Here is a 60,948-nt window from a genome sequence, read left to right as displayed (position 1 = left end):
GAACACAAAGAAAATTGACTAAGCCTCTCCCCAGATATAGAAACAAAACAATTGCTCAGAGAGCAGATCCTTCAATGAACTGTTTTGCAAGCTGGACAGGGGCTCCAATGATGGGGTGAGATGCTTTTGGTGAAGTAGTTACCTTCTGGTTAGCTACAAATACTCATGTAGTTCCTATAAATCTTCAACCACTGATGGTAAATGATGACTGTCAACTCGACAGTATAGAGTCTAGAATCAACAAGCAGATGTGACTATAGGCATGTCTGCTTTGGTTGAATTACTTAGATTAGGTTAATTGAGAGGATTAGACCCTTCTTAAATGAATTTTCTTTTAGCCAGGAGTCTCAGATTCTGTAAAAAGAAAGTTAGCTGAGCATACCCATTTACCCTCTCTGTTACCCTACTGTGGACGCAATGTGACCAGCTGTCTCCAGGGTCTGCTCCCAGGACTTCCCTGACATGATGGGCTAAACATTCCAATTGTCAGGTACTCATCCCTTTATAGCCCACAAGGAAGAAACATTTTTTTAATAAACATCATAACAAATACCTTAACAAATTTACCATAGTCTGATTTTCCAATATTTTAGGGGAAACATCTTACTCTTTAGCAAAAGGGCAGAAATAACTCAACTTCATGACTACTAGACATAGGATAAGCAAATGTGCTTTAACCATTAGACTATTGAAATCTACATATTTGAAAACCTTACTTCACATCTCATCAAATATAGTGGCTGACTACTTAAGGATCCCAATGTTTGTATATGCTAATAGTCCTTGGATAGTTACACATCAGTATCCAGGAGGGAGTGTTCCAGAGCTCCATCAAATATTCAAGTCTGGGAAAACTCAAACATTTTGTACATGATTGTATAGTATCTGCATGTACTCCATATATATCCCCCTATATACTATTAATTTTTATAGTTCTAGAGATTGGACCTAAGGTCTTGTACATACTAGCTTTCCACCACCAAGCTACAGCTCTAATTTCCTTCTTTGCCTGTGTTATTTTGAGACAGTTTCACTAATTTGTATGCGATATATCTGTATGCGATATATCTGTATGCGACATATATGTATGCGATATATATGTATGCGATATATATGTATGCGATATATATATATGTATGCGATATATATGTATGCGATATATATGTATGCGATATATATGTATGTGATATATATGTATGTGATATATATGTATGTGATATATATGTATGTGATATATGTATATGTATATGTATGTGTGTGTGTGTGTGTGTGTATATATATATATATATATATAAAGTATGCCCTTGTAAGTCAAGTTTCCAAGGGAGTCCAGAGAGGATGTTGGATGCTCTAAAGTAGGAGTTACAACTGATTGTGAGTCACCTGAAGTAGATGCTGGGAATGTAGTTTCTCTGCAAGAGCACTGCAAGTGATCGAAACTACTGAACCATCTCTCTAGCCCCAATCCCATATAGATTAAAATCCCATATAGATTAAAATCATCCTTAGATTTGTAACAATTTGTAATACAATGTAAATCTAAACTACTATAAGTAGTTGTTACATTGTTTAAGGAATCTTGACATGAAAGGAAGCCTTCATTATGGACACAATTTTTTAAAAATGTTTTCTGGCCAAGCCATGTTGGTGGTAGTGGTGGAGGTGGTGGTGGTGGTAGTGTGCCTTCAATCCCAGCATTTGGGAGGAAGAAGCAGGCAGATCTCTGATTTTGATGACAGCCTAGTGTACACTGAGAATGCTATGGCTACAGAGAAGAACCCTGTCTGGAGAAATAAAACCAGAAACAGGAACAACATTTCTGGTGAAACTATAGGTTGAATTTCTTGGAGCCTTGGTAGCTGATTTTGAAAGTGCTGGAACTGTGGGAGGAGCAACTGTGCTATCCAATGCCTGAATTTTATAACCTCTGTCTTCAGTGAGTTTTTTTAGCCAAAACTGAAAAAAAATTCTTTATAAGCCTTACGCAGTGTGACACAATCAGCGTTATTTGAGTCCCTAGCGGGGGTGTTTATTTGCTTTGTACACAGCAGGCAGTTCAAAATAAAAGGTTTGTTGTAATGCTATTGATGGGTAGGACATACAGATTTTCTCAACGTCTAAGTTTACAGTTGGGACAGATTCCTGTAACAAAAGGTAGAGTAATAAAAGAAAAACCTGTTCAGTTACAGGTACAGTGCACAGTTTGAGAGAAAGGCAGTTGCAATTCAGGGCTGTTGTGTAAGAACCTGCCTTAGATGGTGTTTCAGCAAAAAACAATAAATTTTAGAGATGTGACAAAGGACAGAAGCTCCAGGCTTCAACAGTTGAGTAATGGACATTTTGTTCCTATGTTGTCACATGCGGTTTGAGTTCCCTGAGAAGACGGTTCAAGAAGTAGGATTGCTGCCACCCTCATTTTGGACGTAAGAGTATTTGTCTCAACACGCCCTCAGGGCCCCTTGACTTGAGAAGGGACACCAACTCTTTGGTAAGAAGGAGAGCTCAACTAAAGCACCCAAGAGTAAAATCATTGGCATCTAGAAAGTAAACCATTCTCAACAAATGTTACTATTGTTTATCCTATGGGGAGAAAAGGTGTCTGTGAAGCGGAAGTGTTGGTGTGGGAGGTTTAGCCTTCTGCAGCTCAGCCACAGAAGTCAGCACAATCAAGTACTCCAGCTCCCTGCCCCAACCTCCCCAGTCAGTTACTGCCAGATGGAGCCAGCATCCAATTGGATAGTGTTGTCTCGGTCTGTTATTCATTCTTTTACTTGGAAATCAAACTTGAGGGGACACTCTGCTCTGTTCAATAATCTTTACTGTGAACTCCAGTAGGCTTTCTACTTGACTTATGTTAAATGTTTTGAGCACCCAATTTGATGACACTCTGCTGTCTATCTGCCTATCTGTCTGTCTACCTATGTATGTATGTATGTATGTATGTATGTATGTATGTATGTGCATATGATCTATCTATCTATCTATCTATCCATCCATTTATCTCTTATCATTTGCTGTTTATTCTTCCTATTTGGCTTGCTGCATAGTTAATCTTTCAAAACCAAAAAATATATTAATGCAGATCATTCTCTAGATTATAGTAAGCAAGAAGGCAAAGTATGCGAAAATAAATTCATAGAAATAAAATCTACTGACAGAGTCATCCATCACTGCTCTTTTTGGTGTGATAACAGGCATTACCTCTCTTGTACAAAACAAATCTTATATCCCCTTTGAAGAGAGTAAAGTGTGGAAAAGAAAGCAAGAAGGTTTCTTTCAAGGAGTAGCTGTTCTGCTTTGGGAGGGGCAGAGACTTCCTCTGCACTTTGATTGTTTTGAAATCAACAATCCTTATGTTTTGGGGAAAGTATTTTAGTTTCTATCATATGATTCATAAGAGAGGTAATATTTTGAAATGTGAATTCACCAGGAGAAATGTAGAGAATCTTCGGGTAAGAGGGACTTTGAGATGCAAGGCAAAACAATTTTATGCTAAAATTAAATTGTATTAAAAGACCATGAGAGTTGTAAGAATAAAGCCATGGTATCCAATGCAGACAAGGGACAAGAAGGATGAGGAAGGCGTCTGGATTTGCCTTAAGAAGCACAGAATGGCGCAGACATCAATCTCTGAAGCCAACATCTCTTCACGGATTCCATTCTGCCATTTCAAATATGTAATCTGTGTTCTCATCTGCAAAGGGAGATAATAATGACACTTACAGAGTTATTATAAGGTTTTGGTGATTTTTTTCCCCAGGTGAAGTGCTTTAAAGTGTTATCTGGCATATACTTACCACTGTTAGTGGCCACTGTTAGTGTAAGAAATAATTCAGTGTGGTCCATTTCCAGTATGAGGTGCACTTAGATATCATCAGAGAATCACAGAAAAGCAGGAGGCACTAGTCACTATTTTACCTAGCTGGCAGTTGCCACCTGCATTTCTACTTCATCTAGGGTGGAAAAGTCACAAATGGACAACTGTACGATTAATTTCACATAGCAGAAAAGGAGGGATTTTAGATAGGCCCCAAGATTTAGATAAGGGTTTGTGTCTTGAACCAGTAAGAGGGAATTTGGAGAGAGACACTATGAGACACCAGGCAGATGAATCCTTCCTGAAGATCTCAGACAGGAAAGAATTGATTCTTGTTCACCTGGTGTCCTTCATCTCCCCCGGCATATATACCCATTCTACTTCCTCTTCCATTGAATTTCCTGGGCTCTGAGGGGTGGGATTTCAGGCAGACGAAAAGAACATGTGTTCCAATGTCTCTCTGTCTCTTTGTCATCTGTCTGTCTTTCTGTCTCTTTCTCTCTCCCTCTACTTCTCCCTCTCTCTTAAAAACTGGCTGTGGGTTTCTATATTTGTTCCCATCTGTGGCTGTGGAGGAAGCTTCTCTACTGAAGGCTGAGTAAGGCACTGGTCAATGAGTATAGTAAAATGTCATTAGGACTCAGTTTACTGTTATTTTTTAAAAAAATTTTCAGACCAGTAGTATTTGATTTTACCCTAGGTCTCTGGGATATCTAGGCTCTGGCTTTTGGTCACTTACCCAGTGTCGGATATGGGATCCATCTCATTGAGTGGACTGCAACTCAAATCAGTTATTGGTTGTTTACTCCAAATAAGCTCCATGTCACCACTGTCCTAGTATATTTTATGGGCAGAACAGATTGTAGATTAAAGGCTTCACTTTGCTGGGTTGGTGTTTACATTTCTCTTTTAGTAGCTTGCAGAGGCCCTTCCTATTACCAAAGACACTAGGAGATGGGAGTGAAGGGTCTATGTAGGGATCAGCTTGGCCTGTCTGTTCAGTGAGTTGTATGGGTGTTGTCTTCAGCAATGAGGACTTGCTATCCATTTGAAGAGAACAACCATATCTTGCCAACATCTTGGGTTATTTGGGGATTTCCGTTGGATCCCTTTGGCCAACAGCTCAGTTGGATATAATCCAGGCTATGTTTCAAAAGTTTCATTTGATAACAAAAGATGACCAGCTGGGATTCCATTTCTCTCATTATTTGGAGGCTTCATTAGGCTCGCCTTCTTATATTTTAGGATGATTCAATTGTACTAGGTTTCAATACCAGCCTTCAAATGCCCCTTAATTCCAGCTGTCTCTCCCATATACCTTCCCTCAACCCTATCTCCCCTCCCTACCCGATCTTCCCATTTGTGTCCTGACCTGCCCCAGTCTACTGGTAAAATCCTATTTCCTGCTCTCGGGGATATCCATGTGTCACCCTAGTCCCTTTCTCTATACCTCACCTCTTTGTGACTATGGATTATAGCTGGTTATCATTTGATTAATACCTAATATACAGATGTAAGTGAATGTATACCATATTTATCTTTCCAGGTTACCTCACTTACGATGGATGAAATTTTCTGGTTCCATCCACTTGCCTGCAAATTTCATAATGCCATTTTTTAAACAGCTGAGTAATACTCCATTGTGTAAATATATTACATTTTCTTTATCCATTCATCTGTTGGGGAAAATCTAGGTTGTTTCCATTGTCTAGATATTATGTATAGAGCACAAAGGAACATGGTTGAGCAAGTGTCTGTGCAGTAGGATGGAGCATCCTTTGGATATATGCCCAAGAGTAGTAAAACTGAGTCTTGAGTTGGATTGATATCCAACCTTCTGAGGAGTCAGTACCTGATCCTTAATGCTATGTTATCAAACACTATAATAGCTTTATCCTGGCAGTCATACTCTTTAATCATAATGGACATGCCATCTACTCAGAGAAAATTATCTGACTTATTAAGGGTTTCAGCAAAGACAGGATTTTATTAATCCCTTGAAAGTCACCTTTTGTCATTAAACATATTTTTAAATCAATATTTACCAGACATTGCACTGGTACTGGAGAATATGGAGATTAATGAAACAAGAATGATTTCCATTTCCATGAAAGTCACACTGTGTGATAGAAACTATCCAAATAATTGTCTATGTGAAAATAAAGTGAAACTAACATGTATAATGTAAGAATAAGAGACAGAATATTGGTGGGAGCTCAGTGAGTCTTTTTGAAGGAAGTCATCATTGTGATGTACCTGTAAAAGAGAGTGGGCAGTTTGGTGAAGTGAGTTGCTAACAGTATTGTAGGGATGACAGAGTCTATGCCAAGAGCTGATGCTGGGTTACAAATGATAAGTTTAATAAATGAGAGTGACACACAGCCAGAATGAAAACACTATAAAATGAGATTGGCAATATACTAAGCATTTCACTAGGTATGCTAGACATTTTGTCCTTTGGGTCTAAAGTAGTAAGAATTCATTGACGTGTGCAAACAACTGAATGGATATGTGTTTAAAAAATACCATTCCAACCAAAGTGAGGACAACTATTGGAACGAAGTTAAAGATAAGACTCAGGCATACCAGTTAGGTGGCCACTAGTCTCTAGAAAGAATATTGGGGTAATGACAGAAAAGGAGCTATTGACATACTTAAAAGAATAGAGAAAACAAATAGGCAAGTGGGGGAAGATAATATCTATGATGTCCATGTTGCTTCTGGTTTTCATAATTGATTAGATGGGATTAGCATTAAAATTAAAGGGCACTGGAGGAGGACCAGATTTTAGAAAGGAAGATGGAGTACTAGATGGCAGAGATGAAGCCTAAGGTCCTCTAGGGTAGTCAGAAAGGGAGGCCACATAGGCATGTGGAAATGCGGGTCTGTGTGGTTAGAGTTAATTGTCAACTTGATAGAATCTAAAATTACCTGAGAGATGCCTCTAGGGATGCCTGTGGGGGTGTCTTGATTACAGTAATTGAGGTGGGAAGACCCTGCTACTGTGGGTGGCACCACTCCCTGACTGCGATCCTGAACTATGTAAATGGTGGAGGGGAAATGGAAATAGCCATTCCTTCATTTGTTCTCTGCTTCTTTATAGATGATGCGATGTGACCAACAGCATCAAGCCTTGGCTGCTCCTTGCACTCTGAGCTAGAATAAACCCTTTCTCCTTTAGGTTTATTTCAAAGGAGTCTTGTATCTCAGCAACAGGACAAGGAATGAAAGACATCTGGAATTGAAACACATGGCTGAGAGTTTTTGTTGCTGATAATCATGGTATTAGTTTTGTTTTGGAAACAAATTTAACAATATTTTAAAACCTGGTTCTGCCATGTGGGAGCGTTAGCCATTTTGACCTTAGTTCTCAACTAGCCTAAGGACCCCTGCTTTACTCTTTCTGTTTTCTGAAACTTGACAGGATACATCCTGTGATTTTACCCTATTTTGTTACCAATAGATACAAATCCTAAGCAAGAGCTGTTGGCGCCACGTGTGATAACTCACACCCATAATTCCAATAGTCAGGAGCCCAAGGCAGGCAGATTATTCACCTTTGAGGGCAGCCAGGGCTACATAGTGAGTTCTAGGCTAGTCCAAGTTACAGGGTGGGTGAGACCCTTTCTCTAGGTTATCTAAATGTTTTTACATTTAGCAGCCCCAGGTATCCTATCTTATTTTTCTTGGTGTATGTGTGTTTCTCCTCTCTGCTATGTGCTTTTGAGGCAACACACCTGCAAGATGGAATTGGATAGCTAAAAATATAATTGAAAAAAATAAAGAAGAAATAACGCATTTTCAAGGCACCAAATGTTTTAAGTTTTACTGCGAAACAACTGAGAGAAGAAGACTGTAAGCCAACCATATGCTTTTAGCACTCTTTAGGAAAGCTAGTCAGTTCCTGTTGAGGATGATGTGCCCGCCCCACACAAAGCTGTGACTTTTCTCATTCGAAGTGTGCAGCTCCACGCCTGTCCTTTCCTGTGTACTATCTTAAATGTCTCTTCAACTCACACCTCGATCAGTATGAGACTTTGTGTATCCCAAACTCCAACTTTCTTCTCTTCCCACGTTTTTTTTTCTCTATTTTCACAAGAAATTAAGTACGTCAACGATAGTGCATTCTATAGTTCTTGTGGACTCCTTTAGTGGCCACATTATGTCACGCAAAGTGGCTTGCTTTAAAAATCTGGAGGATAAAGGTAAATACACGACTCGTCAACTAAGAGCACTTACTACTCTTCCAGAGGACCTGGTTTTAGTTGCCAGCATCCTCATTAGGCACCTCACAACCTCCTGTAGCTCCAGCTTTAGGGGATTTGACATCATCTTTTAGGTTTCATGGACACACACACACACACACACACACACACACACACACAGAGTCTCCCTCCCTTATCAAAATGATAATAATAAATCTTGGTAAAATTAAATTTGCAGTTGATAGTCCTTTAATGGGTTGTGTCTTGTGACCTCCAGTCTTCCCTCTGTGCTCTCCTTGGGTCACTAATCTCTGCAGAGCCTCTCTGGCTGCTGGCTTCCCAGCTCACTCACTGTTCCCACAGCTCTCTCTCTCTCTCTCTCTCTCTCTCTCTCTCTCTCTCTCTCTCTAATCTTTAATCTTTTCTTACAATCCAGTCTTTTCCCCGTCCTGGTCCTCCCTCTGACTGTTCCTCATCCCATACCTCCTCCTCCAACTCCAAAAGGATGTTCCCCCCACCACACACCCCCACTCCATCAGGCCTCCCCACTCCCTGGAGCCTCAAGTCTCTTGAGGGTTGGGTGCATCTTCACTCACTGAGACCAGACTAGGGAGTCCTCTGCTGTATATGTGTCTAGTGAACGTTGCCTGGATGGTGGCTCAGTGTCTGCAGAACAATGTAATATTTATCCAGTTCTTTACATTTTTTATATCTCACTTTCTCTCCAGGAGCCAGATGCCTGTCCTCTAGGGTAATGAGAGACTATGACTGTTTTTACTCTGGATTATTTATAACTGCCCCCCGCCCTGTTATTTCTAAGCAGAAAAAATTTGGGCCGTTTTCTCTATTCCTCAGTGGCATCCCAGGGAAGAACACATAAATGGACTAAGATTTGTTTGCCGGAGAGGAGATTTCCTAAAGTAAAAACTAGGGATGGATGGAGATGGAGCTGATATGAATTATGAAAGCTAGAAAATTATGAAAGGTGGAAGCAATTGGCTGGCAGGCTATGAATAAACAGTTTGACATTGTTTTATTGCATAAAATTAAGTCCTTGAAAAGCATATGTGAGAAGAGAAGGACACCAGTAACTATGGTTTTTTTTGCAAGGAGAAAAACAGTGTGCTAATTATGTGTGTCAGTGCCTTAGTAAGTCTTATGGTTTATATGCACATTACAGGGGTCGTTCTGATGGGCCACGGTATACCAAAGAACATGTATGACGAGGCAGTGCAAGCATTCCAGAGAGATCTCCCTGTCATAACTATGCCACATTGACAGAAGTCAGCAATCCATGAGTATCAATTCCTTCATAAGGACACAACCATTTGTCATAGATCACGTTTCTCAAATGCCATTAACACATAACTTTGAGTGATACCCTGGTGCTTGACTACTAGAATATATATGTGAGAAATATCTCTTCACTAGTGTTGCCGGTGTGTAGCCAGTCATAGATACTTGGTGGGTTCTTCTTTTCCCACTCTTTATTCCTCCCCACCCCCCCCACCACCCATTCCATCCCCTACCACTAGATAGGAGAAAGGATAGAGGAGAGATAGAGGAGAGTGTGTGAGGTTTTGATGAAGAACATGGCGCTCTTTGCCATTGTCTGAAGAGACTGCCTAAGGTTAAGGTAAAGAAATTTATATTAATTGCATCAACAAAAGAAGTCTCAAAAAAGGCCAACAGAGACTTTGTTCTCAGGTTAAGTCTGATGAAGAGCATTTTGAACAAACATAGTGTAAGACCACCAAAAACCGAGGGCGCCCCAGCACCCCACGCCTCGGAAGGCGACACCCAAATCACTCGCGAGAAACAGTCTCAATGCAATAGCAAGAGGGTTTTTTTATTCCAGAATTCTGGGTTCTACAGTCGTACACTGCTCAGGGGTAGAGGACTGTGAACCCCGAGTGCAGAATTGCGAGAGCTTTTATAAGTTTACAACAAAGCCCGCAAATCACAAACCAATCATTCCTTAGCATCGAGAGCCCACGATGTGCGAGCCAATCGATTTGTACCACTCCATAGTTTTTAGGCCAATCAGTTTAAATAATCAAAGCCTGAGCTCCGTGGACCAATTAGTTTCCTATTTTCTTGGAGGTCTCTAGCTGTGTGAACTCCTGAATGGGGGTAATGGCTAAACAGTTTACAGAAGCAAGATAAGCAGATAATTAGCTCATTTCCAGTTACCTTACAGGGCCAGGATCACCTATTCAAGGCCTCTTTGCCTAGCTCTTAACAAAGGGTGGGCTCTGGGATGTGACCTTTCACCTAATTTCTAACAAAAAGCACAAAGATCGGGCTCTGGAATATGAAGTGTTTGGGGCTCCTTAGAAGGCTGGAGTTAGAGCTTCTTTAGAGGGAGATAGCATTTTAAACTTCTGACTTCTTGGGGTCATCAGAGAGTTAGGCTGTATTTTCTATCTTTCAATAGCAAGCTGAGAAAGGAAAAATACAAAATATATAGTTTGAGTATTAAAGGGATACCAGGAAGTGAAATGGAGCTGAATTCAAAGATATTAAATTGAATTAAGGGATAGTAACCTTGGGGCAAGATTTTACCCATCAAAATTTAGGTCCAGGCATGGTAGTACAAGCCTTTAATCCCAGGGGGCAAAGATAAGTAGATCTCTGAATTCAAGGGAAGTTTTATAAATGACAACATTTAATCGGGGCTGACATACAGGTTCAGAGGTTCAGTCCATTGTCATCCAGGTAGAAACATGGCAGCATCCAGGCAGGCATGGTGCAGGAGGATCTGAGGGTTCTACATCTTTATCCAAAGGAAGCCAGGAACAGACTGGGTATTCTCAGGCATCTAGGAGGAAGATCTCCAAGCCCATCCCCACAGTGACACACTTCCTCTAATAAGGCCACATCTTCTAACAGTGCCACTCCCTGGGACAAGCATATACAAACAATAACAGAGTGATAGAGAGAAGAGAGAACAAGTGAGAGAGCAAAGGGAAAGAGAGAGAGAGAGAGAGAGAGAGAGAGAGAGAGATCACCAAATGTAATTTCTTTCTTCTTGTCTCCTCTTTAAGCATAACTAGTAACAATCTGCAACCAACCCCCTGACTGACCATCAACCATCAGCCTTGCCTCTTGGGGTCCTAGCAATTGTATACTCTCTGTAAAGCTCATAGAATTTCAAATGTCACACAATCCCAGCAACTATCTGCAGCTGGCAAAACCATACTTCTGCTAGAGTATGAGGCACATCATAGTCAGAGGCTGTGGACAGTCAGAAGCAGTCCCACATCCCATTCTTGGGATTAAAATGAGAGCATATTCTCATAATATTTCTATGTATTTTAGGAAACCAAAATTCCAGATTTGTCATTACAGCAGTGGTGTCCAAAATATATAAATCATCAGAAGATATTGCATAGAGATCTTCACAAACTTGGAGATTCCAGGACGTCATGCTTCCTTGAGTAACCTGACTCTAGATCTAAAGACCCCATCATGTCCTATAAAAGCAGTTTGGAGATAGTTATTTTCTGATATTGCAAGATCATCAAAAGAGAATTGTAACTAGAATGGTATCATCTGTTCTGCATGCATGAGTCTTCCTTTCCTTGTCAAGTCCTTGAAAAGAGAAAAACCGTGGGTGGCACTGACTTCACAGCACAGCTTAGTCACACTCCTCTCTGCCTACTGTCCAGTGTGTAGATGTGGCTGGTTTGGTCTGGACCTTGGCATTACGGTAGTCTTCCTTCCATCTGCTAACAACAAGACTTGTGGAGGGTATTTGTACCCTCGTGCCTCTTTTCCAACTGATTCTTGTTGTTTACTGAAGAGAATCTAATAATTGTGTTAATCTCTGGTTTGTCATAAGCATCTTTAACTATTAATTTATTAAATCTCAGAGTTAGAAACAAATTTTCAGAAATCAAAATAGACTACAATTCCAGGGAACAGCTTATCATTAAAAATAGTAGACTGGAGAGACAACTCAGTGGTGAAGAACACTTGCTGTGTAAACAGAAGGACCTGAGCTCAGATCTAAGTATCACATATCAAAATGGGAACTGACTCCCCCACAGTCCCCCATCAGCTCTGTTCTGTTCCCTATGCCCTCCTGGCATCTGCATGTTCACGGGCAGACAAACACACACACACACACACACACACACACACACACACACACACACACACACACCCCTCACGTATATTCTCTCTCTCACACAAAAACACTCATAAAGAGATAAAAGTAAATCAAAATAAAAAATAAAATTTTAGCAATATGATGCTTAGTTGTTTAGTTATTAGTTTAATCTTCCATGTGCATGTTTTTTGGTAGTTTGAACATGGAAACCTCCCCAAATATAATGACATGTGTTTACTGTTTGGTCTATAACCAGTAATGCCATGTGGTTCATCCAAGAAAGTAGTTCACTGGAGCATGCCAGTGACCAGTGATACCATTCTATCTTGCCTTGTCTTCTTTCTCTTGGCCTATGTTGTGTGACCAACCATTCTGTGGCACCACCACCACTATCACTTCCACCACCAATACAACCATAATCACAACCATCACCATTGCCATTACCATGATAATCTTTTCAAGGGCATGGAGGCAAAACACTAGGAACCAGAGTCAATTCTCCCTCATTTCTTTTTTTTTATTCGATATATTTTTTATTTACATTTCAAATGATTTCCCCTTTTCTAGCCCCCCACTCCCCGAATGTCCCATAAGCCCTCTTCCTTTCCCCTGTTCCCCCATCCACCCCTTCCCACTTCCCAGTTCTGGTATTGTTCTATACTGCTGCACTGAGCCTTTCCTGAACCAGAGGCTACTCCTCCATTCTTCTTGGACTTCATTTGATGTGTGGATTATGTCTTGGGTATTCCAAGTTTCTAGGCTAATATTCGCTTATCAGTGAGTGCATACCATGATTGATCTTTTGACACTGGGGTACCTCACTTAGTATGATGTTCTCCAGCTCCAGCCTAAGAATTTCATGAATTCATTGTTTCTAATGGTTGAATAGTACTCCATTGTGTATATATACCACATTTTTTTTTGTATCCATTCCTCCGTTGAGGGACACCTGGGTTCTTTCCAGCTTCTGGCTACTACAAATAGGGCTGCTATGAACATAATGCGGAGACAAGAATAATTAATGCCTGAAGTAGTTCCAAGTAATTCTGAGGTGCTCCAGCTTTTATTGATAAGCAGATTCAGAACTGAAATTCAGATTTTTAATTTTAAAGGTTATTCATTTTTGTTTTATATGTGTACTGGCTAGTTTTGTGTGTCAACTTAACACAGGCTGGAGTTATCACAGAGAAAGGAGCATCGGTTGGGGAAGTGCCTCCATGAGATCCAGCTATGGGGTATTTTCTCAATTAGTGATCAAGTGGGGAGGGCCCCTTATGGGTGGTACCACCTTTGGGCTGGTGCTCTTGGGTTCTATAAGAGAGCAGGCTGAGCAAGCCAAGAGAAGCAAGCCAGTAAGAAACATCCCTCCAAGGCCTCTGCATCAGCTCCTGCTTCCTGACCTGCTTGAGTTCCAGTCCTGACTTCCTTTAGTGATGAACTGCAATGTGGAAGTGTAAGCTCAATAAACCCTTTCCTCCCCAACTTGCTTCTTGGTCATGATGTTTGTGCAGGAATAGAAACCCTGACTAAGACAATATGTATGGGTATTTTGCTCTCATGTGCGTCTATGTACCACATACATGCAGTGGCAGGCCACAGAGACCAAAAGATGGTCTGAGGACCCTCTAATGGGAGCTGTAGATGGTTATTAGATGTCATGTGAATGCTGAGAATCCAACCTAGGCCCACCAAGTGATCTTAACTGCTGAGAACATTATCTAGCTCCTGGAATTCAATATTTTAAAAGGCTTACTGATACTGATTTTCTTGTACCAAATTAACTTTTTACAGGTGTCATAGTTTAGGTCAGGGAATGCTAAGGGAAATCTGCTTAGAAATCCGGTCCATGTTCTGGTTTGCATCTATGAGAGGAACCTTTCATTTCTGCATTAACATTGAAATTGAGAAAGAGCCTAAGTAGAACAAAGAGAATGGGAGATAAAAGAAATCAAATAGGACATTTTGCCAAAAGGAAGTACTGTTACAGGAATTGTGGACAAGATGAAATGGCCATGATCAAACTGGTAAGTTACTGATCACTGTAGTAGAGAAAATGAAGCTTAAAAATGTATTTCAAAGTATTAGAAAACATGCTTTATTAATGGAAAGTAGCTGTGGAAGAAAGTACTGTTTGTATGATCAACAAATAGCATCTTACATTTTAGCTCCATAGTGTTTATCTAAGCATTAAAGTAGTAATTATTTCTTAAATAATAATGGCATGGTAGTGTGATTTCATGGTAAGAAAATATGCATGTTTAGACAAGGTGTGCTGTACTCCAACCACTTGAGAGCCTGATACAGGATGACTGCAAGTTCAAGACCACCCTGGACTTACGGAGAATAGGTATGGTAAAGCACATGCGCTATGAAAAGAGAAAGAAAAAATTCTGGGTGTGGCAAGTTTACTCATGGATGGGGGTGTTAGGTAGGAGAGATGAAAAGGTGCCGGGTAAGATAAACTAAAACTAAAGATTTTCTGAAGAAGTCACAGAGAAACCCCCTAGTCTCTAAGCCAATTAAAAGACATAATTTTACAAAGCCTTTGGATGGAGTTCCTGTGCGTGTTGATCTCAGAAGCCATGGATATTTCACAAAATCTCCAGTGGCAAGTTTGCGACACTGCCTCAGGAGTTGGTCAGGAAGATCCCAAGTGGAAACTGAACAGATTATAGCCATAACAATTGATTATTCATCAAAGCTGGATGGTAAGACCCTGCTATTAAAGTTATCACACTGCTCAGCTGCAGAATCAGAGAAGCCATGATAGAACTGAGCTAGAAGCTTCCTCCTTGCTAGCTAGCCTTTACAGTGCAGGATGTTGTTCTGTAGGCAACTGAGGTAGAAAAGTTAGCATGTATCCCTCATCTTTAGACACTGCATGCTACTATACCGACCTGCCAGGCAAGAGGTACACACCAGTACCATAGTGGTGCAACTGTTGCAGAGGTAATCAATAGAGTTTTCAAAACCTGAATCTGAAGTCTCTTTCATAGGAGGGAGTTTATGACCACTACTATGGACTTGGTCAAAGGCCATTGCCGGGGAGGTCCTGAGTTCTTGGGGTAAAACCTACTACTTTTGTTTCACTAAATGGACATGTCAAACTGCCTCCTAAATCTTTCTGTCCATTCCTGTAGATCAGTGCTGTTCTTAGCCTTGATCAAAGGAACATCACTTTTTTTTTTTTTTTTTTTTTTTTTTTTTTTTTTTTTTTTACAATTAGTACAGAGACTCAGGACTTGTCAGGTATGGAGAACAAGTGACTGTTGAGTGCTCCTATCAAATGCTTCCTCCTCAGCTCTGGGAATGTAGTAGCAGAGGAAACAGAAAGAACCTAAGTACCAAATGACACAGGGAAGGGGAGAACCATGAACTGTTGGTTTATGAGCATGGCGTATCTGCAGCTCCAAGGAACTTGCAACTGCTGCAGTTGTTTTTTATGGAACCTGCAGGAGGCTCAGCTGGTAAACTTTCAGTCATAGGTAAGAGAGGGGCTCATGGGATCCACCTATGAGCTAATAGCAATCCAGAGCTGCTGGAGGAGAAGTCAGTATCTTTCATAATGTAGCCTCTGGTGACTTTCTCATACTCCAGTGGATAGTATTACAACCATGTCCACTCACATGTCCTGGTTAAACCCAGTAGGTCACAAAACCACACAAGGTGAAACAAAAGATGTGAAAGTGAGGTGGGAACTTAATGAGAGAAAAGGTGAGGGGCAGTGGTAGGAGTGGAGAGCCTTAAAAGCAATGGAGGAGGGGAGAGTCATGATCCGAATTTACTCAACATATGTATGAACATTTAAAAGAATAAATAAATAAAGCAGTTTACTTGGAGCTCAAGCATGAAATTAGAGACATGAGGATCTCAAAGGACTCAATTTGTTAATGGTAGGAACCTATCACATTATAAAATCATATTGTCTTCTTTCTTAGTCTTTCCATGGTGATTCCCAACATGCATTTGATAGCTAAAAGCCATTTCAAACACTAGTCAACAGATGGTTAGATGGCTCAGCAGGTAATGGTGTTTTCCATCCAAGCCTGTTGACCTGGGTTCCGTTCCCACAGCCTCCATAAAGATGGAAGAAGAGTGTGGATTCCACAGGGTTGGCATTTCTCTGATGCTTTAAGAATTTTAATATGTTGTAAACTATTTTCAACAAGTATTTTCCTGTTCAGAATGTGAGTCATTGGGATACTTGAATGAGAAATGCCCTCCATAGACTCACATATTTGATCACTACTTGGTCCCTTGCTGGTGATGCTGTGTAGATGAAGTCACAGAGCCCTGCTGGAGCAAGAATGTGACTGGGGAGGGGCAAGCTATGAGAACACCCAGTCTTTCCAATATGTCCTTTGCTCTCTTTGCTTTCTGTGTGACAGAGAGTCAATCAGCATCCTGCTCCAGTTGCCTACTGCTGTGCATTATTTGACACCATTGACACCCTCTCTGGAAGAGTAAGCCCAAATAAACCCTTCCTTTTATAAGTTGCTCTGAGTCATGCTGTTTTATCACAGCAATAGAAAAGCAACTAATACAGGTTGTTTGGGCAATTGACTCTGCTCTAACTTAAAATAAATATTTGGGGTTGGATGGAGGAAGAGAGGAAACAGGAGAGAGATAGGGGCTTTTGGACAAGGATAGGGAGAGGACACAATGTAATTACTAATGTCTACGGGTTAGATGGTGAATCCACCAGGATTCACCACTGGAAGATTTAGATTCAATTGGCTCACAGGATTAGGATTTTAGTTGATATGCCCAGGGATTGAGTTACCATTGTTTCTGAACTGAGTTCGTGTGGTATTTTCCTTTACTTAGTGGCTTGACTGGGTTCCAGAGAGAAAGATGTTGGTAATGTTCTGAGCTCTTCAAATGCCAAATCTGTTAATGGTAAAGCAGAGAGCAGTGATAATGGAGCTGAGCCTGAGGAAGACAAGGACAAAGAAGGAGCAGAGCAGAGTGGCCATGGTGATAAGAAAATGATGAAGAAATCAACAGATGAGAATTTGGAAATCATTGTTACCAATGGCTATAAAGATAGCATTGCTCGGGATATATACAGTGGCATTCATACTAATTCTTCCTGTAGCACCAGAAACAGTGAAGATGAAAAGTCTGGAGATCAGAGCTCACAGAGGATAAGAAACACTGTTGTCTGTGTTCAGCAAGATACAAATGAAGATCCCAGTGAAGATGCTTTAGGAATACATCATGTGACAAGTGTTTCACATAGTGAAGTATACTGTGATGGTATGGAGCAATTTGGATAAGAGGAGTATTAAGTGATGATCCTACTCAGCACTTGGAAAGTTCTGGTTTTTGTGAAGATGCAGATGGTAGGAGTCAAGGGGAAAGGGGAAGTGAAGCACGGAGGAGAAGATGGCAGAAGTAACAGTGGAGCACCACATGGTGAGAAGAGAGGTGGGGAGAGCCAGGACTTCTTCTGTGTCAGGAGAGGGAGAGTGGGGCATAGAATGCCACGTTTGAGCCAAGGAACCAAGGGTCAGCAAAGAGGAAGTGGAGGTGATGGAGAACACTGGGCTCAGACCAAGGGTCCAGAGGCAACTTCAATGATCAGATCGCTCTTGTGCTCCTTAGATTGCAGGAAGATATGCAGAACTTACTTCAGAGACGTCATAAACCACACTAACTGCTTCACAGATGAAATTATCTTTGCAGACAAGTAATCAGACCTCCTCACAGAGACCACCTTGGTGGCCCTCTGAGATGTCCCCTGGTGCATTAGCTTTTGCTATTATATGGCCTTTTATTGCTCAATGGTTGGTGCATTTGTATTATCAAAGAAGGAGAAGAAAACTAAATGGAAGAAATGGCCTTTTCCTCAAGAAGACTGCTGGGCCTGGATGACCTAAGAGATGGATTGGAAATGAAGTAGAATTCACAAGAAAAATCTCAGTTTTGATAATTACATTTCATTTTTGTCCAGTAGTTTGGTTTATATACATAAATATTCTTTGTGTTACACAAATGGTAACATTTTAAAGACTAATATTGCTGATACTTGAAAAATCAATCTCAACTAGATTTTAAGTAGCATCCATAGACTTACACATTTTGGGCTTGAAGGACTAAGTTATTAATTATTGTTTAATAACAATCACCTGATTTTCTCCAATAAGAATTATAAGCTGCATTTCTAAGGCATAGCTCCAATAATGAGATAAAATTTATACTTTTTACTTTTCTAAATTAAGCACTAGAAAGAATGCAAAAATAAGAGTGGTTTTTAAATGAGGTTAAATTAATTTTGTATCAGTCACTGAACTTTCAGCTACATAGCAGAAAACTGATGGAAGAACCCTCTGCATTCTTTGTGGTCTGCACAGAAGACAGGCTTGATTTCCCTGGCTTGCTCACGGGAACTCAGAAAATCATCATCCTTGCACTGTGCTTACTGTTTACCAATGAGTCACTGAACATACTTAACTTGATGTTGGAAATTATGAAAAGTTCTAATGTAGGTGTAAAAATGTATTCCTACTCTAGAGATGGTTAATCTGATCTTAATTCAATGATGCACACTTAATCCTTTGTAACCATTTTTCTTTTAAGTGAAGATATTTACTGTCTGCTTCATAGGGTGCTTTGCAATAAAATGAAAACTTATACTGTCAAAAAATATAAATTTGGACAAGTCACAAATTATTTAACATATGTTTACATATACTTGCTTTAGTCATTCTGCCAAACTTCTTTATGTGCCAAAAGCCATGTGCATGTCTACTTGTCTGTGGAGGGAATCTTATTAATTTCCCAAAGAAGCACGTGTGTGAATGGGGAAAATGTTTAAATGTCACTGAGTTACACACTCTTAATGCCTTCCCTCCTATGCTGTTGATGTCTGTCTGGTTTGACTGACAGGTGTTCTGTTGCCTATAAACCAAAAGACTCATATTCTTTTATAGAACAGAGACTCACTTTTCTTAAGCAGTCCCTGCACTAAAATAGGCATCAGTCTTCCTGGAGCACAGACACCCCCCCACACACTGCACTCCTCCAGGGCAGAGTAGACTTTGACCAGTGACTAACTGTCATATGATGTAATCTCTTATCTCAAGGTGAAATCAATCCTGTGGTATAGTTGAGCTTCAGAATGTACTCTGGGATCAAATTAAAGTGAGTCATTAGCCAGGGCCACATCCTTAAGGGTCAATTTGTCAGTGATTTTTAGCCATATTTAAAAACTATATTGTTATATTTCTTAGACTTCCCTTAGTGACTTCTGAAGTACAAAGTTGACAACAGAAGCCATTAAAATAGTCAATAATTCTGATTATAACAGTATTCTGAGAATATTATCCTTGCGTTATTTCTCTTTTAGCGAACTCACCCAAAAACATGTCAAGGTTTTTATCCAGGGAATGGAATAAGGCCTGGGTCTTTGATTGCTTACATTGTATCAGACCGGAAAGTAGTTTTACAATGCACTTTATAAGGGTGGGTATTTCAGTTAGGTCATTTATACTATATTGCTCTGGATATAGATGACAGTGATGAGATCACATGGATGATAAGAAAAATTTTATTGTTCTTGGCATCCTGCAATTAAATTGTTGCTAAGACTTTAGTTTACCATCTATGAGGTATTGGAAAAAGGGGATCCATTGCCTGGTACTATGCCTGGAAGATGTTGAATATCTGGGGAAATGAAATAGAGGCTGTGATATTGGATGTCTCTTGTTGAGTGTTATTAATATACTTAAAATGGTAACAACCTTGCAACTCTAGCTACTTGGAAGCTTAACATAGGAGGCTTTCAATCTAGGCTACATAGTGAGTTCAAGAACAGCTTGTTTACTTTAGTGAGACTACGTTTCAAGTGGAAAACTAAAGAAAGAGCCAAGGAAATAGCTTAGCAGTAGAGTACTTTCTAGCATAAGGGAGAACCATGAATTCAATCCTTAGTATTGCAGAATTTAAAAAGAAAGCAACCATCTATATGCTAAGTGCATATGTTGTCAGACTACCTTTTAAATATTTTAAATACCTTTAGTGTTACTTATTTTTTTTCCCAAATTACCTATTCTACTTTACCCACCATTCCTCCACACCAATTTAACCCTTTCTATTTTATGTTTTTCCCCTTTAATCCTTTATACCAATATGTTCTATCCTCTCTCTGCTTGGACATTTATGACTATAGATTACTGCTTCCCTCAGTCTTGGTGAAGGAATCTTATCTTTGGGACGGGCAGTAGTTAATGCAAACAGAAGGTGAGTGAGAAGCTGAGGGGCATGATAAAGTGCTGTCTTAGGGACAGGGCCATTGGACCCATGAACTCACAATGTCTATGGTTACCTGCACACAACGTTATGGGACCCCTCCACATTTCAACATTGGTGGGGGAGAGGATCCTGAGCCCACTCTCTTAGCCAAGCTTTTAGTCAGTTAGTGGCTACTGAGTGTAGGGAAGTTACTGCTCTTAAGGAGTGAAGCCATTGGTAAGTTTCCCACAATCCAATAAATAACCACACACCTGTGCTAGCATAGCACTTATTAAACTCAGTGGCTTATTTTAAAGAGAAAAAAACATGGAAGTGGATAATACAGAGCTAATGTGTACCTAAGAGAAGTGAAGAAAGAGAGATGGGAAGGAAGGGGTGAGAAAGGGAAGGAGAGAATCAATCAAGATGAAATGATGCAAAAACCCCATATAGAAATCTATTATTTTCTAAGCTAATTTAAGTAGTTTAAAAATAATTAAAACATTAAAATGTTGGTCACCATATGCATTCACTAGCCAAATCTGCATTGCCCAATATCCATATGTGGTGGGGCAGCCATAGTAAACTATACAAGAGCAACCAGAGGAGTATTTAGAATGTGAAGCAGAAGGATCTGGAGAATGACTTGACCAAACTATCAGTGCATTGACTCACCGACAAAGTCAGAGCCCTAATGACCCAATTGGCTCCCAATCACCTCCCAAGACATACAAATTATAATACCACCGATTGAACATATTCTGTGTGCTACGTACTGCAGGCACTGTGCAGAAAGCAGTGAGGGCGCCTGCCAAAACACACTACTCCCTTCAAATGGTTGGGAAGAAAGAGTTAAGTACACAAACAAGTAAAATACAAGACAAGCCAGGCAGTACATAAAAGTAGAATAGAGACAGAGCAGGAGAGGGAATTCAAATTTTAGAATGCTTAGATGGGATGTCTTTGCTACCTGACAGTCATGAGGGAAGTTGCAAAGTGAACACAAGTGGGCATCTGTGTGGTACATTTAAGGAATACCACGCAGGTCAGCATCCTTAATGGAGCAAAAAGGCTCGGGTTGTGTGAGCTATCTCTACATTACTGCAATAAACACCAGAGATAAATCACCTAATAAGGAGAAGGTTTGTTTTGGCTTACAGTGTCTGATGCCTCAGTCCCTGGTCACTTAGCCCTGTTGCTATTGGGTCTATCATAGAGCACTTCATGGCAAGATCATAAACAGGAAGAAGCTTCCCTACTAATGGTGGCCAGAAACCAAAGGAGATGCAGGAAGGGCTGGCATGTTCTCAATGGCTTAACTCTCCTAGATTCCTGTCTCTTAAGGTTCCACCACTTCCTAATAACACCACAGGTTGTGAAGTAAGTCTTTGAAGACAAGAAAGGTGTAAGCTATCGTAGAAGGTATGGTTAGACATAGGGCATATGGCTAAATGTGGAAGGACACATCTGTATGCACGAATAGTTCTTTATATGTGCAGAGACTCAGAGAGCCGTGTACAGACCCACAGAGCTGTGCACAGACCCACAGAGCCGTGCACAGACATAAGCACAGAGACATGTTCATGGATATGTGTTTTTACCTGAAGCAGACTGGAAGCTCCTAGGGAGTCTTGAACAGAGCAGAAAACTAGTGTGACACGTTTAACCGCAGTCGATAACAGACTGTGGAGTGGGAAGGGACAAGCAAAGGGAACTTTAGACTGAGGAAAACAATGGTAGCCTCTTGATGGAGCATGCAGGATGGAACTCACAAGATATGGTCCAGTCTGTGATACATTTTGTTGGTGGATTGGAGGGGGAGGTGTGAAGGATGTCAAGATGACTGAACCACCAGAAAGCTGGAGCCGCCTTGGGGAGTCTGTAGGAAGGCCAGGGGGTCAGCGGTGGAGAGAAGAGTGGGGTTTACTTGGAATATTTAGTTTGTGACCTCCATTTAAAGTATTTGGTGTTTAGAGACATATGATCAAAGTAAGAACATTAATTTAATATGACAGAATTATGCTCAGTAAAACCTGGGTCACTTGTGGTTTGGATGAGGCTTTGATTGCAATGGTGCATTTCCAATGCAGTCTATGACAGCTTTTGGCCCCTACCTTAATCTATTCGAACTGTCCTAAAACTACGGCTTGCACAGACCATTCCATAATCACTAGTTTTCACACAGCACCATCATCTCCTTCATGAATTATGTTTACTTTTTTATCTCCCTTATACACAATTAATGGCTATTGGCAGCCAGAGAACTGTGAACCCATATGCAAATATTGTGGTGTCATGGACTGATTGCTATGCTGAGTTCCCCCACATGCCTATGTTCAGCTACAAATGTTCTTTACATCTTTTAAGACTCAATTGAGGGGGTGATCCTTTAAGAAGCCTTTGTGATGTCTCTGAGCATCTTCTGATTCTCCCTTTACTGTATCTTTCATCATGCATTGTCTTATTCCTCAATTGCAGCACATGTTACCAAGCAAGCAAAGTCTTCCTGCCTTGGAGGAGGGGGTTGTGCTTTACTCATATGCTTGATAACAGATATAGGCACATAGTAAGTTCTCAATACATACTAAATAAATAAATGAAGTGGAAACTTCATGTTTCTTTGGAAAGTCAGTTATGTCAAATGATCTTTGGCTGGGGCACACACTTGAAAGAATGTTTTCCTGATGCAGACACAGGCAAAAGAATGATTTGCTATAGCAAACACGTGAAAGGATGCACGATGTTTAAAAGGAATATAAATGTGACCCAACAGACAGTGGGAGTTGGAGCATTGGTTTGCTTTGCTCCATCTCAATATTCTTTGCTAACAACATGCATGTGTTGGTTCACCATACATTCCTTTGCTGAGCTCTGCTTTTGGTGACACCACAGAGTTAAACTTGCCAAAGAATACCTTGTGAGTTTGCTGTGGCTTCTTGCCACTTCTGTGCCTGGGATTGGCTGGTTTAATCTAGTTTCTTCTGGATTGAACTGTCCTTGCTGGTTAATGTGTGGTGACTATCAACTAGACTAGACTGCAGCTGCTGATTTGTATTTTATGTTTGCTACTGGATGGAACTGCTGATGTCTTGACATCAAAGATTTGACTAGGCCCCAAAGAACTGTTTCTAAACAGGTCTACTTCCCCTGTGTCCTAATAACTTTTCTTTCCCTCTACCTCTGGTGGGTGGTGGGCTAGAGGGTAGGTTGAGCATTTATTAAAGTAGGTTGAAAAAAACTTATGACTACAAATAAATACTACTTATTCTCAACACAATGAAGGGCTTTTCAGTTAGGGTGCTTTTACATGAATAAATTAACATTGCATATTGTTATTTGCATATTATTATGTAGCATAATATTATTTCCTTCTGATGGCATCAGATAAAGTGTGGGGAGGAAGTCTGCTATTCTTTTGGCGGGGTATATAGAATAGGTAAGAAGGATTTTTATTTTATTTAACATCATTTCAGTCAGCTAAAACATTTTCTTTGAAGAGCTGTCAGCTCTCATTCTTCATGGTTGCTCATTGGCAAGATGCACATCAAAGTATTTTGTGAATGTATTCATGTTGAGCCTTCTGGCTCTTGTACTAATTTGGAACGAAAATCTATTTGGGAGATTAACTGTGTGCTTCCTTGGTGTTGGTTGAGCCTTTTAATCAAGAACTACAGCAATGAACTTCCTTGGCTTATTCCCATACCTGTTTCTAGGCAAACATGAACAGAGGAATTTTGGCCTATTGTGTGTTTTGTGCTAACCCATTATAAATTTTATTCCCACTGGTTATTTATCATGCAAGACGTTAGCTTCTTAGTAATTTTCTTTATGGAAAAGTACCTTAAAGCCTCTGTATTCCAAAGAGTTCAGATTGAACACAGCAGGCATTCAAACTAGTACTTTGCCAAATGTTTATAAAGCGATTTCTATGGAAATTCTCTGTGTGTCAGATTTGTTCAGAGGCACACGATAAATAGGCAAATATCCTGTGCTCTCATGACCTACATCTTTGAGCCAGTAGAGAAAAGGTGATGCCAAAAGGACAAGTTCTGTGATTTCAGATGGTTCTTTGTTGCAAAGGAAAGGAAAGGGAGACGTAGGAAAGGGTGGCTGCAGTTCAGGGTGTAGGTTGACGCATTGTGCATACTTGAGTAGTAAGCACAGGCTGGCATTCTGATCAGAGAGTGTAAAAGTAGGAAATTCAATAAATGGTTGCTAACAGGAGTACTACTGACTCTTCATATTTTGTGTGCAGCAAAAATCATCATTGTATGACCACAGGTAATAACAATTCAATGATCAGTGCTTGTCACCTTTTGGGAGTCAAGATGCTATGTGTACGAAGCCTTATTGCTCATAGTTCGCTCTTCCTTCCTCATCTGGGGGTTTTGTTTCACTTGTATCTATCACTTGGCAAGTGTATTTTGGGACAAGTGATTTAGTTTCTGTTGTTCTAGTTTCTGTATTGGAAGAGTGGGGAAAACAACAACAGATTTGTATGTTTGTGTTGGGTCTTAAAGGTAATAATGGGAATACATTCTCTAAAACAGAATCTGTTTTAGGCAGATGGTTTGTGCTCAAAGTGTTCATTGCTATCTCTTAGCATTACTAATGCTGACTTTTAATATTGTTTGGCTTTCTTGAAATTCTTAATTTTGTATAATACGCCTTAGAAAGAGTCCTAACTTCTCTCTTGACTCTTAAAAAAAAAAAAAAACTTCTGAGATAGCAAAACACAGAAAGGTTTCATCTAGATCTCTCATTTTAACTCTCGCTGGGCGATTTTTAGTTTCGAGACAGTGGTTGTATGTTTGGAAGGTGGGCACACATTTCTGCCTCAACACCTGTTTTCAGGAGTAGCATGTTCTCTCTCTCTGCTGCTCTGGCAAGAATACACACACCCTAGGCTAGGAAACAGACAATCTCTGCTTTGTTCTTGGATCTGAATAATCTTTTTCTATCCATTTAGGGCCTTCTCTTAATCAGTATTTCTTTTTTTTTAATTCGATATATTTTTTATTTACATTTCAAATGACTTCCCCTTTTCTAGACCCCCACTCCCTGAAAGTCCCAGCAGCCCCCTTCCCTCCCCGTTTTCCACCCAACCCTTCCCACTTCCCTGTTCTGGTTTTGCCCTATACTGCTTCATTGAGTCTTTCCAGAACAAGGAGCCACTCCTCCGTTCTTCTTGTACCTCATTTGATGTGTGGATTATGTTTTGGGTATTCCAGTTTTCTAGGTTAATATCCACTTATTAGTGAGTGCATACCATGATTCATCTTTTGAGTCTGGGTTACCTCACTTAGTATGATGTTCTCCAGCTCCATCCATTTGCCTAAGAATTTCATGAATTCATTGTTTCTAAAGGCTGAATAGTACTCCATTGTGTATATATACCACATTTTTTTGCATCCACTCTTCTTTTGAGGGATACCTGGGTTCTTTCCAACTTCTGACAATTATAAATAGGGCTGCTATGAACATAGTAGAACATGTATCCTTATTACATGCTGGGGAATCTTTTGGGTATATGCCCAGGAGTGGTATAGCAGGATCTTCTGGAAGTGAGGTGCCCAGTTTTCGGAGGAACTGCCAGACTGATTTCCAGAGTGGTTGTACCAATTTGCAACCCCACCAGCAGTGGAGGAGTGTTCCTCTTTCTCCATATCCTCGCCAACACCTGCTGTCTCCTGAATTTTTAATCTTAGCCATTCTGACTGGTGTAAGGTAAATCTCAGGGTTGTTTTGATTTGCATTTCCCTAATGACTAATGAAGTTGAGCATTTTTTAAGATGTTTCTCCGCCATCCGAAATTCTTCAGGGTTTTCTTCTTTAACTCTGTACTCCATTTTTTAATAGGGTTGTTTGGTTTTCTGGAGTCTAGCTTCTTGAGTTCTTTATATATATTGGATATTAGCCCTCTATCTGATGTAGGATTGGTGAAGATCTTTTCCCAATTTGTTGGTTGCCGATCTGTCCTTTTGATGGTGTCCTTTGCCTTACAGAAACTTTGTAATTTTATGAGGTCCCATTTGTCAATTCTTGATCTTAGAGCATATGCTATTAGTGTTCTGTTCAGAAACTTTCTCCCTGTACAGATATCCTCAAGGGTCTTCCCCAGTTTCTTTTCTATTAGCTTCAGAGTATCTGGCTTTATGTGGAGGTTCTTGATCCATTTGGAGTTGAGCTTAGTACAGGAGACAAGGATGGATCAATTCGCATTCTTCTGCATGCTGACCTCCAGTTGAACCAGCACTATTTGTTGAAAAGGCTATATTTTTTCCCTTGGATTTTTTCAGCCCCTTTGTCGAGGATCAAGTGGCCATAGGTGTGTGGGTTCATTTCTGGATCTTCAATCCTGTTCCATTGATCTGCCTGCCTGTCACTGTACTAATACCATGCAGTTTTTAATACTCTTGCTCTGTAGTATTGCTTGATGTCAGGGATACTGATTCCCCCAGATTTTCTTTTGTTGCTGAGAATAGTTTTAGCTATCCTGGGTTTTTTGTTATTCCAGATGAATTTGATAATTGCTCTTTCTAACTCTGTGAAGAATTGAGTTGGGATTTTGATGGGTATTGCATTGAATCTGTATATTGCTTTTGGCAAAATGGCCATTTTAAATATATTGATCCTGCCAATCCATGAGCATGGGAGGTTTTCCCATTTTTTGAGGTCTTCTTCCATTTCCTTCTTCAGGGTCTTGAAGTTCTTGTCATACAGATTTTTCACATGTTTGGTAAGAGTCACCCCAAGATACTTTATACTGTTTGTGGCTATTGTGAAGGAGGTCATTTCCCTAATTTCTTTCTCAGCCTGCTTATCCTTTGAGTATAGGAAGGCCACTGATTTGCTTGAGTTGATTTTATAACCTGCCACTTTGCTGAAGTTGTTTATCAGCTGTAGGAGTTCTCTAGTGGAGTTTTTTGGGTCACTTAGGTAGACTATCATGTCATCTGCAAATAATGATAGTTTGACTTCTTCCTTTCCAATTTGTATCCCTTTGACCTCCTTATGTTTTCGAATTGCCCGAGCTAGGAGAACAAACTCATTTGAATATAGACCATTTTAGGTTTTTAGCTTAAGATTTTTATTTTTTTAATGAAGCCCATTCATTCTTAAATTTAAACTGCCATCTTGAAACCCACTATATTAAGTATAAAGCAACTTGGATGTATACTTTCAAAATAATTCTAGAAGATTTCAAATATATCCTGCTTGAAGATACATTGTATTAGAAACTATATACTGTAAATGTTTCATGGAAGTATCAACAATAAATAAATCCACATCTTTAGGACTATTTATATATGGTTACAAAGTATTGATTTACCAGTTAGTACCTAAGAGAAAGGTCAGATTACACAACTGCCTGAAATGTAAATAAAGTCAAATGCATATGTGACTGTGTATATGTGCATGTATGCATGCCTGCAACTGTGTGTGTGTGTGTTCATTTGTGTTTGTGTATCTCTAAACAATAAATAATGTATGCCCTACTCAATTACAGGAAAAGGCATTTTTTTAAAAAACATTTTATTTAGCAGTCTTAACATTATTACTGAGTCTCTTTCTATACTAACGGATTATTCCAAGCAAGATCAAATGACAACTTTTTCACCTTTATCTATCAAAAGGGCAAAATAAATAACAGAGTCCATAAAGCCACAAGATCATGATTATGTAAACCTTGGATAGACTACACTTATTAATTGTTTTAGGCAGAGGATAGAAGATACTAGAGAGAAATATAGAGGATCAATGAAAGCAAGAGAATAAAATAAAATAACTTTGCCCATTTGCTCCTCATTCACCCCAGTGAGTATCTCACATAATGAGGTAGACTCATCCTCTATTGGACAGCCATCATCTGTAGTTGAACATTTGATCTTGAAGTATCTAATAAAGTTTCTTGATTTATGGTGCAAATGAGGAGAGTTAAACATATCCTAAGAAATGCTATAGTTCCTTCTTATTGACTGTTTCTCTAATACTTCATTCAGCATGATAAGTCACAGAAATATAGAACTCAAGAGCTGAAAGGACCTCGTAGATGACCCTGTGGAGTGTTCTTGAGGTTTCCCAATGGATGGAAATTGGCTCTTATCCCTAGCAATTCTGCTTTAGTTGTTGTAAATGTGACCTTGTCCCTGAGGCTCAGGATGATTTAATTATGAATTGAAGAGCTAAAAGAAATTAAAAATACAAAGACAGTATCTCAAGTGATTGTAATGTGTTACAAGAATTTGGAAACTATTTCAACACTAACCTCTAAAGCAGTGGTTCTCAAGCTGGTCATTGTAACCCCTTTGGGAATCACATATCAGATATCCTACATATCAGATATTTACACTACAATTAATAACAGTAGTAAAATTACGTTGTGAAGTAGCAAACAAAATAATGTTATGATTGAGAGTCACCACAACATGATTAAATGGTTGCAGCTTTAGGAAAGTTGAGAACTACTGCTCTAGGTTTTCATAAATCATATATACCTATCTAATAGCTGCTTAAGCCAGGACTTGAAAGATAGTCATAGATTATTTATATCTGTTTCCTTTCCATTGTTCCAGTGCCTTTCTAAATGACAAAGGACTAAATGACAGTAGATATAAAATATAAGATCAATGTTTCTACCCTTACAAAGGTATGAAATATAGTATATGAGCATTAAGGAATGAAGGCTGATACAGACCATTCAAAATGCTATTGTTTTTATTAAGATGCATAAATGAGTATGTCCTTAATATTGGTAAGGTACTGATGAATGGACTTAATCTTCACAAGGGCTAATGTTCTTTATATTAGATTACTTTAGAATGGTCTTGGTTGTGGAGCTTGAATAAGAATGATTTCCTTTGGGAATTCCTGTGCTTGAATACTGGTCCCATGCTGTTTTGGAAGGTTATGGAATCCTTACTAGGTAGAGTCTTGCTGAAGAAAGTACATTGCTTGGATGGCATTGGGGTAGCACTAGGGCTGAGGGATGGGCTTTGAGGTTTTATACCCTGGTCCTACTTTCTGCATCTTATGTGTGGATGAAATGTGATGTTTGCTTCATGACTCCACATAGGCCTTCACACTCCAGCTTCCAGGCCCTTCCTGATATCACGGATTATACCCTCTGGAACAGGAAGCCAAACAGACAAATAAACATGCAAGCAACAACAGCAGCAGCAGCAGCAGCAGCAGCAACAACAACAACAACAATAAAATCCCCTACCCTCCTTGATTTTTGTTGGGATAATCTATTGATCCCACAGACAATTAACAAATACAAATATGTTGGAATAATTTGTTATTTGTAGGACGAGTTATTTGCTAACATCATTTTGATAGTAAACTGGAAGGAAGCTGAAGCTCTCATGGGCACCCCAGTGAAAATCTCTCTGTTTGGTTAGACAAGAAATAATTCTTTAGAAAATTATGAATTTCTAGTGTATTCCACATGGTAATAAGAAGGTCATAAGGAAGCAACAGGAAAGCAATTTGAAATAACAGGATGGAAATCAAATTTAATAACCACAAAAACATTTTATATCCCTTGGTCTCAGTGCTCCTGTTAATTTTTGACTTTCTGACCGCATTTTTGAACATGTCTAGGTAAAGGATGTACAGGTCGTTTTTGTTGCCCTTGAGTTCACCATGGTGTAAACAATTCCTAGGTAGCCACCAAGTCTGCCAGTGTATTCTCTGCTGCTTTCATTTTTTTATTAAATAGCAGCAGGATACCAGTTTTAGTTTTGATTTAAAGGAAAATGTAGACTGTAGATCCAGGCATCAAATCTGCATATATTGCCACCTGCAGTCTTCATTAATGTTTTTATATTAAGAGATATACATGTAAAGTATTCTGAATTTTCTAGGATCACTTTAGTCTATCATGTATTCTTCCATAAATTTACCACATGTATTTATTTGGGGTTGAGAAAAATTTTAATAGTGGTTTTATATCCCTAAAGTTGGAGTGGTTTCTTACATTCAAATAGTAATTTATACAGTAGCATATGCATTGTTTTTGTTTGGGAAAATGTCTACACCTTTTCATGTGTCTGCCGATAATATATCCAGGAAAACTATTAACTAGGTCTTTCCCTTCAGACACCTTATCCAGCATGAGTTGTATGGGCTTTCATTGAACTAATGATAGTAGGTACCTTTTGCTGATAATTAGTTTTAAGGGAAGACACACCATCTAACCAGTGTCAGTTTAGTTACTCCTGAAAGTGTCTTACTTAAGAATTGGGAGAAGAATTTCTTTGCCTATTTAATAGCAAGACTCTTCTCCATGGGGAAAGTATTGTTAGTGTAGGAGAGAATGCAGTTACACAAAGAATTGCCCAGGGTGGAAGGGAGAGGGAGAATATACTTGACTCTCTTTGGGACTCTGTCTCCAGTCACCATCTTGCACACATAGATCTTTAACTTTTGAGGATTATTATATTCTCTGCAACCCAGGTTAGATAAAATTGTATCGCTTGTAATCCCTAAGAATTTTCACAAAGAGATCAAATTTCTTTTTCGTTTTTCTTTTTTTTTCTTTTTATTTCATCATCTTCACCATCTTCATCATCATCACCATCATCATCATCATCACATATTCTCGAGTGTGTAATTTTGCAAAAAGTTATCCTGTTTATAGGCTAAGGAGAAAATAGCAAAGGCACACTGAGACTTTAAAACTAACAAAGACGTCTTATTAGATAAAGGGGTCAATTAAAGGCAGGTATACATGCCAAACAGATCAATTAATGCATAACGCTGGCAGATAAGTGGATCTCTCTTAAGATATAAGCTGTTAAAATTAACTTCAATGCCATAGCTCTTGAAATGTTATCTATCCTGTGTTCCCTGAAACATTCCCCCAGCCCATTTGTAACTTCTCCCAATTTAGAATTGTAATAAATTTAATGTTGCTTCTTTAGAATCTGTCAATTTAATATAAACAGCACAGATAGTTGCTTAGAGGGCATTAATGGGAAAGAAAATCAATACACACAGAAAAAATATTGAATATTATGTAAGTCCCAAATATCTAATAGGTTAGAAAGTAAAGTATAAAAATGAAATGATCTGATGGTCCTAAACAGCCAATTGAAAAGAGCAGATGTAAGCTAAAAGAAAATTTAAGTAAAATCTTGATGAGACTTTTCTGTTTTTTTTTTTTTTTGAAAATAAATTGACTCTCAAATATTACATATACTGTTCATATCACTTACAATTTGTATAGTAATCGAACAGTTATCTCACTGTGAGCTAATGAAGAATTTGGGCAAAAAAGAAAGTCTTAGATATTTGTCAAAGTGAAAACAACACAAATCAAATTGTGTTTATGCCACAGACCAAAACTCAGCAGTGGGATAACCAGGAAGGCACGGTCCAGGAAGGCATGGGTTGGGGGGAAATGAATCACAGACACTGAGGTGGTTTTTGGATCTGAGTGTATTATTTTGGGTATCCCCTAGTCCAGTCAAGTTAACATCTGAAATTAAGCATCACATTCTTCTGTTAAAGCCTTAGTTTTCTTGAGCAGTATAGGGTGTTTGCCCATTGTCCGGTTGGCCAATTTGTGCATGCGGTTAAACTGCTTCTTCATCGTGCCCCCCCATCCCCCCTGTTGCACTAGCCCGGGAGCTAGGGAAATACGGCTCCCACACCTCCTGCTAGGGAAATACGGCTCCCACACCTCCTGGGCAAAGAAGGCGGCATTGCAGAGCTTGGGAAGCTGCCTGGCCAGCGATGTCCTCCCAAGAGCACCTTCACTTTGTCTGTCTGCTGCATTCTTCTCTGTGCCATGTCCAGGGCCGCCCTAGGCGCCCAGCAATCAGCTCCAGCTGCAGTCCCTAGTCCCAGCCCGGTGAACTGGTAAACTAACCGGGGAGTCTCTGTGAGTAAAAAGTATGAACTATATCCCTGGTCACACCTGGATAAGCTAAGAATGTTGTTTTGGTCACACTTGGATAAGCTAAGAATGTTGTTTTGGTCAAAGACTCCCTATGTGGGGTCTGCCAGTGTCTTTAACAGACATTGGATCTTTCTATCCTGGTGAGCCTGGGTGGAGACAGCCTGTCTGTTTAACAAACAAGGTCAAGATTTAAAGGTGGAACAGGATTAGCTTGTTTTCGGATGTCCCTGAGGTATCCAATTCAGTTGCAAATTAGCAACTCAAAAGACAGAAAGCCTGGCCTCTGGGGTGGGGGAGGTAGCTTTGAGCTATGCACCAACTCAAATGTAGGTTCTTTCTAATTTGCCCAACACCCACCTGTTCAGGCAAGGTTCCTCAAATGTAAATATCTTCTAATCTGCCTATTGCCCAAATCCACCTGTCCTTCAAGGACATAGTTTGAGGGTTGAATAACAAAAGGAACCTGTATTTTTAGGGTTCCTGGAAACTTCTACTGCCTGCTATTAATGCTTTTTATACCATATCTGGAGCCATACTTCATATATATCCTGTTGGGAGGTAAATGTAATGACATAAACAATTGGAGCAAAGCGCTGCAGAATTTTTTGGCTACAACATGGATTCTTTTACACCTTAATTTGCTTGTTTTTTCTATGTCCGAGCTACTAGGAAGGAGGAGAGTTTTAGAAGTATGGTAAATTGCCAAGTAAGATTTTTGGCTTCTAAACAGGGGTGTTCCGCAAAGTACCAGGAGACATCAGCCTGTAACATTTTGTTTTACAGGTTTCACTGGGGCCACTGTGGCATGTTTAGATAACGACAATCATTCAGAAAAGCACCTCAGAATATTGAGATTTTAAGGATTTGAATATTCAGAATCTTAGCAAACTGTACATCTTTGTCTTGATGACTTTTAAAGTACTTTTAGAGATTATAGTACAATAAATAACATCATTTCTTCTTTCCATTTCCTCCCTTCAAACCTCAGAAAAAGTATCTGGCTTGCTTTCTTCAAATCCATGGCCTCCTTTTCTTAAATGTGTATGTGTGTGTGTGTGTGTGTGTGTGTGTGTATTCAGAACTTTGGTCTTTGGAGCTTCCCCACTTCCATGGTACCATGCTTGTTGGGGTCATCCTTGCTCAGGTCATATTTAGTCAGCCATGTTGGTGAGATTTTATGAGTGTACATGACATTTTTTTCTGTACATTTTATTTGTTTTTTAGGGAACTATATTAGTTTGGGTTCTCTAGAGTCACAGAACGTATGGATAGTCTTTATATAGTTAGGAAATTTGTCAATGACTTACAGTCTATAGTCCAACTCCCCAGCAATGGTCAGTAGCAGCTGTGGATGGAAGTCCAAGGATCTAGCAGTTTCTCAGTCCCACGAGGCAAGCAAGCAAGGAAGAGTGAGAGAGAATCTTCCTTCTTCCAGTGTCCTTATATATCTCCAGCAGAGGGTGTAGCCCAGATTAAAGGCTTTAGGTCTCCAACAGAGGGTGTGGCCCAGATTATTGGTGTGTGGGTCTCCAGCAGAGGGTGTGGCCCAGATTAAAGGTATGTGCATCCATGCCTTTAATCCCAAATGATCTTGAACTTGGAGATCTCCTTGTCTTAGCCACTATGCTTCAAGATCTCCATACCAAGATCCAGGTCAGAAACTTATATCTCTGAGCCTCCAAATTAGGATCATAGGTGAGCCTTCCAATTCTAGACTGTAGTTCATTCCAGATATAGTCAAGTTGACAACCAAGAATAGTCACTACAGGAACATAATCTCATAGTAAACTTCCTGTTTCTGTGACTTTTACAGTGTTTCCACTTCCTCTTACACAATGATTCCAGGACCTTAGGTGAAGTTGTTGTGTTGTAGATGTGTCTGTTGGAACTAGGTTCCACAACATTGCATTTTCACTAGTTGTGATTTTCTGTAATTGTCTAAATCTGCTGCAAAGAGAAGTGTCCTTGACAAAGTAGTAACAATTACACTTATCTGTGGCTATAAGGATTATATTTAACATGTAGTCAGGGATTAAGCTGGTTTAGTAAAATGGCAGTTAGAAATTCCCCTCTATTCATTAGCCCTGACTACCTGGCTAGGTTTCTAGGACTAGGCATGACTTCCTTCTTGTTTAGCACGCCTTACATCCAACTAAGGAGTTGTTGGTTAGTGCCATGGTGTGTGCCACCTTTACATTCTTCCTGCCATTGTGCTATTGGTTGGTTGCGGTTTGTAGGCATCATAGGTCGGGCTATTGGTTGTTTCCTTCTGGTACCAGGAGAGTGAGTTCTCATACAAGAAGCCTCTAGGTCAGATTCTCCTCAAGTTTCTGGGCTCTGTTTAAAGTGAATGGTGTCTTAGCAATAGGGGCTTAACCTCAACCTCTGGGGAAGGGATGGGAGTATGAAAACCAAAGCAATAGCAATAACCTATACATTTATGGGGGCCTTTTAGCTTGCCAATAACTCAAATAACTCCCTTACCAATAACTCAAAAAAGAACTTCTCATGTCTGGTATTGGGATTTTTGTTAGGTAGTCTATGCCTCTTGGAGAAAGATTGGCAACCCAAATGAGAATTTTTCTTTTTAAAATTTACAAGCTGTAAACCTAGATTGGGCAGATTTTGAGCTATTCTAGCTTATTTTTGTTATCATTATCATTTATTTATTTCCAATCCAGCCATTGCCCACCATCCCAGTTCCCCCTCCCACAGTTTCCCTTCCCATTCCTCCTTCTCCTCCTGTCTCTGGGGGGATGCTCCCACCCCACCAAACCTCCCCACTCCCTGAGGCCTCAAGTATTTTAAAGATTGGGCATGTCTTCTCCAACTGTGGCAGTGTTCTGCTATATATGTGCCAGGGGCCTCAGACCTACTTGTGAATGCTGCCTGGTTAATGGCTCTGTGTCTGGGAGCTCCCCAGAGTTACTTGAGACTGCTGGTCTTCCCATGGGGTTACCCTCTCTTCAGCATCTTCCACCCTTCCCCTAATTCAACCATTTTCATTAAGCTATATATGAATAAACTAACTTATATATGTATAGTAATAAGTAAGTATAGTCCATGCTTTATACATACAATAGGTATTTTAGGTAGATAGTATGACTATGACATTTTCAAATCTTTTGTACCATCTTCTATATTTATCTTCTCCCCTTTCCTAATTAAAGGCCCCCATTTTCCCCTCTTATATTGCATCTGACTACAATGGTCTGCTTTTACTCTATTGGTTCTTGCAGATACTCTAGGTACTTCAATCTGATGATACTTTATTCATAGTTACTCTTCATTAGCTGTGTGATTAACAGGTACCATGCCCTGTTATTTATATAAATATGATTCTTGGCTAACTCCTCCCTATTTTCTAGTAGTCCCATAGGCTGTTCCCCTTACTTCTATAAAAATGTGTATTTACATAGTAAAGTGCCATGGGACAAAAACCTTAACAAACTGTTATTCAGAAGCTACATCATAGGATTGGAACAGCAAGGAACTGTGGAGGACTTTGAGGCTTGATTGGCTCAGTGATTTCCTATTATAGATAAAGAATTGAGACATTAGGAGAATATAACACTGTAGTTTAAGAAACAGCAAATAAGATGCTCATTAGGTTACTCATGGGGTGTTTCTGTGTCTCAGTTGTTCCTTCTTATATTTATTTTAGAGTCAGATCTCTTTGAATGGCTTTATGTTTAGCTTATTATATGAGGCTGTCTACTAGGCGGTGACTTCAGAGTGTGACCTCTAATTTATTAGCATCAGTATCATTTAGGAACCTAATAGAAACTATTGGGGTCTATGAGAGTTGTAGTTTATATACCCTGGCAGAGGCATCCAGGAATCTGTTTTAAAGGCGACTAACTTATTTTAGAGTCTGGGGCTCATAGAACACTTGATCTGAGAGAAAAGGAAAAGAGATCTTACTCTAAATTCTATAAGTAGTGACTAGGAAACATATAATCAAATCTATTTTTTTTTTTTTGTCTGCTCCTGAGTCTTCTACCGTTCTATAGGAAATGTGTTTTATCATTCTAGCTGAGTGTAGGCTGATACATCTGCTTTAATTCTCCAATTCAACAGTTTCTTCCATTTGGAGTTGGCATTCCAATCTGTTCCACTGATTTCTTGTCATTCCCTTGCCAAGAATGTTTTCTTCCTTTCCAGCCAAAGTTCAGAATCAGATCAAAGGTCAAGACTTAGAATTCTCCCCTTTTTATTACAGGCTGTGCTACAGTTTTCATAATATCCTATCCATATGACATTACTGAGAATTGGGCATATGAAGATATTAACTATCTGAGGGAGTAGAAACAAGTTTATTAGGACAAGAATGACGTGTTCTACGAGTGGGTTAAAAGAGGGCTGGTATGGCTGGAAGGGAGACAGTAAGTGGGACCAAAGTATGCAGACTGAAGGTAGAGGACCCACATCATGTAGAGCATTACAAATAATAGCAGGGATTATCTTTGTCATAATAATTTGGAAAATGTCAACATTGACTAATCAACAATTATCATGAGATTTGGGTTTTAAAATCTGACTGCTAACACTTACTCCAAGGTGCTTGGTTTTCATACCTAGTGTATTTAGTCATTTAGTTGGTGGATATGAAAGATTATGTTTTAGGAAAAGTTTATGGGCATCAGGAACTTGAAGGATGTCAAGGTAAGTAGGTCTCTAGAGAAAAATCCAGAATTAAAATAGAAATTGAAGTGCACAAGGATCATCTCAACTCAGAATTTCTTGACTGAATTGTAATGAAAACCATTTTATAATGGTTTGAGTTGTGAGCTAAAACTGAGAAAGTGGGAAGCAAAACACTATTAAGATGAGCAAAATGATGCTGGAGTATCTTGGTTAGGGTAGCGACTAAGGATGCCGAGGCATGTTCGTTATGGTAGGACTAAGGATGCTGGAGCATCATGCTTAGGGTGTAGACTAAGGTTGCTGAAGCATCTTGGTTAGGGTGGTACTAAGGATGCTGGGCATCTTGGTTAGCGTGGAACTAAGGATGCTGGGGCATCTTGGTTAGGGTGGGAATAAGGATGCTGGGGCATGTTGTTTAGGGTGGGACTAGGATGCTGGGGCATCTTGGTTAGGGTGGGACTAAAGTTGCTGGGGCACATTGTTTATGGTGGGACTTAGGATGCTGGGGCATCTTGGTTAGGGTGGTAACTATGGATGCTGGTGCATCTTGGTTAGGGTCGGACTAAGATCCTTTCCATAATTTTTCTACCACTTGATGTTCAACTGTTTTTGTAAGGACAAGTGTATGTGGATATTTTTGTTATGCCTCCAGGGGTTTCTTGTTGATTTTTTTATTATACATATTTTCCAAACAGAATATAAACAAATTTGTAATAAACCCCTTTGTTTTTCATTCTGGTGAAGTGTAGGCCTCAAGTTTACATGTAATAACTGAAAATATTGGCTATATTGAATATGCTTGCTAGATTTGCAAAAAGAGGACATATACTTACATGCTTTGGAAAAAAGTAATAGGCATTACAGCTTCTTAACCCCCAAAGATAATAGTTTTTTCACTATAGACACAATGTTTAGGAGCACCTTGAGACTATCATTAAGAAGGTGACCAACAAAAGCAGATGTGACTGTTAGTTTCTTTCTTCTCTCTATACACTCACTGATGGCAATGAGAGTGGTCACTCAGCCCTCAGGGGAGTCATGTGGTTCAGACTATTGTTGTTTTATGTTCTCCTCAGTGCTCCTCCTGCACAGGAATATATAATATTTACACATGTTTGCTTCTTGTTGAGGTTTAATGCTACCTTTTGTCCCTTACTGTCACATTGATATATCCATTACAATGAAAAACAAAGGCTGATTACATTTGTGAGCCAAGTCTAAGATTTGGATAGCCTACAAATCTTCTCCGAAGGCCTCTGTCAGACTTTGTGAAAAAAACAACAAAAAACAAAACAAAACAAAAAAAACCCACCAAAAATTGACTAAGAAGTAAGTTAGCCCATGGTGATCTGATAGGATGCATGGGATTATTTCAATCTTCTTGTATCTACTGAGGCCTGTTTTGCGACCAATTATATGGTCAGTTTTGGAGAAGGTATCATGAGGTGCTGAGAAGGTATATTTTTTTCGTTTTAAAATAAATTATTTTATAGGTATCTGTTGAATCCATTTGGTTCATAACTTCTGTTAGTTTCACCATTTCTCGCTTTAGTTTCTGTTTCCTTGATCTGTCCTTTGATGAGAGTCGGGTGTTGAAGTCTCCCACTATTATTATGTGAAGTGCAATGTGTTTTGTGTTTTGAGCTTTAGTTAGATTTTTTTTTTTTTTATGAATGTGGTTGCCCTTGGATTTGGAGCATAGATGTTCAGAATTCAGAGTTCTTCTTGGTAGATTTTTTCCTTTGATGAGCATGAAGTGTACTTCCTTATCTTTTTTGATAACTTTTGGTTGAAAGTTGATTTTATTCGATATTAGTATGGCTACTCCAGCCTATTTCTTGGGATTATTTGCTTGGAAAATTGTTTTCCAGGCTTTTACTCTGAGGTAGTATCTCTCTTTGTCCCTGAGGTGAGTTTCCTGTATGCAACAAAATGTTGGGTCCTGTTTATATATCCAGTCTGTTAGTCTATGCCTTTTTATTGGGGAATTGAGGCCATTGATATTAAGAGATATTGAGGAAAAGTAATTGTTGCTGCCTGTTATTTTTGTTGTTAGAGGTGGAATTATGTTTATGTGGCTATATTCTTTTTGCTTCTTAAAAGATTAATTTCTTGATTTTTCTAGGGTGTATTTTCCCTCAATGTGTTAGAGTTTTCCATTTATTATCCTTTGAAGGGCTAGATTTGTAGAAAGATACTGTGTAAATTTGGTTTTGTCATGGAATATCTTGGTTTCTCCATCTATAGTAATTGAGAGTTTTTCTGGGTATAATAGCCTGGGTTGGCATTTTTGTTTTCTTTGGGTCTGTATGACATCTGCCCATGATCTTCTGGGTTTTATAGTCTCTGGTGAGAAGTCTAGTATAATTTTGATAGTTCTGCCTTTATATGTTACTTGACCATTTTCCCTCACTGCTTTTAATATTTTTTATTTGTTTTGTGCATTTGGTATTTTGATTATTATGTGACAGGAGGAATTTCTTTTCTGGTCCAATCAATTTGGAGTTCTGTAGGCTTCTTGTATCCACGGATATTTCTTTCTTTAGTTTAGGGAAGTTTTCTGCTATAATTTTGTTGATATTTACTAGCCCTTTAAGTTGTGAATGTTGGCTCTCTTCTATATCCATTATCTGTAGGTTTCGTCTTCTCATTGTGTCCTGGATTTCCTGGATGTTTTGAACTAGGAACTTTTTGAATTTTGCATTTTCTTTGACTGTTGTGTCAACATTTTCTATGGTATCTTCTGCACCTGACCTTCTTTCTTCTCTCTCCTGTATTCTGTTGTTGATGCTTACATGATGACTCCTGATTTCTTTCCTAGGTTTTCTATCTCAAGGGTTGTCTCCCTTTGTGATTTCTCTATTGTTTCTACTTCCATTTTTAGATCCTGGATGGTTTTGTTCAATTCCTTCATTTGTTTGGTTGTGTTTTCCTGTAATTCTTTAAGGGATTTTTGTGTTTCCTCTTTAAGGACTTCTACCTGTTTACCTGTGTTCTTCTGTATTTCTTTAAGGGAGTTTTTTATGTCCTCCTTAATGTCCTCTATCAGCATCATCAGATGTGATTTTAAATCTAAATCTTGCTTTTCTTGTGTTTTGGGGTTTCCAGGACTCACTGTTGTGGGAGAACTGGGTTCCGATGATGCCAAGTAGCTGCGGTTTCTTAGTAAGGTTCTTGTGCTTGCCTTTTGCCATCTGGTTATCTTTGGTGTTAGTTGGTCTTGCTGTCTCTGGCTGGAGCTTGTCCCTCCTGTGGACCTGTAGCCTGTGTCAGCACTCCTGGGAGACCAGCTCTCTTCTGACAGTACCTTTAAACAAAGGGTTGTGGACCAGCTCCAGCTCCCAGGTACAGATGGTGACCAGAAGGATCTTGTCCCAGCTGCTCCACTGTTCCAGTGCCCTGTGCGCTCCTAGCTGGTACTGCTCAGGACAGTTTTGGAGATAAAGTGAAGAGCTTACCTTTGAGCTCAGAATGAGAGAGCACTCCTGGGAGAGCAGCTCTCTCCTGGCAAGACCCGTGCACAGTGAACTGTGGAACAGCCCCAGCTCCAGGGTATAGATGGCGGCCAGCCTTTTGTTTTATTTTTTTACTTAGAAAGTTTCTTTATTTACATTTCAAATGTCCCCTCTTCAGTTTTCTCCTCTCAAAACCTCCTATCCCATCCCTTCTCCCCCACCCACTCACCCACTCCTGCCTTCCTACCCTGGCATTCCTCTACACTGGGGCACTGAGCATCCTCAGGCCCAAGGGCTTCTCCTCCCACTGATGTCCAACAAGACAATCCTCAGCCACATATGTAGCCAGCACCATGGGTATTTCTATTCTAATGATTTTCTCTCTCTCTTTTTTCTTTTGGTGACCCAGTGAGTTCCAGGAGGTACATTTATTCATTTACAGGAGCATAACCACCTTGCTAGTGGCTGCACCACGAAAGGATGATTGCCCTTCTTTCACTGCCACCCATTAACTGCATAAAATCGTACTCTCCCCCTCCATGACAGGATGTTGCTTCCTCCAATCCTGTGCACATCTTGTTATAAATTAACAGCTGTTGTAAGTTCAACCATTCTGGACCATTTTCACCCCCAACTTCAACCTGCCTCTCTCCTCCATCTCTTATGCTTCTCCTTTGATGATATTTCCTGAGCATTGGAAGGAGTGTTATAGACCTACCATTTACAGATGAGCACTTAATGCTGAGTTTTTCTCAGCATTTACGAATCTCTTCATTTACTTCTGATTACTGTAAAACCAAAATGAAAAAAAACAAAGAAATCCACCAACATTTCTGACCAAATCTAGGATCATTAATCCATGGACATGAGCATAATAGTTTAGAATAATTTAATGGGCACATCAAGTCCATTTCACAAAATAACAGCAGTGAGATTGCCCCACCAAGGCCTATGACCTCCCTAGGCACAGGCTTTTTGATCAGGTTTACAGTACCAGATGTGAAGTCTTTTCTGTGATGAAGATATTATCAGCAAAGGGTTTGTTACCCCCATAATACAGTCTCCTCATTTTATTAAATGGGTTTATATTAGGTGGCTGCTGGGTAATATTAGAGCCCAGGTCCACAGCAGAGTAAGACTGTAACTGGCAGTTCTCCCCGGCAGCCTATATCTTACCTTCTAGCACTATGAGGACTAGTCAATATGGAGGAAACTCCCATCCCAGTTTGAGCTTGATCACTTTTTGTGCTGTGAACTGTTCATGTGGTGTTTTTAGCAGTAGATACTTGATAGCTAGTCTGGTAGGGGTATCAACAGCAGTAGACATTTCCTGTATTGTTTTGGAAGCCTCAGGGACCACCCGTGACCCTGACCAATCATCCATAGAGAAATAGCCCACATTTTAACTCAGGAATTTTTGTTTAAAAAATTAGAGTTTCTGTGATCAGCTCTATCCACAACACAGGATACCTCCCTTCAAAATATTTTTGTGTGGGTTTTAATTTCGGCTTTTGATTATCTTGCCAAGTATCAGCTTTCCTTGTGTCCTTTTCATGGATCATTAGTTTTTATTCTCCTCCTCCCACCTCTTACCACCCCTCCCCCTTAAATATTTACATACCAAACAAAGCAAAACAAATCATCATCAACAAAGTTACTGTCAAGCATTGCTTCAGAAAAGAATGTTGGGTCTCTGAATCCAGGAAAAGAGGCATATAATTAAAACTTTTCAGAAAACAAGTCTACTGGTAGGAGCCATTTTCTTTTCAGTGTGTTGGCAGAGATGAGTTGAGGAATTAGGAAAAGAACTAGATTCCAAAACAGTCACCTTTAAAGTTTGCAGGATAATATGTCAAGAAGTTTGTTGCTATTCAGTTGAAAATAAAGCATAACATTTATTTAAACTCAGAGAGTGAACACTTATAAACCACTTATGCTCTCTTGGGCCAAAGTGAACATAAATCAAAAGGTTAATAATTCATGGTAATGAATGTATTTGGTCCAAACAGTTTACTTTTAATTTATTGGACAATTGACACTAACAGTATATTATTGGGGTTAAGTATTTTTGGTTGCCTCTAAAGAAGTGGAAAACAAATTTGTGCTCAAAGCTAAGATCATATAGGAAAAAAATGCAGTTCTCATGTTTACATCAAAAATACTTAGATTGACAAAGTTTCAAGTGCCTATTTCTCCTGTTGTGTCTACCTTGACCCTCAAAGTATATTGTTTTTTCTTTATAATAAACTCTCTGATTTTTTTCTAGTCTCTGCATCAATCTTCTGTGACTCCAGAGAAGGCAATTCTAAGCTTAGGCTTTCTTGCCTAAGGACTAAGATGAGTCTTAGTTTCCTGGTAACAAAAGAACTTGGCTGTACTTCCTAGTAGAGATTGCATCAGTAGATGATTCCTGCCAAGGAACATTGTGATTTTATGTGACTGAGATTGTTTTGAAGATACCTTTCATACTATGATAGTTTTGAATTATCAATATTTAAGCCCTTTGGAAAATATTGTTTTGGATGAGATAACTTAAACCCAGAAAGAGAAACATGATATATTATCCTGTATAATTGTATATATAGATTATAGCATCACATTTTTATGTTTTATATTAAAGTTGTAATGCATGTCAGTTAAGACCATGAAGCAAAAAAAGACCATAGTTTTGAGTAAGGGAAACCTTAAGCAAGGAAGATACTAAAATATATATGGTGTAAAAGTAGAGAAGAGAATGGAAATATTAGGTATAAAAAGCTTGAATAGGAGAAGGTAAGCTTGTTCTAAGGAAGGAATGAGAAGAGGAAATTCCCAAACTTAAAAATGTATAAAAAATCCAAATAGAAACATATTACTTTATAAGCTAAGTAACTTATAAAGATGATGATGATGATGATCGTTATTATAATGATGATGATTATGATACTTTGAAAAGAGGTAGCTTTGAACAGTGGCATTATTGTATCCAATGAAGTTTATCCGAGGTGCAATTATTGCCAATTGAAAAGAGGTACTTGCTGGGCGGTGGTGGCGCACACCTGTAATCCCAGCACTCTGGGAGGCAGAGGCAGGCGAATTTCTGAGTTCGAGGTCAGCCTGGCCTACAGAGTGGGTTCCAGGACAGCCAGGGATATACAGAGAAACTCTGCCTTGAAAAAAACAAATCTAAAAAACAAACAAACAAAAAAAGCAAAAAAAAAAAAAAAGAAAAAAAAGAAAAAGAAAAAGAAAAAAAAAGAGGTACCTTGCATGATTGCTTCACAGTTGGCCCTCCTGTTTCTATACCCCACAGATTTTTAAATAAAATCTGGTAAGAGATATGAAATGCACCCCCCTGTGTTGTTGGTGAGAAGCTCTCCAGATGATGTAAGCTGTTTGTATTACTTCAGAATTAGATGGTAATACCTTTTGGTAAAGACGGTGCATAGTTTAGATGCAGGACATGGAGAAATGAATCTGGAAGTTTTTTTTTTCTCTGCTAGTTAGCATTCATAGTACCATAAAGTAATGTGTAGGCAGGTGGGGAGAGTAGTCATTAACTGTCTTACCCACTATAGACCCTGACGTGCAACATATGTCCATTGGTACATTTTGTGGATGGACAAACACCTACTGATTGGAATTTGGACTTGCTCCATGGGAGGGAATATATGCCTAACACTGCTAACCTGGTCAAAGGCCTGTGTGTGTGGAGGCTGAGGTGAACAAGCTGAGCCCACTGAAATCTTAGGGATAGAGAGATGCACAGCAGCCTCATGGCAAGAGTAGCCCGTGATAAGAAGGTCAGGTGCTTGCTTTCAAGAAATTCACTTAACTAAATGGTTACAGAATGATACTTAAATAGAAGGAAACCTACTTAAGCAAATTAACTGTATTGAGATCTGACAAAATAAACTTGGAGGAGGTGGAGGAGGAGGAGTGCAAAGAGACCAAGAACTAAGAAGGCCATTAGGAACTGATCAGGAGCTCAATTCAATTGGAACATATAATTACTGTAAATCTATTTACAAATAGTGCTGGAAAATTTTAGAAAACAAACACTATTAAGCGTAAATAGATATATAATTTCCAATGTAGTAACAGTAGCGAATTTCAACAAGCTATTTTTGTCACTGGGCCTATTTTCCAGCAAAGATTAAACAAAGCAACTTCAAATTTGAACTACATTATAAACCAATTGGAGTTAATAGACATTTACAGAATATTTTATCTTATGCTTTCAGAATACTTATTCTTTTCACTAGTATGTGGTGATTTCTCTAGATTGTGTAAGAGGCAGTAAAAATCATTGTAATTTGAAAATGTATAGACTTTATTAGAGAAAAATAAATTAGAAAGATATATTTTTTCAGATGAAAATATTTTAAATGTTTAAACATTTGAAATATTTAAAAATGTTTCAAGGACTTAGGAAATTGTGAGAAATCCAAACCAAAATTGAGGGGAAAAAGTAACAAAAGTCAAACAGAAATAAAGATCCAGAAATGAACCCACACACCTATGGCCACTTGATCCTCGACAAAAAGGCTGAAAACATCCAATGGAAAAAAGATAGCCTTTTCAACAAATGGTGCTGGTTCAATTGGAGATCAGCATGCAGAAGAATGCGAATTGATCCATCCTTGTCTCCTTGTACTAAGCTCAAATCCAAATGGATCAAGGACCTCCACATAAAGCCAGACACTCTGAAGCTAATAGAAAAGAAACTGGGGAAGACCCTTGAGGACATCGGTATAGGGAGTAAGTTTCTGAACAGAACACCAATAGCATATGCTCTAAGATCAAGAATTGACAAATGGGACCTCATAAAATTACACAGTTTCTGTACGGTAAAGGACACCATCAAAAGGACAAATTGGCAACCAACAAATTGAGAAAAGTGGATATTAACCTAGAAAACTGGAATACCCAAAACATAATCCACACATCAAATGAGGTACAAGAAGAACGGAGGAGTGGCCCCTTGTTCTGAAAAGACTCAGTGAAGCAGTATAGAGCAAAATCAGAACAGGGAAGTGGGAAGGGTTGGGTGGGAAAACAGGGGGAGGGAAGGGGACTGATGGGACTTTCGGGGAGTGGGGGTCCAGAAAAGGGGAAATCATTTGAAATGTAAATAAATATATCAATAAATTAAAAAAAAATTACCACACTGAAAAAAAAAGATTAAAGAATAATAAGCAAAAAAAAAAAAAAAAAAAAAAAAAAAGAAAGAAAGAAATAAAGACAAAATGACTTAAAAATTTAAAAAAGTTCTTAATGGGGAAAAGCTCAATGCATGCCTTAGCTTTTCTGCTAATGCCAGGGAGAAGTGGGGGGGGGGTACCCACTTTATGTCTCTTATCCAATCTAGTGCCAGAAATTTTGGTCAGATCAGTCATGAAGGAGAAATAAACAAGCCAGCCAAATATGAAGGAAGGAAGCCAATTTCTTGTTTGGAGATGATAGGGTTTTATATATAAAATAACCAAAATGCCAGACCAATATATTGCTTGGAAAAAGGAAATTGTAGTTCACAAAATTAACATATGAAAATCAATAACTTTTTTATGAGGAAAACATATAATTCAAATCATTCTATTCATAATGACATAAACAGCCAAGTCATCATCAACAACAACCCAAACAATAACAAAATCTTAGAGGTAAAGGTAGTCTTTACTTCCAAGTAAAAGTAAGAAAGTCTAAATCCTCTATCATGAAAATGACAAGCACTGGTAAAAATGACTGAAAATGACAGAAAGTAATAGGCTTTTCACTCCTATAGGTAGCAACAGTGAATCTGGTTAAATGTCAATATGAACACAAAGATCAACAGGCTCAAATTTTAATTCCATCTAAATGTCAGTGATATCCACTGTATAAACAAACTGAAAGAAAGAACTACAAGATCATCTCATTAGATGGTGAAGAAACTTTTAACACCCCTGCATGATAAAAGTCTTGGAGAGATCAGGGATAGAAGACACATAACTAAACCCAAAAAAGGCAATATACAACAAGCCAGTAGCCAACATCAAATTAAACAGAGAAAAACTTAAGGCATAGTTGCAGACAGAAGTCTAACATAATTGTCATCAGAGAAGCTTCACCCAGCAGTTGATAAAGATGGATGTAGGTACTCACAGCTGAACATCTTAGGGAGGCTGGGGAATCCTGTGGAAGACTAAAAGGAAGGGTTGTAGGAGCCAAAGAAGTCAAGGACACCACAAGGAAACCTACAGAAAGAACTAATCAACTAACCTGGCCCAATAGGAACTCACAGAGGCTAAACACTGACCAGAAAAATGCATGGGACTGACCTAGGACCTCTACATATACATAAGAGTTGTATATCTTTGTCTTCAAGTGGGACTCCTCACAGCAGGAGCAGGGGCTGTCTCTGACCCCATTGCCTACCTTTGGGACAAGCCCTACTAGACTGCCTCATCTAGAATCAATCTGAGAGGGTGTGCCTAGTCTCACTGCAACTTGATACACCATGGCTGCTTGATATCCTTGGGAGGCCTTCCCTTTTCTGAAGAGAAGAAGACAGGGAGTGAGTAGGGAGTGGGGAGGAAATACCTCTAGGAAAGCATTGTGGGGAGACTGCAGTCCAGATGTAAATTAAGTTAGTCAATTAATAATAAAAATGTCAGTGACAGTCTTTTAAGAGCTAGAAAAAAATCCTGAAATTTGTATGGAATTATAAAAGACCACAAATACCAAAGTTAATAGAGAAAAATCAATCCTAGAAATGTCACGAGACCTTTGAAGAGACCATAGAGCAGTGAAATCCCAAGCAGCAAGGTATGGTTATACAACAGACAAAGAGCAATGTAATCCCATAGGTTACAGAAATGAGAGGCCACAGGTTTGTAGCTAACTGATTTACAACTAAGATACCGAAATCATTGGTTGGGTAAAGGGTAGATTCTTCAACCAAAGGAACTGGGCAAACTGGATATCTACATGGAGAAGACTGAAACTTGATCACTGTCTCTAGCCAGGTACAAAAACAACTCCAAATACATCAAAGACCAAAGCATCAGATCTGAATCTGATCCTATCAGAAGAAAACATAAGGGAAGCATTTCAAAACATTGGTCCATGTAAAGCTTTTCGAGTCAAGACCCCAAAATCACTAGCTCAAGTTGTCCTGCTGCATTTCTGTCTCTTTTTCTACAGTCTGATTGCTGTGGCTGTTTCTACCCATGGTGTGTTCAGCCCATGGCTACATTTCCACAGCCTGATGAGTGTCTCTCTGGCTCACTTTTCTTGTTGTGTCTGTGTCCCCAAGAGGCTACAGCTGATTCCTGATGTTAATATTGTGGAACAAATGGGCACAGGTTGGTGGCCACCTTTGGCTACTTCCTTTGTGGGGAAGCTCCTATCAAGTTTTATTCTTTTTCCTTCAGCCCTCTTTTATAGAGTTAGGGTCAGTATGTATTTTTACCATAGCTCTTTCATCAGGTGGCACACACATAGGCAACTTGTAATTCATCATCTTATCCAGAAGTCCATAGTCCACCTATACTATTCACAGTAGGTGAGACACAGGAGGAATCTAGATGCCCATCAACTCAATGAGTTAAAAATGAAGAATGAAAGCCTGCCATCTGTAGCAACATTGATGGGATATAAGAGTATCCCATATATAAATATATGGGATATATTATATATTATCCCATATATTTATATATGGGATGCATGACTTATTTATGTTTCCATTTTGCCTTTTTTTTCCAATTTTATATTTATATAAATATAAAATATATATATATGTTTATAGAGAAATATTACGAAATGACCTGGATCCTCAAATTTATAAGTTTAATTCTTTAAAACACAATGAATTCTAAAAAATCCATATTACTCAAAAATTGAGCTATGTGTATATAATGTTATAGGTACAAAAGAGATTATTAATTCAAAGAGAAAAAGAAAAAACAAGAAAAATTAAAAGATAGCAAATACTTGGATTGCTATGAAGTATAGAAAACCTGAAATTATTTTTAACATTAAGTAGTTTCTTAAAAGGTGTGTACATCCATAGTACTCCCTGTTATGGTTTCATACTCTAGAGGAACTCCAAGCAGACGTCTACCTTTAGGGGATAGCACGTTAATATAGTGATGAAACTGCTTTCATTAATATTCCCCTTTCGAATATCAATTATGTCAAATTACATTCAATGTTTTTATCCCATTGTCTTTATTTGTTTTTAAATTTTACATGTTTTATTATTGGTTTGATTCTTCAGAGAAACTTACCAAGAATGGAAGAAAAGCCCAAAATTACATGAGGCTCATTATTTTTAGGTGACCCAGAGTAATTTTGCTCATTACAGTACCAAGATTTTACCCAAAAATGTTCCTTTCTGCCATGCTGTCTGAGTATATGATGCGAGTAGATGTAAGGATGCTCAGATATGTGCCCTCCTCTGCTTGTGATGGTGAATCTTTCCTGTATACACAGGAAATACACAGGTTTCCCAATAAAATCTCCTTGGCTGTTTCTTTTGGGAAGAATACTGTATTGAGAATTATCTCCACTTCTCTCCTTTGTTGCTGTGAATAACAGATATTTCTTTATTCTTGCATTGCTTGGATTTACTTGGTCTTTCCACTCACTATGAAGTGAACCCCCTGCATCTGTCACAATATGGCAAAGATTTTGTGATAGTTCCTATGGAGAAAGCAGTCCTTCCTTTTTCGGAGGTTCTGTTCAGTATCTGTTCCTCATGGGACCAGCAGAAACCTTGTCCTTTGTTGACTGGTATTGCCGTTTCTGTGAGTGATTTATTATTTGATCAATAGCTTGACTTTTAAGCAATTGGAAAGGAAGTTTTCATGCTTGGTCCACAAGTGGACTCTACTAAGGGATCTGCAGAGGTCTTTCATCTTACCTCAGTAGCTAATGGAAATTCATTATTAAAGAACCAGAGGTGACAATGCATTTATTTAATTTGTAGGATCAGTTTGAACAATTAACGTGGGGTGCTGAAAGCAGTTTTCTGCTCATTATTTTATATTAAATGGATTGGACTTGCCCTTCTTTACGCTTTCAGAGTTTTGGTGCCTCAGTGAGTAATTGTGAGGAAGGCTAATTTTCTTGTTTTCATTGTATTTCTCATTTTAAATAACCTATCATAGATTGTAAATTATGACTCAATCTCATTTAAGGCTTAAGACTGTCATTTCCAAGGACAGCCACAGAATAAAGCCAGGTACTATTTTATGTGATCCAATATTTTACTGCTGGCTACGTTAAGGGATAATACAATATTAATCCTCCCTTAAAATGGTCTAAAGACTGAAAGGGTAATGTAGAGACATGTGACATGGGTGGTATGCACAAGTCCAGGGTTTAAACCCTACAATCAAGCCCAAAATAAATTAAAGACAAAGACCCACGCAGAGAAAGGCATGAATTACCAACAATGCATGAATTTTGGCATTTGCACTATTATGTTCATTAAAGATTATCTGCATGATTATCATTTATGTTTCCATTTTGCCTTTTATTCCAAGTCCAGACAACAGTTTTTCAAATTATGATACACCTTACTCTCTTTTTTAAAAATATATTCTTAAAATTTTGAATTAAAATACAATTGCACAATTGTACCCTTTCCTTTTCTCCCTTCCTTTTGCTCTCTCTCAAATTTGTGATCTCTTTTTTGCTGTATTTAAATCTATGGGTGTGTGTTTTAACATAAAATCGTGGAATCATGGCTATAGATACTCTCTTAATTCCCCCATTAAGTGTGGCACACACACACATGACACATACATACATACATACATACATACACACACATACACACACATGCACACACACACACACACACACACACACACATGAGGGTGTTAAATAGCAAAAACTTCTAACCAACATTTTTGGCCAAAGGAAGTTCTTAGTGGATTATAACTCGGTAAAGGGAATTCATTATCTCTTAATCCTTGGCTTAGATTTTATATAATTTCAAATAGTAGTAGTTGAATTTATAAGGTAGAAACACCCTATAGCAACCATTGCCCAAACTGACACACTTGAGGGTTTCACTGCATTTATCAACAGATAGACCAACTGCCATTGCTATGGGCAAATACAGTCCACACTGGACCCAAGAAGTTCTTATATATCTTAGTGAGCGTTTCTGAGCCAAGAGATTTCCCTTTGAGATATTCTCCTTAAGAGACTGCAGGGTGGATAAAGAAGCTTAGGCTATTATTGTAGATAGTACTGAAGCAATGTAAAGAAAAAATAAAAATCTAAGTGTCAAAAATAATAACACACTTTGGGAATTATATGGACGTTGTCAAACCAAACAAAAAAATGGCTGAATATCACCAAATATGCAGCCAATATAATTGATTTGTCAGGAGAATTCCAAAATAGCACAACAAAGTCATTCTGCATTGTCAGAGGAATTTCACCTGGGTAAGGTCATGTAAAATCCTTTCACATGTAGTCTATGGGCACAACAGCTGAATGGAAAAGGCAGATTTAGACATGAGATCAGGTTTGATCATCAATCTACAGGGAGAATTCATGCTACAGCACTGATTGCCATCTGATTTTGAAACTATCCAGTGGACTGGAACAGTTGCTTTATTTCAATGAGCTTTGTTTACATAGCACATGCTTTAGGGTGATGGAGACCTATTTCTGTGTTCATGTTTCTACACCAAATGTGATCAGCAGAAGGGGAAGGTGCCTGCTTTGCTATCAGATTCCTGGAATATGGAAAAAGGGTCTTTAATAGACATAAAAAGCTAATATTCTTAAGGTAAGGAGATACTAAGAAGATAGAATGAGGGGAGGGAGGGGAAGAGAGAGAGAGAAAGGGAGAGGGAGAGGGAGAGGGAGAGGGAGAGGGAGAGGGAGAGGGAGAGGGAGAGGGAGAGGGAGAGGGAGAGGGAGAGGGAGAGGGAGAGGGAGAGGGAGAGAAGAGATGATGACAAAGAAGCCAGAGGACTGGTGTGATGCAGACATTAGCTAAGGAAGCCAGCCAAGGCACACAGTAACTAAACCTGGCTGAGATAAGGAAAGGATGTCTTTAACTTGCTGGCCTGTTTGAACTTTCTGACAAATATTGGTCATCTCAAACACTCAGGCTTAAGAACCACTGAATTATGTTCCAAAAAAATAGTCACACAAAGATCTCATAACGTTATAAGTAAACTTTTGATTTTGTATTGGGTTACATTGATTGTTGCCTTGTGGTACTTGAAGCCAATGGACTACAGGTTGGGCATACCTGGGAAGCAGCATGGCCCTTTTAATAAATACCTTATCTTTAGATGTGCAAACTGTAGAATAAGTCTGTTGTTTAAAATTGTCATGTTTTCAAAAAATTGTTACAAAAGTCCCAAAGAACAAGTACAACATAACTCAACATACACACACACACACACACACACACCACAGACACAGAACTTTTCATGCTGTTTGGATTAACCACAATATATAAATTAACCTTAACTCTAATCATAAAAGTAATTTTGGTGTCTGGGATGTTTTTCTGTCATTCCTAAGCTGGAGGTCAGCTTTAGGAAATTGTGACTGGTAATGGTTCACAAGGCCTCGTTTCATATGCCTAATATCTTATCTCTTCCCACTTAGTAAATTAATGGATTTAATTTAATTTAACCTTAATGGATTCAAGCAAAATTATTATGCTCTGTAGACTGACAAGGGTCCGCTGGATGAGCCGGTGGGTCTCACGACTTAGATCACATGCTTTATGGGGCATGTGATACTTCTGTGTGAGTGAATAATTCACCATCAGAGTTGAGTTAATTTTAATCAGCTAGGGTATACTTGAGGCATCTCCATCACATGGTCTCTTGTAGCTTGGGGTTTTCATAGAATGGAAGCCATGCTTCTAAATAAAAGGTTTTCTTTGAAATAAGAGTAGAAAATGCTGGGGCAGAAAAGGCAATATAACCTTGCCCTGCTAACATATTTAATAGGTACCACATCTACCCTGGGCTCAAAGGGTTGGAAAAAGTGTTTTCTTGGTGAACGAATAGTAAACGGGTATCTTGCAAAGGAGCAAATGTGATAGGAAATACTTTTGTACATTACATTACATAGTAGTGAGGTTCATTTATGATTCCAAATTAGTAAAAATTCTTCAGGCTTGAGACAAAATAGACTGAAATTAAAAGTCACTGAGAAAATACACTATCTTAAAAATAATCCTCACTTGTTTTATTTGTCTGGATCAGTGGATTGCATCCTTACGAATGCAGCAACCCTGTAGTGGAATTTTCCCCTAATTAATTGATTGGATAATAAAGATGGCGAGAACCCAGTTGCTGGGCAAGGAGCAGGCATGCTTTCTAGGACCTAGATCAGAAGAGGGATGCAGGAGGAAGGGAAGTCCCATTTTGGACTTCGAGGTAGACACCATATAGACTGGGAACTGTTAGATCTGCCACTGGAAGATTTCTTTTCTTTCTTTTTTTTTTATTTTCTATATTCTTTGTTTACATTCCAAATGATTTCCCCTTTCCCAGATCCCCCTTCCCCATATGTCCCATAAACCTTCTTCTCTCCACCCATTCTCCAATCACCTCCCTTCTTTTTCTCTGTCCTTATATTCCCCTCCAATGCTAGGTCAATCCTTTCCAGGATCAGGACCCTTTCCATACTTCTTCATGGGAGTCATTTGTCATGCGATTTGTGCCTTCTGTATTCAGAGCTTCTGGGCTAATTAATATCCACTTATCAGAGATTGCATTCCATGTGTATTCTTTTGTGATTCAGATACCTCACTTAGGATATTTTCCAGATTTTTCCAAACCATTTGCCTAAAAATTTTGTGAATTCATTGTATCTAATTGCTGAGTAGTATTTCATTGTGTAAATATACCACATTTTCTGTATCCATTCCTCCTTTGAGGGACATCTGGGTTCTTTCCAGCTTCTGGCTATTATAAATAAGGCTGCTATGAACATAATGGAGCATGTGTCTTTATTGCATGCTGGGGAATCCTTTGGGTATATGCCCAGGAGAGGTATAGCAGGTCCTCCGGAAGTGTCATGTCCAGTTTTCTGAGGAACCGCCAGACTGATTTCCAAAGTGGTTTTACCATCTTACAGCCCCACCAGCAGTGGAGGCGTGTTCCTCTTTCTCCACATCCTCGCCAACACCTGCTGTCTCCTAAGTTTTTGACCTTAGCCATTCTGACTGGTGTAAGGTGAAATCTCAGGGTTGTTTTGATTTGCATTTCCCTAATGACTAATGATGTTGAGCACTTCTTAAGGTGCCTCTCAGCCATCCGAATTTCTACAGCTGAAAATTCTTTGTTTAGATCTGTACCCCATTTTTTAATAGGATTATTTGGTTCCCTATGGTCTAACTTCTTGAGTTTATTGTATATATTGGATATTAGCCCTCTATCAGATGTAGGGTTGGTGAATATCCTTTCCCAATTTGTTGGTTGCCGTTTTGTCCTTTTAACAGTGTCCTTTGCCTTACAGAAACTTTGTAATTTTATGAGGTCCCATTTGTCAATTCTTGATCTTAGAGGATAAGTTATTGGTGTTCTGATCAGGAACTTTTCCCCGGTGCCCATGTCCTCAAGGGTTTTCCCCAATTTCTTTTCTATTAGTTTCAGTGTGTCTGGTTTTATGAGGAGGTCCTTGATCCACTTGGAGTGTAGTTTAGTACATGGAGATAAGAATGGATCAATTCGCATTCTTCTGCATGCTGACCTCCAATTGAACCAGCACCATTTGTTGAAAAGACTATCCTTTTTCCACTGGATGTTTTTGGCTCCTTTGTCGAAGATCAAGTGACCATAGGTGTGTGGATTCATTTCTGGGTCTTCAATTCTATTCCATTGGTCCACTTGTCTGTCACTGTGCCAATACCATGCAGTTTTTAACACTATTGTTCTATTTATAATTGTATTGCTTGAAGTCAAGGATACTTATTCCCCCAGAATTTCTTTTGTTGTTGAGAATAGTTTTAGCTATACTGGGTTTTTTGTTATTCCAGATGAATTTAAGAATTGCTTTTTCTAACTCTGTGAAGAACTGAGTTGGGATTTTGATGGGAATTGCATTGAATCTATAGATTGCTTTTTGGCGAGATGGCCATTTTAACTATATTAATCCTGCCAATCCATGAGCATGGCAGATTTTTCCATTTTATTGAGGTCTTCTTTGATTTCCTTCTTTAGAGATCTGAAGTTCTTGTCATATAGACTTTTTACTTGTTTGGATAGAGTCACACCAAGATACTTTATATTGTTTGTGGTTATTGTGAAGGGTGTCATTTCCCTAACTTCTTTTTCAGCCTGCTTAACCTTTGAGTATAGGAAGGCAACTGATTTGCTTGAGTTGATTTTATAACCAGCCACTTTGCTGAAGTTGTTTATCAGCTGTAGGAGTTCTCTGGTGGAGGTTTTCGGGTCACTTACATAGACTATCATGTCATCTACAAATAATGATAATTTGACTTCTTCCTTTCCAATTTGTATCCCCTTGACCTCCTTATGTTGTGTAATTGCTCTAGCTAGAACTTCAAGTACTATATTGAAAAGATATATATAGAGAGGACAGCCTTGTCTATTCCCTGATTTTAGTGGGATTGCTTTAAGCTTCTCTCCATTTAGTTTGATGTTGGCTACTGGTTTGCTGTATTTTGCTTTAACGATGTTTAGGTATGGGCCTTGAATTCCTGTACTTTCCAAGACTTTTAGCATGAAAGGATGCTGAATTTTATCAAATGCTTTTTCTGCATCTAATGAGATGGTCATATGGTTTTTTCTTTGAGTTTGTTTATGTAGTGGATTGCATTGATGGATTTCCTTATATTGAACCATCCCTGCATCCCTGGGATGGAGCCTACTCGATCATGGTAGATGATTGTTTTGATGTGTTCTTGGATTCGGTTGGCAAGAATTTTATTAAGTATTTTTGCATCAATATTCATAAGGGAAATTGGCCTGAAGTGCTCTTTCTTTGTTGGATCTTTGTGTGGTTTTGGTATCAGCAAGATTGTGGCTTCATAGAACGAGTTGGGTGGATTTCCTTCTGTTTCTATTTTGTGGAATAGTTTGAAGAGTATTAGTGTTAGGTTTTCTATGAAGGTCTGATAGAATTCTGCACTGAAGCCATCTGGTCCCATGCTTTTTTGGTTGGGAGACTTTCTATGACCCTTTTTATTTCTTCAGGTGTTATGGGACTATTTAGATGATCTATTTGATCCTGATTTGGTTTTGGTGTCGGATATCTGTCTAGGAAACTGTCCATTTCCTCCAGATTCTCCAGTTGTGTTGAGTATAGGCTTTTGTAGTAGAATCTAATGATTTTTTTGAATTTCCTCAGTTTCTGTTGTTATATCTCCCTTTTCATTTCTAAGTTTGTTAATCTGTATACTGTCTCTGTGCCCTTTGGTTAATCTGGCTAAGAGTTTATCTCTCTTGTTGATTTTCTCAAAGAACCAGCTCCTGGTTTTGTTGATTCTTTATATGGTTCTCTTTGTTTGTACTTGATTGATTTCGGCCCTGAGTTTGATGATTTCCTGCCTTCTACTCCTCCTGGGTGAAATAGCTTCTTTTTGTTCCAGGGCTTTCAGGTGTGTCATTAAGCTGGTAGTGTATGCTCTCTCCATTTCCTTTTTGGAGGCACTCAGGGCTATGAGTTTTCCTCTTAGCACTGCTTTCATTGTGTCCCATAGATTTGGGTATGTTGTGTCTTCATTTTCATTAAATTCTAAAAAGTCTTTAATTTCTTTCTGTATTTCTTCCTTGACCAAGGTATCATTGAGTAGAATATTGTTCAGTTTCCACGTGTATGTGGGTTTTCTGTTGTTTTTGTTGCTATTGAAGACCACTTTTACTCCATAGTGATCTGATAGGAGGCACGGGATTATTTTAATCTTCTTATATTTGTTGAGGTCTGTCTTGTGACCAATTAAATGATCGATTTTGGAGAAGGTACCATGAGGTGCTGAGAAAAAGGTATATTATTTTGCTTTAGGATAAAATGTTCTCTCTATATATATCTGTTAAATCTAATTGGTCCAAAGCTTCAATTAGTTTCACTGTATCCCTGTTCAGTTTCTGTTTTTCTGATCGGTCTATTGAGGAAAGTGCAGTGTTGAAGTCACCCATAATTATTGTGTTAGGTACAATGTGTGCTTTGAGCTTTAGTAAAGTTTCTTTTATGAATGAGGGTGCCCTTGCATTTGGAGCATAGATGTTCAGGATTGAGAGTTCTTCTTATTGTTTTTTTCCTTTGACCGGCAAGAAGTGTCCCTCAGAGTCTCTTTAGATGACTTTGGGTTGAAAGTCAATTTTATCTGATATTAGAATGCCTACAATTTCCCTTATGAACATCGATGCAAAAATACTCAATAAAATTCTTGCCAACCGAATCCAAGAACACATCAAAACGATCATCCACCATGATCAAGTAGGCTTTATCCCGGGAATGCAGGGATGGTTCAATATACGGAAATCCATCAATACAATCCACTACATAAACAAACTCAAAGAACAAAACCACATGGTCATTTCATTGGATGCTGAAAAAGCATTTGACAAAATTCAGCATCCTTTCATGCTTAAAGTCTTGGATAGAACAGGAATTCAAGGCCCATACCTAAACATAGTAAAAGCAATATACAGCAAACCGGTAGCCAGCATCAAACTAAACGGAGAGAAACTTGAAGCAATCCCACTGAAATCAGGGACCAGACAAGGCTGCCCCCTTTCTCCTTATCTTTTCAATATTGTACTTGAGGTACTAGCTCGGGCAATTCGACGACATAAGGAGGTCAAAGGGATACAAATTGGAAAGGAGGAAGTCAAACTATCATTATTTGCAGACGACATGATCGTCTACCTAAGTGACCCAAAGAACTCCACTAGAGAGCTCCTACAGCTGATAAACAACTTCAGCAAAGTGGCAGGTTACAAAATCAACTCAAGCAAATCAGTGGCCTTCCTATACTCAAAGGATAAGCAGGCTGAGAAAGAAATTAGGGAAATGACCCCCTTCACAATAGCCACAAACAGTATAAAGTATCTTGGGGTGACTCTTACCAAACATGTGAAAGATCTGTATGACAAGAACTTCAAGACTCTGAAGAAGGAAATGGAAGAAGACCTCAAAAAATGGGAAAACCTCCCATGCTCATGGATCGGTAGAATCAATATAGTTAAAATGGCCATTTTGCCTAAAGCACTATACAGATTCAATGCAATACCCATCAAAATCCCAACTCAATTCTTCACAGAGTTAGAAAGAGCAATTATCAAATTCATCTGGAACAACAAAAAACCCAGGATAGCTAAAACTATTCTCAGCAACAAAAGAAAATCTGGGGGAATCAGTATCCCTGACCTCAAGCAATACTACAGAGCAATAGTGTTAAAAACTGCATGGTATTGGTACAGTGACAGGCAGGAGGATCAATGGAACAGGATTGAAGATCCAGAAGTGAACCCACACACCTATGGCCACTTGATCCTCGACAAAGAGGCTGAAAACATCCAATGGAAAAAAGATAGCCTTTTCAACAAATGGTGCTGGTTCAACTGGAGGTCAGCATGCAGAAGAATGCGAATTGATCCATCCTTGTCTCCTTGTACTAAGCTCAAATCCAAATGGATCAAGGACCTCCACATAAAGCCAGACACTCTGAAGCTAATAGAAAAGAAACTGGGGAAGACCCTTGAGGACATCGGTACAGGGAGAAAGTTTCTGAACAGAACACCAATAGCGTATGCTCTAAGAGCAAGAATTGACAAATGGGACCTCATAAGGTTACAGAGTTTCTGTAAGGCAAAGGACACCATCAAGAGGACAGATCGGCAACCAACAAATTGGGAAAAGATCTTCACCAATCCTACATCAGATAGAGGGCTAATATCCAATATATATAAAGAACTCAAGAAGTTAGACTCCAGAAAACCGAACAACCCTATTAAAAAATGGGGTACAGAGTTAAACAAAGAATTCTCACCTGAAGAACTTCGGATGGCGGAGAAGCATCTTAAAAAATGCTCAACTTCATTAGTCATTAGGGAAATGCAAATCAAAACAACCCTAAGATTTCATCTTACACCAGTCAGAATGGCTAAGATTAAAAATTCAGGAGACAGCAGGTGTTGGAGAGGGTGCGGAGAAAGAGGAACACTCCTCCACTGCTGGTGGGGTTGCAAATTGGTACAACCACTCTGGAAAGCAGTCTGGCGGTTCCTCCGAAAACTGGGCACCTCACTTCCAGAAGATCCTGCTATACCACTCCTGGGCATATACCCAGAGGATTCCCCACCATGTAATAAGGATACATGCTCTACTATGTTCATAGCAGCCCTATTTATAATTGCCAGATGCTGGAAAGAACCCAGGTATCCCTCAACAGAAGAGTGGATACAAAAAATGTGGTATATCTACACAATGGAGTACTATTCAGCCATTAGAAACAATGAATTCATGAAATTCTTAGGCAAATGGATGGAGCTAGAGAATATCATACTAAGTGAGGTAACCCAGATTCAAAAGGTGAATCATGGTATGCACTCACTAATAAGTGGTTATTAACCTAGAAAACTGGAATACCCAAAACATAATCCACACATCAAATGAGATACAAGAAGAAAGCAGGAGTGGTCCCTGGTTCTGGAAAGACTCAGTGAAACAGTATTTGGCAAAACCAGAACGGGGAACTGGGAAGGGGTGGGAGGGAGGACAGGGGAAGAGAAGGGGGCTTACGGGACTTTCGGGGAGTGGGGGGGGCTAGAAAAGGGGAAATCATTTGAAATGTAAATAAATTATATCGAATAAAAAAAAAAAAAAAAAAAGAATGCCTACTCCAGCTTGTTTCCTGAGACCATTTGCTTGTAAAATTGTCTTCCAGGCTTTTACTCTAAGGTAGTGTTTGTCTTTGACACTGAGGTATGTTTCCTGTATGTAGCAAAATGTAGGGTCCTGTTTGCATATCCACTCGGTTATTCTATGTCTTTTTATTGAGGCATTGATTCCATTGATGTTAAGAGATGTTAAGGAATAGTGATTATTACTTCATGACATTTTTGATGTTATTTTTTAAATTTGATTGGTTATCTTCTTTTGGGTTTGATGAAAGAGGGTTACTATCTTGCATTTTACAGTGTGAAGTTTCCCTCCTTGTATTGGTGTTTTCCTCCTATTATCCTTTGTAGGGCTGGGTTTGTGGATAGATATTGGGTAAACTTGGTTTTGTCATGGATTATCTTAGTTTCTCCATCTATGGTGATTGAGAGTTTTGCTGGGTATAATAGTTTTGGCTGGCATGTGTGTTCTCTTAGAGTCTGTATGAGATCTGCCCAGGATCTTATAGCTTTCATAGTCTCATGTGAGAAGTCTGGTGTGATTCTGATAGGTCTTCCTTTATATGCACCTTGTCTTTTTCTCTTACTGCCTTTAATATTCTTTCTTTGTTTAGTACATTTGGGGTTTTGATTATTATGTGATGGGAGGTATTTCTGTTCTGGCCCAGTCTGTTTGGAGTTCTGTAGGCTTCTTTTATATTCATGGGCATCTCTCTCTTTAGCTTAGGGAAGTTTTCTTCCATAATTTTATTGAAGATATTTGCTGGCCCTTTAAGTTGTAAATCTTCACTCTCATCTATGCCTATAATCCTTAGGTTTGGTCTTCTCATTGTGTCCTGGATTTCATGGATGTTTTTTGTTATAAGCCTTTTGCATTTTGCATTTTCTTTAACTGTTGATCCATGGTTTCTATGGTATCTTCAGCATCTGAGATTCTTTCTTCTATCTCTTGTATTCTGTTGTTGATATCTATGTCCCCTGATTTCTTCCCAAGGTTTTCTATCTCCAAAGTTGTCTCCCTTTGAGTTTTCTTAGTTGTTTCTACTTCTGATTTTAGATCCTGGATGGTTTTACTTAGCTCCTTCACTTGCTTGTTTTTGTTTTCCTGTAATTCTTTAAGAGATTTTTGTGTTTCCTCTTTCATGACCTCAGCCTGGTGACCAAAGTTCTCCTGTATTTCTTTAAGTGATTTTTGCATTTCCTCCTTATTGGCTTTTGTATTCTCCTGGATTTCTTTCAATGATTTTTGTGTTTCCCTTGTAAGGGCTTCTAACTTTTGATCCATTTTCTCCTGAATTTAAGTATGTCCTTCATGTGTTTTTGTACCAGCATCATGGACAGTGATTTTAAATTCAAATCTTTTTTTTCTGGTGTGATGGGATATCCAGGACATGCTGTTAAAAGAGCATTGGGTTCAGATTCTCCTGAATTTCTTTCAATGATTTTTGTGTTTCCCATGTAAGGGCTTCTAAGTTTTGATTTATTTTCTCCTGAATTTAAGTATGTCCTTCATGTGTTTTTGTACCAGCATCATGAACAGTGATTTTAAATTCAAATCTTGTTTTTCTGGTGTGATGGGGTATCCTGGACATGCTGTTAAAAGAGAATTGGGTTCAGATGCTGCCATATTGCCGTGATTTTTGTTAGTGACATTCCTGCTTTTGCCTTTTTGCCATCTAGTTCTCACTGGTGTTAGTTGGTCTTGTTGTCTGCTGCGGTGGCCCAGTGATGTCTATAAAAATGATA

At 38.9% G+C, this 60,948-nt stretch overlaps 2 pseudogenes; both read left to right on the top strand.

The window, feature by feature from the left end:
• Positions 1-15,528: 15,528 nt before the first annotated feature.
• LOC127666669 (acyl-CoA-binding domain-containing protein 5-like) lies at positions 15,529-18,013 on the top strand (annotated as a pseudogene).
• A 25,307-nt stretch (positions 18,014-43,320) lies between these two features.
• LOC127667184 (uncharacterized) lies at positions 43,321-43,390 on the top strand (annotated as a pseudogene).
• The last annotated feature ends 17,558 nt before the right edge of the window (positions 43,391-60,948 follow it).

The sequence above is a fragment of the Apodemus sylvaticus genome, chromosome 16, assembly GCF_947179515.1.
Source record: "Apodemus sylvaticus chromosome 16, mApoSyl1.1, whole genome shotgun sequence".
NCBI lineage: Eukaryota > Metazoa > Chordata > Mammalia > Rodentia > Muridae > Apodemus > Apodemus sylvaticus.
Note: the sequence above shows the minus strand (reverse complement) of the source record. Positions and strands in the feature narration are given on the sequence as shown.